Here is a 69,976-nt window from a genome sequence, read left to right as displayed (position 1 = left end):
AGATCTCATGATAGGAAAGCTGTTGTTCCAATAGATGAACTAATTAACAATGAAGCATCACATCTGGTTGAAAAATCTCTGCTGTAGTTTCTAAGGAGATTTCTGTAAATAAATAAAATCCTTTCCAAAGAGTGTTTTCACTAGCAGTTGGTTTCCAAACAATAGAACTCAAATCTGAGTCCCAAATCTGAAGTCTCCAGACCAGATCTAGTATGACTGGAATCTAGGACACCAGGGCTGGTAGATTTGCTGTGGATTTAACTCTTTAAGACAGTTGATGCCCAGAACTCCCCCTTCCAAAGGGAAACCTGATCTTAATTTTTTGGGTGCTTTGTGCATTACCTGCGACAAGCCATGGAGGAGCTCTGTCTGTTCTTAGAGCATGTGGTAAAACATCACATATTTATAATGTGCAAAATGTGATGTTTCAAAATTAAAGTGGAAACAGCTCCATGTTTTCTGTAAAATGAGTGCTTTTAAGAGATTGTAAGGTGTGGCTGCTGTTAGGGCCCTGAGTAAGGCAGAAGCTCCTCATGGGCATCCCTTTGCAGAGCCCAGAGCAGCTGGTACTGACAAATCCGTGACTCCAGCTCAGGATATTCCAGTGCTTGGAGTGGCTCTTCACAAGCAGTGAGAGTTGTTATTAACCTCCTTCTGCAGCCTGAGGCCCCTGCAGTGGCAATTATGCAAAGTGCAGCCTGGAGTCTGTTTGTCCGGCCGGGATGTGTAATTCATTCTTCCGAGTGCTGCTGTCCTGTTGTAGCATAAAACCCATTTGAGGAGCCCTGGGAAAGCACTTGGATAATGACAGAGCTCAGACGAAGGAGGAGGATGCTGGTGACACCAGCTGGTGATGTGGAATGAGGTGACGGAGAAATGTGTGTGTGATAAATATCTGTACCAGGTGTGAACGTGCCATGAGCTGTCCTTGGTCTGGACTGAGAAGATTATGTCCATTCAGACCACATATACAAAAAAATAAATTAAGAAGTATCTGTGTACACTTGAGAGTAAACATTGATATTTTTTTGGCTGGCTCCTGAGAGAGGAAGAATCCCATCTGGAAGGAAATGAGTCTCCCAGAGACCTTTGGGGTTAGCAGTACCTAATCCTAATTTCCAGGATTAGATATGGTCTGAGCATCTATGATAACTTGGTCAGGAAAAGAACTGCAGCTGGAAATATTGGCAGTACGTTTGCCTTTTTTCTGCTCATCTATGTGTACATATAGATGTACAGGTGTCCATATGTATATGCACATATCTGTAGGTTTCACTTCTTGCTGTTTTACCAAAGCTTCCTAGGACATCAGAAGCAGATGAAGTGTGCATCTGTCTGCTAGGAAGTTAAGCATACTTTTTAAATGCATTTATTCATTTTTATCCCAGAACTGGCTGGGCAAGATGCCACTCGTGGCAAGTGCAATCAGAGCTGGAGCTGCTGGTCTCTGGTGTTGTTTTTGGGGGATCTCTGAGCATGAGCCTGGCTGCAGAGAATTGACTATTCCCCTTTGCACAAGAAGAGAGTTTCAAAAAGCCCTCTGTGAAAAATAGGTGTGCAACTTCTAGTCAGGGTCCAACTGAGTCTCAGGGTCTCCTGAGTACAAGTAGCCAAGGTTCTTACAAGTGATATCCCAAAATCTTTGTGTGCTGTGGAGGAGACAGGTTCACAGGCAGGTGATGATAAGTTTATCTCGGAGGCAGCCTGCTCTCAGCCCCCCACGCCCTGCACTGCCAGGGATGTGAAGTGCCCTCACAGCCCCACTGGGGCTCACCAGCTCCCAGAAATCCTGCTGTGAAGAGTTTTATTAATAATTGGTTATCTGAGAAAGGTTATACTGACATAATGCCGCTGGTCAAGCTGAGAGAGGGAAGTCAGCAGTCAGTAAGCTGAAAGGAGAAGTCAGCAGTCGGTGACCAATGACAGGCAAGGACAGAATGCCCTTGCCGCAACATGAGGATAGGGAAGAGAGATTCTCCCTGAGAATATGTAGAAAGTATCAAAAGTATAACCATAAGAATGCAGAAGTAGGCGTAGTTGCTGATATGTAACTAACCAATCCTGAGCTCAACTTTTGCAATATGTATGAAGCTCATTATGAACTGTATTTAACCTGCTGTACTGATCAATAAAATTAAGCCTGTGATAATCTAATTGATGTCCTGGTCTCCTTCCGTCGACATCCTGCTGTGGTGTTCAACCCCAGCTGGCTACTCAGCCCTAGGCAGCTGCTCCCTCACCCCTCCAGCGGGTTTGGGAGAAGAATCAGAAGAGTGAAAGTGTAGGGGGATACAGTGTGGGTAAATAAAGGTGATATAGAAAGTAATCTTACCCCCTAAAGAGTTGCAGCTGAGCCAATTGTTAAGGATTAGGAGCAGACCTGACTTTAACAAGCCACACCTGTAGCCAATCAGAAGAGTGTTATAAAAGAGTGGATTGGTGGGAACTGGGGTCAGTTGGCTGCTGTGAGGACAAGGAAGAGTCAGTGGCTAGAGAAGCTGCCTACAAGAAACACCAAGGAGGTATGAAACTTTAGTAATGTGGAACCTTTGCAATGTAATGACAATTGAACACTTGCACTATGACGACAACAAAAGTGAGACAATTCATAGGCAGGGATACTGCAAGTGTAATGGGTAAAGCAAAAGCAGTGCATGCAACAAAGCAGAACAAGGAACAAACTCAGCACTTCCCCAGACAGGTGTTCAGCCATGCCCAGGGTAGCCGGGCTCCATCATGTGTAATGCTGACTTGTGAAGACAAATGCCACCACTCCAAACCCCCCATCCTCCTCCATATATCCTGAGCCTGATGCCATCTATGTGGTGGGGAATAGCCTTGGGCCAATTGGGGTCAAAATTTAATTTCCTTTCGGAAAAGGAAAAGGAATATTGCGATTTCAATGAGGACCAATAGAGGAATCTTTGGTGCATGTCCCTGCACTTGATGGCATGCCATGCCTTTTGATGACTTTGACTTAGGGAAATTTTTCTTTTTTTTTTTTTTATAATATCCATGCAATGTCCCTTATATCTTTCCCTTCAAGGTTTGTCTTCCTCCTTGACTTTTTCCCCTGCTTTTGCAACATCTCTGAGCTTATATCGAGCTTGTTTTGGTCCATTGCAATGCAGCCCATATTATCACAACCGATTTCTTTTGACTTTGTGAATTGTTTTTTTAGGTATCCAAGCCATGTCCCTCATATCTTCTCCTCCAGGTTTCATCTTCCTCATTGACTTTTTCCCCTGCTTTTGCAACATCTCTGAGCTTAGTTTTATCATGTTTTGGTCCTTTGCAATGCAGCTCATTTTAAAACAGCCAATAAATTGGGATTTTGTGAAAGATTTTATTTTTAGGTTTTTTTTAAGTATCCATGCCATGTCCCTTATGCCTTCGCCTCCAAGTTTTGTCTTCCTCTTTGACTTTTTCCCCTGCTTTTGCAACATCTGTGAGCTTAGTTTTATCATGTTTTGGTCCTTTGCAATGCACCTGATATAATCCCGGGCCATTTTCTTAGAGTCACTAAATATCCCAAATTTTCTTTTTTTCTCCTTCAATTGCAATTCCTTTAATGGTATTTCCATTCCAGCATGTTTGTAAGTCCTTCTTTTCTGTTTTGGCCTTCAGTGGGGAACAATTTTTGGCAAGCTTTGCTGCATGTGCCTGCAGTTGCTGGCGTATGGCCTGCCTGCATTTTGATGGCTTTGACTTTGCTAAAGATTTTTTTCTATTTGTTTTTTTGTTTTGTTTTAAGTATCTATTCCATTTCCCCCATATCTTCCCCTCCAAGTTTTCTCTTCCTCCTTGACTTTTTCCCCTGCTTTTGCAACATCTGAGAGCTTAGTTTTGGCATGTTTTGGTCTTTTGCGATGCATCTGATTTCCTCACAGCCTATTTTTTGAAGACACTAAAATTCCCAATTTTCTGCTTTTTTCAATTGCATTTCATTTGAACCTATCTCCTTTCCAGAGTCTTTGTAAGCCTTTCTTTTGGGATTCGAAAGATTCCTTTTCCCTTCCCGAAAGGAAATTCCATTTCCTTTTGGGAAGGGAAAAGGAATCTTGCGATTTCAATGGGGACCAATAGAGGAATCTTTGGTGCATGTTCCTGCCCTTGATGGCATGCCGTGCCTTTTGATGGCTTTGACTTTGGGAAAGATTTTTTTTCTTTTTTTGGTTGTTTTCTGAAGTGTCTATGCCAAGTCCCTCATATCTTGCCCCCTAAGTTGTGTCTTCCTCCTTGACTTTTTCCCCTGCTTTTGCCACATCTGTGAGCATAATTTTGGCATGTTTTGGTCCTTTGCAATGCGTCCCATTTTCTAGCAGCATGTTTTTTGAATACACTAAAACTGAAGATATGAGGGAAGATAGAATTTCAAATATTGTGTAAATTAACGGGTGTCTTTGGTTTTTATTTGGTTAGAGGCAGGGGTTTTTTTTAATATATTTTAAGTAATATAAAAATGTTAATGTTAATATAGAAATGTGTAATAGATATATAAAGACAATTTACTAAACTAAAAATATAAATTTAAATAGAAATATATGTGAGTAAAATTTAGAGTTGTAATATGGACTATAAAAGACATTGTATGGCAATATGAATTATAAATGGGAATATAAATATAAAAATATGTAAATATATTTTAAAGGAAAGGGAATTTTTTGGCTTTTATTTTAGTAGAGGCAGGGGTTTTATTTTAAATAATACAATTGTTACAGAAGTAAAAATCTTAACACAGAAATATATAATCAATATATATAAGTATGTATAAAAAGATATAAATAACTGCTTGGAGTAGATGTAATGTAGAATATAAATTTCTTTATAACTTGAAATTGATAAAGATAATTGTATAAGTAAGCAATATACATTAATATACATTTTAAATATAAATGTGAATATAAAAATGAAACCATAAGGATATATATTTAAATATTGTTTAAAAGAAAGAGTTGGTTCATATTGGGTTAGAGGCAGTTTTTTTTTTTTAATAATATGAATATGGATAATTTTGTTGTATATTTCTAAATAGTGAGATATATAATCAAGATATGAATATACAGGTAAATATAAAATATAACTAAATATAAATAGTAGGAAGAGATGTAATATGGAATACAAGTAACAGTATACATTAGTATACGTTTTAAATGTAAATGTGAATGTGAACTTGAAAAATACAATTAAAAAAAATTTTAAATACAGTTGAAAAAAAAGGGGTTCTTTTTGGCTTTAATTTGGGTGGAGGCAGGGTTTTTTTTTTTAATAATTGTTACAGAAGTAAAAATCCTAACACAGAAATAAATAATAAATATATAAAGATATTAATAAAAATATATAAATAAATATAAGGAATATGAACAGATGTAAAATAGAATATAAATTTATAAATTAATCGGACATTAAAAATGTAAAATTAAACATTATATACCAATATACATTTTAAATATAAATATGGATGTAAATATTGAAAATATAATTTTTTAAAAAATTTAAATACATGTAAATTAAAGAGGTTCTTTTTGGCTTTTTTACGTGTAGAGGCGGAGGAATTCTTTTAAATCTTGTAAGTTTTACAGAAGTAAAAATCCTAACAGAAATATATACTTACTGTGTAAAAATATGTATAAAATATACAAATAAATTTAAGTATTAAGGACAGATGTAATATAGAATATAAATTTGTTTATAAATAAAATTTATAAATAGACAGTATACATCAATATATATTATTTTAAAAAAGGTGAGTATTAATATGAAAAAATATTTTAAAAAATATTTAAACATTTTTTTAAAGAAATTACTTGGGTTTGGTTTTTTGTTTTTCTTTTTTATCCTATTAAGTTAGAGGCAGGAGGGGTTTTTTTCTTCTTCCCGGTTGTTTTGGGGCATTTATTTCAGAGCAGTTTTCGGCGGGGGTCGCCCCTGTTGTTTTTTGCCGCCTTCGCTGCCCGCAGCCCCGAGGCGCGCTGCGCCCCCGGCTGGGGCGGGCGGCAGTGCTGCCGCCTTGTGGGCAGAGCGCGGTACTGCAGCCCTGCCCCGACAGGCAGCCGAGAGGCCGCCATCTTGGGAATGGCTTTTTGTGGATGTCGCGGACTTTTCTTTGACCTTCTCAAAATGGCGGCGAAAAGGGCGGGGAAGTCGAGGACCTGGATCGAACTAATTGGCTGCCTGCATGGAATACCGACCCCGGCGCGGCCCCGATGGAATTTTCTGTGGCGTTTCAAGTGTATCCGACACATGCTGTGGTCTCAGCAGCGCCGCGGGCAGCCGTATTTTGGCGGGTTTATGACAGGCATTTGGGTAAACGCCTCTCTGTGCCGGGGTCCTCTCATGGCCCGCTTTCCCGCCCTCAGCGAGCCAAGCCGGGCCGAATTGTTCCTAAGAGCCGTAGAGCCGAGTGTGTCCGAAAATAGCCGAGTTTCAGCGAAGAGCCCCGTGGAGTCGAAAATAGCCGAGTTGAGCCGAGTGAAGCCAAAAATAGCCGAGTAGAGCCGAAGATACGAGTTTAGCCGAAAACAGCCGACTTAGGACGAAGAGCCGAGTGTAACCGAAACCGCCGATTTTGGACGAAGAACCGTTGATATCCGAGTGTAACCGATAGCCGAGTGTAGCTGACATTAGCCTCGTTTATACAAAGAGCCGAATATGACCGAGTTTAGCCCAACCGGGCCAAGTTCAGCCGAAGAGCCAGAAAAGCCGAATTTAGACGAAGAGCCGAAAAAACCGAATTTAGATGAAAAGCCGAACGGAAACGATTTTAGACCTAAGCCAAACCAAGCCGAATTTAGCCGAGTTTAATTAAACAGAACCGAACGACGCCGCAGGACTCTGCTTGCAGAGCGCCGGTGCAGACGGCAGGGAGCGCTCTGCCTGAAGTGCGCTGGTGCAGAGGGCAGGGGGTGGTGTATAAAGAAAATATAACAACTATATATACGAAGGAATAAAAGCTCTATGTCACGTGCCGCAGTAGAAAATTTCAGGCTCCCAGGGAATAAATAGTTTTCTTTCAATCATTATAGTTTTGGGGGTTTTTTTACTCCCAGGTAGCCTGAAAGCTACTACTGCTGCTTTTTTATTCTAAAGCAACAAAGGAAAACCAGGATTAGAAATAAAAGGGAAGGGAAAGGGAAAGAAAAGGAAAGGAAAGAAAGCAGGAGAGCAAGGGGGAAGGGAAAGGAAAAGAAGGGAAAGGGGTGAAAAACAGAGTGGGAAAAAAGAAAAGAGTTGGAGTGAAAAAGAGAGGGCATCCGGGAGGAGCGGTGCTGCTTCAGGTCCTTCCCCGCCCACGAGCGAAGGACCCGTTTGACGCCCGGGAGGGACTGCAGCTCCCGGTGGCGGGGGACGGAGCCGTGGCTGTCAGCCCGAGACTACAACTCCCGGCAGGCCGTGCTGCCGGCGCGGCGTGTGACGCAACGGCCGACGTGGCACATGAGTGGCTGGCGGGCCGAGGGGGCCGGGCGCCGGGGGAGCGGGCTGTGCGCGGGCAGATCCCAGCGCCTCTCCCGCGCGGGACGGAGCCGCGGCAGCGGCGCTGGAGGGGCGAAGCCTCCGTGTGGGCGCCCGCGTGGAGCTGAGGAGCGCGGAAGGAGCGTCCGCCCGGTTCGTCGGCCTCACTCAGCGGTGCCGGGGGCGGGGGCGCTGCCGCCCGCCGATGGCGGAGGGCGAGGCGGTGCTTTGCTGCCGCGGGCCGGGAGCTGCAGGAGCCGCCCCGGGTGAGCGGCGCCGGGCGCTCCCGCGGTCCCGGTGGGGCGGCCGCCCTCGGGCTGGCGGAGGCGCAGGAGGAGCCCCCGAGCCGCAGCCGTCTCCCTCGGGCTGCTGCCGGTGCTGCGGGCGGAGGCGGCTCCGCCGCGTGTCGGGCGTTGCGAGCAGGGAGCGCTGCGATACCGGCGGCGTGACGGGGCTGCTGCCCGCGTTAGTGCTCGTGGCTCTTTCCGCCGTGGAAACGGACGGAGCGGCGCTGAGCGGTAAAGCCCGAGATGGCCGGGAGAATGCCCAGCGCAGGGAGCCGGCGGGCTGTACCCTTCGGATGGCCCAGGTGCGAGCTGCAAACTCATCCCCGCTTCCGCCCCTGCCCTCCCGAGCCCCAGGGAAAATGCTTTCCAGCATTGTCGAGCTTCTGAAAGACAAAACTTGTGATTTGACACTAGCATCCAGAGAAGGTTTCTGTCTAGATTAGCAAATGCCTAAATTGTACTTGGTTACATCCCATGACCGGTTTTAGGCAGTGACTTTATACTGCTTTTAGGATGTTCTTGTACAATGGTGAGAAAATAGGCAGGTCTGATAGTGGTTTCACTTTTTTTCTACTTCACGTTCCATGAGATTCTTTTATCCAAGCACTTGTTTTAAAATTCTACTGTAGGCATTTATGGTTCACTGTTTTTTTCTTTGCAGCACCCATGACTTTTTTTTTTTCTCTAAATCGGCAGTAAATATAGCTGAGTAAAATTACCTCAGTCTTCTTCCTTCTTTTTAACTGAATTGTTTTTATTAAAAATCCTATTTGAATATGTAGAAAAAGTGGGGATGTCCTGTAATATATCATAGCTTTTCTTGTTTACAGGGTATTCAGAAAATGTGTCTCCCTTAGAGTCCCACAGAAACGTTCTCAGTGCGATCTCTATCAAGGTATGTATTTATAAATAAGTGATTCGTTTAGATATTTGCCTGTGTACCTTTTCCTGTAATTCAGAGCTTGCGTTCTGTGGGTTTTATGATAAACCTGTAAAACATGTAAGAATGGTTTTGCTAGTCTTAATCGTTGAAAGCAGCAATAAGTGGATTTAGAGCCTGTTCTTGACCAGACAAAGGGAAAAAGTGACTTTGATGCTGAACTTGTTTTTTTCATTTTTCATTTGACTTGTCTGGAATGATTTAGGAATAGAGAGAGCTAGAAAAAGAGAGAAATAGAATTGGTTATTGAGCACTCCTCAAATGCTCACCACGATTCAGTGTAGAGCCGAAGTGAAGGGTGATGGAACAGAGCTCTGTGCTTTAGAAGGAAATAAATTTAAACCTGACCTCCACACAGAGTCTCACTAACTACTGTTGTTTTAAAACACAAAATACGTTTAGGAAGTGTTGGAAGTTAGTATTTTGGGAAAGAAATGGCAGTTCCACAGAACATTCCATTGAACAGAGGCTCTGGGAACGATTCGTGTTGTAACTGCTGTCACTGCAATCAGTTGGTGGCTCAGCCTTGAAATGTGCACTTGCCCTTCTATAAAGCACTGTTTTGTTTGCCTTTCAGTGCTGTGAGTCTTGTTAAATTGGAGAAGAGCCCAAGAGAAATTTTTCATCCCTTGATATAAAAGGTAGGAAGTGACTTTTTTTGGTTTGGTTCTTTTTCTTTATTATTTTCTGGAAATAAAAGTAATTAAGTATAGGTACTACTGGTTTGTTTCTTCCAGTAGCAGGTGATAATAATAGTAGTAGTAATAGTAAAAATAATAATAGACATAATAATAATAGTAATGTAATACTACTTAAACTGTCTTTATCCATTGACCTGGCCATTTCAAATCAAAACTTCTAAACACAAATCAAACCATCATCCTTGTAGAATCTTTCACAGCAGTGGGCTAAAGATCCTGGTTTTGTTGACAGGATTTATTGGTTCTGGAAGAACAAGAGGGAAGTAGAAGCCTAACTACTTCTAGCTCACAGAGCCGCCCAGTGAACAGAGCTTTGTGTTTTGGTGGGCTTGTGATGACTTTGAAATCAATTGCTCATTACAGTAAAAAAAATTGATGTTTTTTTGAACGTGACAGCAGAAATAACTTTAGGCACCAACTTAATAATAATAGATCACCAGTTTAAGTTAAAAATTCATGCTATACTATCAAAATTTAAAGGTAAATTATTATGTATTAGGTGATGGTATAAAGTGTATGTTCTCATGTGTAATGCAAAGATACATACGTACCTGAAAGTCCTTAGAGGAAACAAATTTTTATGTCTGCTGTTTGACTGTTTATCATACGATATTTGGTTTTATTTCCCAGGGATCGGTGAATTTTAACTTTGGAGTCCTCTATGCTAAGGATGCTCAGCTTACAGGTGATGAAATGTTCAGTAATGGTGAGTTTTTCACCTTCTCTTTAATTGCTGTGCTGATCTGAATAAGAAAAAAACAAAAGCAAGAGAAAAAAGAAGGATGGTTTAATATTTTTTACGCTGTTATGTTTGTTTCCTCAGTATTTGCTGCAGCTCTGCTTACCCAAGCTTTGGGTTCCTTCTGTCCCACTGGGAGTTGCCCAATTTGGTTGCATCTGGTGAAATTCCCCCTGAGACCTTACAGAACTAGCTCAAACTGCGTGAGAGCCATTTGCAGTTCTCTCCAGACACCTGGAGAATGGGCGACGTTTCTGAGGATCCGGTGAGCGCGCTTCTGTCAAAACTCAGTCTGTGAAATTCCTGGGGAAAACCCTTCTGTGTCCTGAAGGGCTCAAACTCTGGTGAGGATCCAGTTATCAGGTGCTCACCTGGATGGTTCCAGCTCTTAAAGTGAATACTTGTACTCTTACCCTGTAGTTTACATCTATTGTATTTTTGTTATTTTGCAAGATTTTTTGTCTTTGCAAAATATTGTGCATTTCACTCTTTGGAACCTCTCAGATCGTTCTTTGGTGCAGCACCACCTCATGGGACACTTGGCTGCCGTCCTGAAGGGGTTGGTCGCTGGAATTGTAAATCCTGGAGAGTTCATAAGTCTTCTGTCCCCAGGGAGGTACCATGCTTTGTTTACTTTTGTTCTGTTGGTTAGGCGCTGCTTCTCGTTGCAAGTATGAATTTCAAACTGCCCTGTTCTTATTTTAACTGTTTTCCTGGTTCTCTCCGCACGGCAGGGAAAGACTCTCGTCTCCTTGTCGTCGGGCTCGGTGCTGTCCAAGAAGATCCAGAGAATACAAAAATCATAAGAAGCAAAATATGACTGCAGGGAAAAGAAGCTGGAGAGAACAGAAGGTGATATTGTTATCCTTACCCTGTATTAGAAACATCCGCTGTGCTTTGATGCTGGCAGCTGCCAGGGGCTTGTTAGCTCTTTGTAGGCAGGTGTAGGTGTTCACTTGTAGGTTTTTTCTCTGGACAAGGCAATTCAAACTTTGCTAAGCTTGTATTTGCAGATTACTCTGTAGCACAGTCCAGCATGACATTTTTGAATGTTGTAAAAATACCATGTTACTTGGAAATTGCTAATGAAGAGAAGCTTTAGGGGAAAATAAGATTTCAGGGTTGGAAGATGTGAGAAGAATTTTGAGGGGATGTTAGACTGAAGTAAAGCACACTTGAAGCTGGACTGGCACGCTGGCAGGTCCCCTATTAAACAGTAGTGCTGAGGTTAGCCTGGGGGTTGCCCACTGTTTCTGTAGAAATCAATGTTTCCTGGTCTTCAGAGGTAAGCTGCTTTGAAAAGCTGGAAGGTGCAGCATGCTGACAAGCCCCGTGCTTTGGATTAAAAGTAGATTTCAGAAGGGTCCTAAGCTTTTGTCTTTTCCTAGAAGTCGATGTAATCCTATCGAGGGGTTTTTAATTCTGTGTTGCCACGTCATCCATCAGGGCCCTGTTGTAGTAATCATCATACAAGTACAGAACAGAAAATCAGACCCTGTCCCAACCACTTAGAGCCCAGAAGACGATTTCCTCGGGCTGCCATTTGCGTGCCATCGGTACTCACCACGAATTGACCCCTGTGGCTGTGACACAGCACCTGGATGCTGACGGAAGGAGGCTGGTCGCAGAGCCTGGAGGTCCCTGTCCCACGGGGAGGGAGAGGACGAGGCAGCATCGCCTGCAGGGAGGGTCTCGTCCCCAGAGAGCAGCCGGCGACTCCATCCCTGCCCGGGGCTCCGGGTGCACCCTCGGGGAGGACGCCTGCCCTCAGGTTTCCCCCTGGGCACCCGGGGAGGGAACCAGGTCCATCCGTGTGGCAGCTGCAGGGCCTGCGGGCTCTGGGGCTCTGCAGCCGTGTGCCTCGTCACAGGGTGGCAGGGACGTGGCACTGCCCGGCCGCGCCGCTGGCCTCGGATCCTTGCTGCTTTCCTCCTGATCCCACGTGGATGTACCAGCAGTCTTCTGTCTTTTCTTTAAAAGTGTCCTTGGGAGACTTCAAAGAGAGGGTAATCAGTGATGTCAAAGCCGACATATTTGACCCGTTGGCACTCAAGAGAAAAGACAAAAAGCTGCTTTGCATCCTTGTGCCTGCAAGTCATGAAGGGGCTGGGCGAGGTCACTGAGGCTCTGAGATGGAGGTGAGTTTGCATTCCAGTTTATTGGAGCGGAGGCTCATCAGAAGTTTCCTCGGGTATCCAAGGCACAGAGCCCCGGAGCCGAGAGAGCCTGAGCTGCTGCGTGCTTGCTGTGAGCTTTGGGGTGAGCGTGCATCGTTGCAGGCCTGGGATGGATTGAAATGCGCTGAGGAAAGCAGAGGCAGGGAGGGAGGGAGGGAAATGCTCTGTTAACTTGTGCCAATTCTTCTGTCAGACTCATCACGGCGGGACAGCGTGAGGACTGAAAGTGTAAGAAGATGTGGAGGGAAAGAGAGAATCTGACAGGAGCAGCGAACGCACGAGTGCACGAATTTTGCTTTTTGCTTGGATGTAAACTCAGGAGTTGAAAGGAATTTGGGAGTGAGAAGGGACATTTCAGAAGGAGAAGAAGAAAAAGAAGTTGTTGTTGTTGCAGTCCTGGCAAAATCTTTTCTTCTAGCTAATAAAAGAAGTTAGCTTAAAAAACAAAAAGAAAAAAATGTAGCGGTTTTTTTTTTTCCTTCACTATTATATTCATTGGTGGTATATGGTGTGTTGTTTTATTTCTTGGTATTATTAACTCTGTGTAAATTGTTTTTTGAGTGAAGCTGACTTTCTGGATGGGTTGGTTTGTATTTGAGGCAGGATTAATTTCAATAGGATTCTTTCATAGATTTCTGATGGGTATTACCGGGATTTTGGTTTTGTTTACTGTATGTATAAACATAGAGCTTTGGTAGGGCCAGCTGGGCTGCTGGAGTTTTGGGTGTGAATTTATTAGATGGCTTTTGTTAGATGCAGTTTTTAATTTTTGAAATGTTTTTCAATGTAGTGGTCTTAAGGTGGTTTTTAAGAATTCATTGTATTGTTTTCTGTTGTTTGTAGTTGGTGTATGATAAGGGATGTGGTGTGACTTCTTGAACGCTCTGGTTTTGGTGTTCCCAAGTTCTGATTTCTTTCTGGTTCGATAGTTTTTTTTTATTTTTTGGGACGGGGCATTTATATGGTGGATTTTTATAGGCAATACGTTTTTTAATTTAGGCAGTGATATTTTTTAGTATTTTAATAGTTTAGATTTTTTATTTTCATGGTTTTAATTATTTTTTTTAATTTTTTCAAATAACTTGTATAGATGATAGGTTGTTATTTGTGCATTAGCATAAAGGTAGAGCTTTGGGGACTTTTTTTAGTAATGTTCAGGGTCAGTTGTACAGTTTTGAGTCTAGTGAGTTGGTTTGATTTAATTTTTAATGGGTGTTTGTTGTTATTAGCAGTTGTGTCATTTTCAAGGTGTATTTGAGTTTTTTTGGGGTTTTTGAGATACTGGTTTAGGAGGAAGTTTATGATGAGCATGTGCAGAGGTTTTGGGCTACTTTATAGTGGGATTTAAAATTGATTTACAGTTAGGTTTATTTGAGTTTTTATTGGGGTTCAGTGACGTTGTGGGATGTTTGTTCCGTTAGTGATAGAAATAGGTTTTGTTTTGATGTGCTGCGACGGGACGGGCGTGTGCTGCGTGCCGGCGCTGACAAAGGTACGGTATCGTTGTGGCTCCGGTGTGTCGGGTTAGTGAACTTGTATGGTTTAATATAGAGATGAAAATAGCAATAAATATGAATTTAAAAATAAATCTAAAATTAGAGTGGTAAACATAAATATAGATAACAGATACATACATAAAACTATAATACATGGTATATAATTGGAACATATCATATCGGTAAATGATAGTCTATTTTATATATATATATATATATATATATATATATATATATATATATATATACACAAAGATATATAAATATAGATTGTAAATATAAAAATATTTAAATAGAGTAAAAGTAAATTGGGGGGTTTTATTAGGTTATAGGCTGGGGTTTTTAAATAAATGATAGAAATGAAATATAAATTCAGATATGCAAATATATATAGAAATACAAATATCAATACATATTTAATTTAAATATAAGTAAAAATATATACAATACAGAAACTTTATATCTATGATTCTATTAGAAGGTATTCTCTCTAATATATATAATATCTATGAATAAAATAAATAAAAATATCTATATAAATATCATTATAATTTTGAAAAATAAATTTACTTCCTGCATTTTAAATCTGGTTCAAATAAAGGGCTGTCCTTGGTTTTTATTTGGTTAGAGGCAGGAGTTTTATTTTAAATAATATAAGTAATATAGAAATGTGGATCTTAAGATAGAAATATATAATAAATATATAAAGAGAAATTGCTAAACTATGACTATAAATTTAAATATAAATATATGTAAGTAATATGAGGAGGTGTAGTATAGAATATAAATAACATTATGTGGCAATATAAATTATAAATGGGAATATAAATATGAAAATATGTAAATATAGTTTAAGAGAAAGGGAATGTTTTGGCTTTCATTTAAGTAGAGGCAGGGTTTTTAGTTTGAATATTATAAGTGTTCCAGAAGTAAAAATGTTGACGCAGAAATATTTAATCAATATAAAAAATATGAATAAAAATATATAAAAAATATAAATACCTACTCGCATCGGATGTAATATAGAATATAAACTTACTTATAGATTGACATTGGTAAAGATAAATGTATAAGTAAGCAATATACATTAATATACATTATAAATGCAAATATGAATATAAAAATTGAACATGAGGATAAAATCTATTTAAATATTGTTTAAAACAAAGGGTGGGGGTTTTTTTATTCTTATTGTGTTAGAGGCAGGGTTTTTTTTAAATAATATGAATGTAGATATTATTGTTATATATTTCTAAATATTGAGATATACAATCAAGATATAAATATATATATAAACACAAAATATAAATAAATACAAATAATAGGAAGAGATGTAATGAAGAATTCAAATAACAGTATACATAAGTATACATTTTAAATGTAAATGTGAATATGAACCTGAAAAATAGAATTTTAAAAAATATTTAAGTACAGTTTTGAAGAAAGGGGTTCTTTTTGGCTTTAATGTGGATGGAGGCAAAGGTTTGATTTTAAATAATCCAAGTGTTACAGAAGTAAAAATTGTAACAGAAATATATACTTACTATGTAAAAATATTTATAAAAATATACAAATAAATTTAAGTTGTAGGGATATATGCAATATGGAATAGAAATGTATTTATAAAAAGAAATGTATAAATGGACAGTGTATATCAATATACATTGTAAATAGAAATGTGACTATTAATATGAAAAAATATTTAAAAAAATGTTTAAATATTTCTTAAAAGAAATTGGTTTGGTTTTGTTTTTTGTTTTCTGTTTTTTCTTTTTGTGTTTTGTTTTGTTTTGTTTTGTCTTTTATCCTATTAGATTAGAGGCAGACGGGTTTTTTTCCCTCTTCCCGGTTGTTTTGGGGCATTTATTTCCGAGCAGTGTTTGTCGGGGGTCGCCCCTGTTGTTTTTTGCCGCCTTCGCTGCCCGCAGCCCCGAGGCGCGCTGCGCCCCCGGCTGGGGCGGGCGGCAGTGCTGCCGCCTTGTGGGCAGAGCGCGGTACTGCAGCCCTGCGCCGAGAGGCCGCCACCTTGGGAGTGGCGCGTCGCGGGTGTCGCGGACTTTTAATTGACCTTCTCAACAGGGCGGCGAAAAGGGCGGGGAAGTGGAGGACCGGGGTGGGTGTCACTGGACTGCCTGCATGGAATACCGACCCCGGCGCGGCCCCGGTGGTATTTTCTGTGGCGTTTCATGTGTACCCGACACATGCTGTGGTCTCAGCGGCGCCGCGGGCGGGCGTATTTCGGCGGGTTTGTGACAGGCATGTGGGTAAACGCCTCGCTGTGCCGGGGTCCTCTGACAGCCGCTTTCCCGCCCTGAGGGAGCCGAGCCGGGCCGAATTGTTCCGAAGAGCCGAGTGTGGGCGAAAACAGCCGAGTTTCACCGAAGAGTCGAGTGTGGGCGAAAACAGCCGACTTGAGCCGAAGAGCCGAGCCGGGCCGACAACAGCCGAGTTTAACCGAAGAGCCGAGTGTAGCCGACAACAGCCGAGTTTCACCGAAGAGCCGAGTGTGGCCGACAACAGCCGAGTTTAACCGAAGAGCCCAGTGCGGCCGAAAACAGCCGAGTTGAGACGAAGAGACGAGTGTGGCCGAGTGAAACCGATAGCCGAGTGTAGCCGAGTGTAACCGATAGCCGAGTGTAGCCGGCATTGGCCGCATTTAGACAAAGAGCCGAATATGACCGACTTTAGCCCAACCGGGCCGAGTTCAGCCGAAGAGCCGGAAAAGCCGAATTTAGACGAAAAGCCGAACCGAAACGATTTTAGACCTAAGCCGAACCAAGCCTAATTTAGCCGAGTTTAATTAAACAGAACCGAACGACGCCGCAGCGCTCTGCCTGCAGAGCAACGGTGCAGACGGCAGGGGGCGGTGTATAAAGTGAGTATCAAATATCAACTATATATGCGAAGGAATAAAAAGCTCTGTGTCATGTGCAGCAGTAGAAAATTTCAGGCTCCCAGGGAATAAATAGTTTTCTTTAAATCTTTTTAGTTTTGGGGTTTTTTTACTCCCAGGTAGCCTGAAAGTTATTACTGCTGCTTTTTTATTCTAGAGCTAGAAAGGCAAACCAAGATTAGAAATACAAGAAAAGGAAAGGGAAAGAAAAAAAAGGAAAAAAATGGAAAAAAGGAGAGGAGAGGAGAGGAAAGGAAAGGGAAAAGGAAAAGAGTGAAAAACAGAGTTAAAAAAAGAAAAAGAGTTGGAGGGACAAAAGAGAGGGCATCCGGGAGGAGCGGTGCTGCCTCGGGTCCTTCCCCGCCCTGGGGCGAAGGAGCCGTTTGATGCCCGGGAGGGACTGCAGCTCCCAGTGGCGGGGCACGGAGCCGTGGCTGTCAGCCCGAGACTACAACTCCCGGCAGGCCCTGCTGCCGGCGCGGCGTGTGACGCAACGGCTATCGCGGCACATGAGTGGCTACCAGCCCGAGACTCCAACTCCCGGCAGGCCCTGCTGCCGGCGCGACGTGTGCCGCAACGGCCGACGCTGCCCGGCATTTTTCTCTAAATCGGCAGTAAATACAGCTGAGTAAAATTAGCTTGGTTTTCTTCCTTCTTTTTTAACTGAATTGTTTTTATTAAAAATCCTATTTGAATATGTAGAAAAAGTGGGGATGTCCTGTAATATATCCTAGCTTTTCTTGTTTATAGGGTGCTCAGAAAACATGCGTCCCTTAGAGTCCCACAGAAACGTTCTCAGTGCGATCTCTATCAAGGTATGTATTTACTAATAAGTGATCCCTTTAGATATTTGCCTGTGTACCTTTTCCTGTAATTGAGAGCTTGCGTTCTGTGGGTTTTATGATAAAGCTGTAAAACATGTAAAAATGGTTTTGCAAGTCCTAATCGTTGAAGGCAGCAATAAGTGGATTTAGAGCCTGTTCTTGACCAGACAAAGGGAAAAAGTGTGACTTTGATGCTGAACTTGTCGTTTTTCATTGGACTTGTCTGGAATGATTTAGGAATAGAGAGAAGTAGAAAAAGAGAGAAATAGAATTGGTTATTGAGCCCTTCTCAAATGCTCACCACGATTCAGTGTAGAGCCGAAGTGAAGGGTGATGGAACAGAGCTCTGTGCTTTAGAAGGAAATAAATTTAAACCTGACCTCCACACAGAGTCTCACTAACTTCTGTTGTTGTAAAATACCAAATACGTTTAGGAAGTGTTGGAAGTTGGTGTTTTGGGAAAGAAATGGCAGTTCCACTGAACGTTCCATTGAACAGAGGCTCTGGGAACGATTCATGTTGTAACTGCTGTCACTGCAATCAGTTGGTGGCTCAGCCTTGAAACGTGCACTTGCCCTTCTATAAAGCACTGTTTTGTTTGCCTTTCAGTGCTGTGAGTCTTGATAAATTGGAGAAGAGCCCAAGAGAAATTTTTCATCCCTTGATATAAAAGGTAGGAAGTGACTTTTTTTGGTTTGGTTCTTTTTCTTTATTATTTTCTGGAGGTAAAAGTAATTAAGTATAGGTACTACTGGTTTGTTTCTTCCAGTAGCAGGTGATAATAATAGTAGTAGTAATAGTAAAAATAATAATAGAAATAATAATAATAGTAATGTAATACTACTTGAACTGTCTTTATCCATTGGACTGGCCATTTCAAATGAAAACTTCTAAACACAAATCCAATCATCATCCTTGTAGAATCTTTCACAGCAGTGGGCTAAAGATCCTGGTTTTGTTGACAGGATTTATTGGTTCTGGAAGAACAAGAGGGAAGTAGAAGCCTAACTACTTCTAGCTCACAGACCCATCCAGTGAATACTGCTTTGTGTTTTGGTGGGCTTGTGATGACTTTGAAATCAATTGCTCATTACAGTTAAAAAAAATTGATGTTTTTTTGAACGTGACAGCAGAAATAACTTTAGGCACCAACTTAATAATAATAGATCACCAGTTTAAGTTAAAAATTCATGCTATACTATCAAAATTTAAAGGTAAATTATTATGTATTAGGTGATGGTATAAAGTGTATGTTCTCATGTGTAATGCAAAGATACATACGTACCTGAAAGTCCTTAGAGGAAACAAATTTTTATGTCTGCTGTTTGACTGTTTATCATACGATATTTGGTTTTATTTCCCAGGGATCGGTGAATTTTAACTTTGGAGTCCTCTATGCTAAGGATGCTCAGCTTACAGGTGATGAAATGTTCAGTAATGGTGAGTTTTTCGCCTTCTCTTTAATTGCTGTGCTGATATGAATAAGAAAAAAACAAAAGCAAGAGAAAAAAGAAGGATGGTTTATTATTTTTGATGCTGTTTTGTTTGTTTCCTCAGTATTTGCTGCGGCTCTGCTCACCCAAGCTTTGGGTTCCTTCTGTCCCACTGGGAGTTGCCCAATTTGGTTGCATCTGGTGAAATTCCCCCGAGACCTTACAGAACTAGCTCAAACTACGTGAGAGCCATTTGCAGTTCTCTCCAGACACCTGGAGAATGGGCGACGTTTCTGAGGATCCGGCGAGCGCGCTTCTATCCAAACTCAGTCTGTGAAATTCCTGGGGAAAACCCTTCTGTGTCCTGAAGGGTTCAAACTCTGGTGAGGATCCAGTTATCAGGTGCTCACCTGGACGGTTCCAGCTCCCAAAAGTAACACTTGTACTCTTGCCCTGTAGTTTACATCTATTGCATTTTTGTTATTTTGCAAGATTTTTTGTCTTTGCAAAATATTGTGCATTTCACTCTTTGGAACCTCTCAGATGGTTCTTTGGTGCAGCACCACCCCATGGGACACTTGGCTGCTGTCCTGAAGGGGTTGGTCGCTGGAATTGTAAATCCTGGAGAGTTCATAAGTCTTCTGTCCCCAGGGAGGTATCATGCTTTGTTTACCTTTGTTCTGTTGGTTAGGCGCTGCTTCTCGTTGCAAGTATGAATTTCAAACTGCCCTGTTCTTATTTTAACTGTTTTCCTGGTTCTCTCCCTACGGCAGGGAAAGACTCTCGTATCCTTGTCGTCGGGCTCGGTGCTGTCCAAGAAGATGCAGAGACTAAAAACATCATAAGAAGCAAAATACGACTGCAGGGAAAAGAAGCTGGAGAGAACAGAAGGTGATATTGTTATCCTTACCCTGTATTAGAAACATCCGCTGTGCTTTGATGCTGGCAGCTGCCAGGGGCTTGTTAGCTCTTTGTAGGCAGGTGTAGGTGTTCACTTGTAGGTTTTTTCTCTGGACAAGGCAATTCAAACTTTGCTAAGCTTGTATTTGCAGATTACTCTGTAGCACAGTCCAGCATGACATTTTTGAATGTTGTAAAAATACCATGTTACTTGGAAATTGCTAATGGAGAGAAGCTTTAGGGGAAAATAAGATTTCAGGGTTGGAAGATGTGAGAAGAATTTTGAGGGGATGTTAGACTGAAGTAAAGCACACTTGAAGCTGGACTGGCACGCTGGCAGGTCCCCTATTAAACAGTGGTGCTGAGGTTAGCCTGGGGGTTGCCCACTCTTTCTGTAGAAATCAATGTTTCCTGGTCTTCAGAGGTAAGCTGCTTTGAAAAGCTGGAAGGTGCAGCATGCTGACAAGCCCCGTGCTTTGGATTAAAAGTAGATTTCAGAAGGGTCCTAAGCTTTTGTCTTTTCCTAGAAGTCGATGTAATCCTATCGAGGGGTTTTTAATTCTGTGTTGCCATGTCATCCATCAGAGCCCTGTTGTACTGATCATCATACAATTACAAAACAAAACATCAGACCCTGTCCCGACCACTTAGAGCCCAGAACACGATTTCCTCGGGCTGCCATTTGCGTGCCATCGGTACTCACCACAGATGGGAGCTGGGGATTGTTGCACCCATTGGGAACAAACCGCTTCTCGTCACACAGAAATGGAATTGGGACAACGCCTCGGCCAGCCCCTCTCTGCCATCAGCTCCTGAATCTGCAGCAGAGCAGTTCCAGTCCATGCAGGCACGTGTAATCCAGCTCCTGATGATCTGAGCACACGTAGCAGCGCTCAGCTGCTGTGGGGGGCTCAGGGAGGGCAGAGTGTGCATTGTCATCTTCCTGAACCTACAGATGAATCCAAGTCAGAATCCACAGCGTGGAAATCAGTCGCATATATGCTAAATAAAACTTGCAGATTTATTTAAGAATTGTTTCTGCTTGTTCTTTGTTGTGCTTCTGTGCTTAGAAAACCTCCCTTTAAAATCAGTTCAGTCCATTAGTTGAACCTTTGTTTGCAGACCCTCAGTGAGCAGAATTTGTTGCAGACTCAGTGCACGCTGTGCAGGCCTCCTGGGAGTGTGAGGAGCTCATGTGTGCTACTTTTTGCTTTAGGACGCTCTAAGGTATTTATTCCTTTTGGGATACATGATGAGAATTCCCAAGAGAGGTAGTTATAAGGTATGACATCGGGAAAAAGCCTGTGTGGTTGGAATGTTGTTGCTGTCAAAAGTTAATTTTTCCTTCTTTCTTAGCCAGTAGTTAGCTTTTTGCTTAATTTTTGTGGTATCAGTATTTTATTGTCTAAAAAATTGCTTCAAAATAACTTCGGTGGTTGGTGTTGGCCACCAGTACCTTGTTCAGATTTGCCTATTTGCTTGTAGCTGAAATGTTCACATCTTGTTTATCATTCTATTTAAGAAACTGCTGCCCAGCCAACTAATAACTGAATATCCATCTGTCTAGGACATGGGGAGAGGATTTAGGTAATGTCTTTATTTCCAGAAAAAAGTTCCAGTGTAGTTTCTAAATAGAGGAGAAGGGGGTGAAGACTCGGGGCTCTGATGCCGTTGGGGCACCCCAAGGTCCCCAGGAGAAGGAGCCCCACTGCGGTGCAGGAGCAGGTGTGTTCTCATGTAATATTGAACAAATTATAAATATAAATATGAAAATTATAAACATGAAAATATTTTTAAAATACTTAAATAAAGTGGGTTTTCTTTATTGGTCAATATGAAGGGTTTTGATTGTAAAAATTATAAATACAAATAATATAAAGGTAGAAATCTAAGTTTAGAAATATATAATAAATACATACAGATAAATATAAAAATTAAAAATATAAGAAAAAATTAGTTGTAGCAGTAGATATTATACATAATTTAAATAATAATTTAAATATATTTTAAAATTTTATATATATAATATATCATTACTAATGTAATACATCCAAAGAAACGATAAATTAAAATATGAATGTATAATTATACAAAGTATAAATAAAAACATTTCAATATCCTTTAAAAGAAGGGGTTTTTTATTTATTTGGTTAGAGATGGGGTTTTTATTTGGAATAATGAAAGTATTATAGAAGTATAAAACTAAATATAGAAATATACAGTCAATATAGAAAGATATTTGTAAAAACACGAACGACGCCTCCTTCGGCCGAATGGAACGAGCTCAGCCGAACCAAGGCGAGACCGGCGGAACCTGACGGCCTCGAGCGAACCGAGGCCAGGCTTGCGAGGCTGCCTGAACGGAGCCGAGCTCAGCCGAACCGAGCCCGCTGCTCTCGTGCGCGCTAATTAGCGCGAGTGCGGTCACAGCCCAATGAGCTCCTGTGCCACCCCGCGCTCCCGGTCGTGTCCGTGCGATGGCCGGGCCGCCCGCGGGACGCGGCAGCAGGAGAGCCCCGAGCCGGGCGAGTTTAACGTGAGGCGGCGCCGCTTGCCCGCCGTCAGGGAGCCGAGCCGCGCCGAGCGCAGAGAGCGGCTCCGAGTTCGGCCGAAGCGAGCCGAGCCGCGCCGAGCGCAGAGACCGGCTCCGAGTTGGGCCGAAGCGAGCCGAGCCGCGCCGAGCGCACAGAGCGGCTCCGAGTTGGGCCGAAGCGAGCCGAGCCGCGCCGAGCGCACAGAGCGGCTCCGAGTTGGGCCGAAGCGAGCCGAGGCGCGCCGAGCGCACAGAGCGGCTCCGAGTTGGGCCGAAGCGAGCCGAACCGCGCCGAGCGCAGAGAGCGGCTCCGAGTTCGGCCGAAGCGAGGCGATCCGTGCCGAAGGGTCGAGTCCAGCCGAATGCAGATGACAATGGCCGAGTTTAGCCGATTACAGCCGCATTTAGCCGAGCAGCTGTGAGCCTTGCACGCTTGAGGTGAGCGTGCATCATTGCCGGCCTGGGATTGAGTGAAATGCACTAAGGAAACCAGCTCTGGGGAGGGAGGCAGGGAAATCCTCTCTTAACGTTAGCAATTCGTCCGTCAAACTCGTCACGGCAGGACAGAGTGAAGACTGAAAGTGTAAGAAGATGTGGAGGGAAACAGAGAATCTGGCAGGAGCATCGAACGCACAAGTGCACAAATTTTGCTTTTTGCTTGGATGTAAACTCAGAAGTTGTAAGGAATTTGGGAAGGAGAAGGGACATTTCAGGAGGAGAAGAAGTTGTTGCAGTCCTGGCAAAAGCTTTTGTTCTAGCTAATAAAAGAAGTTAGTTTAAATTAAAAAAAAAAAAAAAAAAAGTGGTTTCTTTTTTCTTCACTATTATATTCTTTGGTGGTATATGGTGTGTTGTTTTATTTCTTGGTGTTATTAGCTCTGTGTAAATTGTTTTTTGAGTCAAGCTAACTTTGCATGGGTTGTTTTGTATTTGAGGTAGGATCAATTTCAAGAGGTTTCTTTCACAGACTTCTGATAGGTATTACTGGGATTTTGGTTTTGTTTACTGTATGCATAAACATAGAGATTTGGTAGGGCCAGCTGGGCTGCTGGAGTTTTGGGTGTGAATTTATTAGATGGCTTTTATTAAACACAGAATAATTATGTAAGGTAACAGCAAATTACCCAATTACCCAATTGATCTAGCTATGTAACCTTACCACAAAGTTTTATATCTTGCCAGTTTTCTGTTCTTCTGCTCCAAGTAGTTGTTGCAAAAAAGAAAGCACTGTTACTTTTCTGAAGAGTTTTCTTCTACAACAAGCCCTTTACTGCCCTTGAATGTGAGTCAGAGGAGCCAAACAGCGGCAGCTGCTCTGAGGGCTTGGTGGGATTCGCCCCCTCCCTTTTCCTGGGTGCCATGGGAACGAGAGGCGGGCACAATCAGGGGTATATTAACCCCAGCCGTGGCTGAGGGGCTTCATTCCCTCTCTGGGATGTGCTGGGTTAAGAGCTCTCCTCATTTCAGTGAAGAGGCTTTTTCAGCCCGTCTCAGCATCTTTTCAGCAGGTGTTTCTGGGCATCTAAAGCACAGAGGCTCGGAAGATTCTGTGAAGAAAACAGCATGGAATACAGAGAGTATTTAGGTTTGTGATTTTGGGTTTTGTGTTTAGGAGTGGTAAGGTGCTTTTGTAATTTTTAGTTTTGCTCTGGTTGTTTTTTTGGTTGGATTTCTTTTGGTAGAATTTTTGGTTTTTTTGGGGGGGTTTTTTGGTTGGTTTTCGTGGGTTTTTTGGATTTTTTGATGTTTTCTGTGGGTTTTTTTTGTTTCTGTGGGGAGTTAGGTGTTTAGGGTTTTATTGTTTTTGTGGGGTTTTGTTTGTTTATTTTTTTTTCATTGTTTGTTTTTGGGATTTTTTTTTTTTAATTGAGGAGTACAACTCCCTGAAATTCCAAGCTGTGTCAAGCACAATATTTCCCTCAGCAGATTTATCATATCAAAAGAGGGATCTGCCCAGTGTCCAAGATGATGTTTGAGATTGAGGCTTCAGGTGAGTTGAGGATGGTGACTGGGAGAGGGAGGGTGATCAGGTATCCAGTTAGGAGTTCTTGGGAGGGGGTTTGCAGGCAGCAGGGTGAGAAAGGGTGTTTATTTGTTTATTTGAGGGCCCCCCCCCAAGGCCGTTCAGAAGCCTAGCAGAGGCATTGCCATGTCTGACAGCACACAAGGTCATCCACTGCACTCACAGGAATGCCATTTAACTTTGCCTTTCTGTAACCCAGGTGCCACTCCTAATGAAGGCCACCGCCTTGGAATCAGGATGAAGGTGGAGCCTGAAGGAGCCAGGCACACTCAGGAGAGGGCAAGTAGCTGCCTTGCAGGGATTTGGCCCACATAACTCTGGACTCACACTTTGGTTTTCGTTTTCTTTATTGCAGCTGACCGAGAGGCTCACAGGCCATCACGAGGCCCTCCAAGGCAGACTCATTTCAGGTGCAGCGTGGATTCTCCTCACTGATCATCCAAAAGATAAGTCAGGGGCCTTGGCCTGGAGATGAGAGAATAGTGGGTTGGGAGTTCTTGGGACAGATTTGAAAATTAGCAGCAGGAAAAGCAATCTTCTCCAAGGGCCTCTTAGGACAGCTAAAGGGAGAGGCTCTACTTTTGATGGCAGCTTTGAGGCGGGCAGTGCAGAACAGCTCCGGTCTGTGTCCTGTTGTCCAGTGTTCTGTGTTCCCTAGTGTGTCTTTGGGGTCCCTTTTGCCTTCTCCCCTCGAGACCCTCACCACAAGCATGATGTGTCGTGTTTCATGTCCCCCTGTTTGTCACGTTCTGTGTCACGGGTGTGTGCACACGTTTGTGCTGGAGCTATTCTGCCCTGCTGCATGGCCTGCTGCAATAGGACAAGCCTTGGGGAGGGGAAATTTGTAATGTGGGCTGTACTTGGGCTCTAGATGCTGTTCCTAGATTGACATATGGTGTTTGCAGCTTGTGAGTTACCCTGGTGGTGTTTGACATATGTTCTAACTTTCTTTCAGGTGCAGATGCATTCCACGTGTGGCAGAGGGTCGGGGTTAGGAGGTGCCGGGCCTTCTTAGGAGCGCGGTGAGTAGCAGAGTGGTGGGGTTTTGGCCGATGCGGTGCCAAGATCAGGCACTGATGTTTGGTTCTCTTTACTCTAGCTGTCTGAGAGACACCAGCCCGGTGCCAGCAGGACCTTCCCAGCTGACGAGGGGCCTTTCTCTGCACCTGACACAGACTGGCATCCCCAGATGTCTGAGAGATAAGTAGAGGGCTGTGACCCACAGTGGGAATGAAGGCATGGTGCTGGTTTGGGAATTACTGGGAGGGGGTTTTGAGTCCAGTTTGGAGGGGGGGGTGTTCATTAAATGGCTCATTAGGCCCCATGAAAGCCAAGTCTCACATTTGATCACAGTGCTGAGATGTGCAGCAGGGCAGAGCAGTCCCGGTGTGTCTCGTGTCACTTGTCTGTTGTGCATTGTGTGTTGTTTGTGTATCTCCTGTCTTTTACCTTAGGACTTTGAGGGCCCTGTCAGTACCCCTGGCATCATTGTTAGCATCTGTAATCTCTGCATTCCTTGGCCTGGCACCCGGGCCACAGAACTTTAGACTGGGGAGCTCAGACAGGCATCAGACTCTCTTCTCTCTTTGGAAGCATCCAGTCAGGTGTCTTGTCAGGTCTTGTTCTGAGCTGTATGGACAGCTGTGCCCCACCTGGATCCATTATGGTGGATTAGGACTTGCAATAATATGAGGTTAGGTGCAGCATTCTGACCGTAGGATTCCTAGGCATCCATCTTTGCTGTCCTTGGAATTAATCATTCAGTTATCATCTTCTTCCTCCAGGGTTCTCTGAGCCTCATCAGCTCACCATCGGTCTCAGCTCGGTCATCTCCTTTTGCATTCTCTCAGTCCTTGCAGCCATTTTCCTTGCCAAGAGATTTGTGTCTGTGTCTTGTCCCCATTGTTTGTCACGTCCTGTCCTGTGTCACGGGTGTCAGCACACATTTGGGACGGGGCTGCTCTGCCCTGCCGCATAGCCTGGTGCGATAGGAGAAGTCTTGGAGCCTTGGAATTTGTAATGTGGGGTGTAGATGGACTCTAGATGGGATTTGTAGATGGACACAGGATATCTGGAGCTCTTCAGTTATCCTGCAACAGTGTGACTCTTGTCCTAACTTTTTTTTCAGATTGAGATGGATTAAATCTGTGCCAGAGGGCCCCATCCCGGGTGAGGGGATTCCCCCGAGCAGGTGAGGCCCCAATTGTCTCTGCAGCAGAAGTGTGTATGGTGACTGTGTTACAGCTCTGTTCTTTGTCTTTCTTTTAGGAAGTCAATCTGGATACCAGCAGCCAAGGTGAGCAGTGGAGAGAAGTGGTTGTTATTGCTCGGCTCTCAAGCACAACAATTTTTCAGCAGATTCATCATGTCGCAAGAGAGATCTGCCCAGTGTCAAGGATGATGTTTGAGATTGAGGCTTCAGGTGAGTTGAGGATGGTGACTGGGAGAGGGAGGGTGATCAGGTATCCAGTTAGGAGTTCTTGGGAGGGGGGGTTTGCAGGCAGCAGGGTGAGAAAGGGTCTTTATTTGTTTATTTGAGGGCCCCCCCCCCCCAAGGCTCTTCAGAAGCCTAGCAGAGGCATTGCCATGTCTTAGAGCACACAAGGTCATCCACTGCACTCTCAGGAATGCCATTTAACTTTTCCTTTCTCTAATCCAGGTGCCACTCCTAATGAAGGCCACAGCCTTGGAATCAGGATGAAGGTGGAGCCTGAAGGAGCCAGGCACACTCAGGAGAGGGCAAGTAGCTGACTTGCAGGGGTTTGGCCCACATAACTCTGGACTCACACTTTGGTTTTGGTTTTCTTTATTGCAGCTGACCGAGAGGCTCCCAGGCCATCACGGAGCCCTCCGAGGCAGACTCATTTCAGGTGCAACGTGGATTCCCCTCACCGATCATCTAAAAGATAAGTCGGGTGCCACAGCCTGGAGATGGGGGAGTATCAGGTTGGGAGTTCTTGGGACAGATTAAAAAATGAGCAGTGGGAAAAGCCATCTTCTGCAAGGGCCTCTTAGGACAGCTAAAGGGAGAGGCTCTACTTTTGATGGCAGCTTTCAGGCGGGCAGTGCAGAACGGCTCTGGTCTGTGTCCTGTTGTCCAGTGTGCCGTGCTCCCTGGTGTGTCTTTGGGGTCCCTTTTGCCTTCTCCCCTCGAGGCCCTCACCACAAGCATGCTGTGTCGTGTTTCATGTCCCCCCTGTTTGTCACGTTCTGTGTCACGGGTGTGTGCACACATTTTTTGCCGGAGCTGTTCTGCCCTGCCGCATGGCCTGCTGCAGTAGGACAAACCATGGGGAGTTGGAATTTGTAATGTGGGCTGTACTTGGGCTCTAGATGCTATTCCTAGATTGACATAAGGTGTTTGCAGCTTGTGAGTTACCCTGGTGGTGTTTGACATATGTTCTAACTTTCTTTCAGGTGCAGATGCATTCCCTGTGTGGCAGAGGGTCAAGGTTAGGAGGTGCCGGGCCTTCTTAGGAGCGTGGTGAGTAGCAGAGTGGTGGGGTTTTGGCCGATGCGGTGCCAAGGTCAGGCACTGATGTTTGGTTCTCTTTACTCTAGCTGTCTGAGAGACACCAGCCTGGTGCCAGCAGGACCTTCCCAGCTGACGAGGTGGCCTTTCTTTGCACCTGACAGGGACCAGCATCGCCAGATGTATGAGAGATAAGTAGAGGGCTGTGACCAACAGTGGGGATGAAGGCATGGTGCTGGTTTGGGAATTACTGGGAGGGGTTTTTTAGTCCAATTTGGAGGTGGGATGTGTTCATGAAGTGGCCCCTTAGGCCCCATAAAAGTCAAGTCTCACTTTTGATCACAGTGCTGAGGTGTGCAGCAGGGCAGAGCAGTCCCGGTGTGTCTGGTGTCACTTGTCTGTTGTGCATTATGTGTTGTTTGTGTATCCCATGTCTTTTACCTTAGGGGGGGCCTGTCAGAAACCTTGGCATCATTGGTAGCATCTGTGATCTCTGCATTCTCTGGCCTGGCACCCAGGCCATAGATGCAATTCTGATACTTGTCTGAGCTCCCCAGTCAAAAGTTCTCTCTTTGGAAGCATCCAGTCAGATTTCTTGTCAGGTCTTCTTCCTAGCTGTACCGACAGCTATGCCCCACCTGGATCCATTATGGTGGATTAGGACTTGTATTAATATAAGGTTAGGTGCAGCATTCTGACAGTAGGATTCCTAGGCATCCATCTTTGCTGTCCTTGGAATTAATCCTTCAGTTATCATCTTCTTCCTCCAGGGTTCTCTGAGCCTCATCAGCTCACCATCGGTCTCAGCTCGGTCATCTCCTTTTGCATTCTCTCAGTCCTTGCAGCCATTTTCCTTGCCAAGAGATTTCTGTCTGTGTCTTGTGCCCATTGTTTGTCACGTCCTGTCCTGTGTCACGGGTGTCAGCACACATTTGGGACGGGGCTGCTCTGCCCTGCCGCACAGCCTGGTGCGATAGGAGAAGTCTTGGAGCCTTGGAATTTGTAATGTGGGGTGTAGTTGGACTCTAGATGGGATTTGTAGATGGACACAGGATATCTGGAGCTCTTCAGTTATCCTGCAACAGTGTGACTGTTGTCCGAACTTTTTTTTTCAGATTGAGATGGATTAAATCTGTGCCAGAGGGCTCCATCCTGGGTGAGGGTATTCCCCCGAGCAGGTGAGGCCCCATTTGTCTCTGCAGCAGAAGTGTGTATGGTGACTGTGTTACAGCTCTGTTCTTTGTCTTTCTTTTAGAAAGTAAATCTGGATGCCAGCAGTCAAGGTGAGCAGCGGGGAGAAGTGGTTGTTATTGCTCAGCTCTCAAGCACAACAATTTTTCAGCAGATTTATCGTGTCACAAGAGGGATCTGCCCAGTGTCAAGGATGATGTTTGAGATTGAGGCTTCAGGTGAGTTGAGGATTGTGACTGGGAGAGGGAGGGTGAGCAGGTATCCAGTTAGGAGTTCTTAGGAGGGGGTTTGCAGGCAGCAGGGTGAGTAAGGGTGTTTATTTGTTTATTTGAGGGCCCCCCCCCCAAGGCTGTTCAGAAGCCTAGCAGAGGCATTGCCATGTCTTAGAGCACACAAGGTGATCCACTGCACTCACAGGAATGCCATTTAACTTTGCCTTTCTCTAAGCCAGGTGCCACTCCTAATGAAGGCCACCGCCTTGGAATCAGGATGAAGGTGGAGCCTGAAGGAGCCAGGCACACTCAGGAGAGGGCAAGTAGCTGCCTTGCAGGGATTTGGCCCACATAACTCTGGACTCACACTTTGGTTTTGGTTTTCTTTATTGCAGCTGACCGAGAGGCTCCCAGGCCATCACGAGGCCCTCTGAGGCAGACTCATTTCAGGTGCAATGTGGATTCCTCTCACCGATCATCCAAAAGATAAGTCGGGGGCCCTTGGCCTGGAGATGGTGGAGTATCAGGTTGGGCGTTCTTGCGCCAGGTGTAAAAATTGGCAGTGGGAAAAGCAATCTTCTGCAAGGGCCTCTTAGGACAGCTAAAGGGAGAGGCTCTACTTTTGATGGCAGCTTTGAGGCGGGCAGTGCAGAACAGCTCCGGTCTGTCTGGTGTTGTCTCGTGTGCCATGTTACCTGGTGTGTCTTTGGGGTCCCTTTTCCCTTCTCCCCTCGAGACCCTCACCACAAGCATGCTGTGTCGTGTTTCATGTCCCCCTGTTTGCCACGTTCTGTGTCACGGGTGTGTGCACACATTTTTTGCCGCAGCTGTTCTGCCCTGCTGCATGGCCTGCTGCAATAGGACAAGCCTTGGGGAGTTGAAATTTGTAATGTGGGCTGTACTTGGGCTCTAGATGCTGTTCCTAGATTGACATAAGGTGTTTGCAGCTTGTGAGTTACCCTGGTGGTGTTTGGCATATGTTCTAACTTTCTTTCAGGTGCAGATGCATTCCATTTGTGGCAGAGGGTCAGGGTTAGGAGGTGCCGGGCCTTCTTAGGAGCGCGGTGAGTAGCAGAGTGGTGGGGTTTTGGCCGATGCGGTGCCAAGATCAGGCACTGATGTTTGGTTCTCTTTACTCTAGCTGTCTGAGAGACACCAGCCCGGTGCCAGCAGGACCTTCCCAGCTGACGAGGGGCCTTTCTTTGCACCTGACAGGGACCAGCATCCCCAGATGTCTGCGAGATAAGTAGACGGCTGTGACCCACAGTGGGGATGAAGGCATGGTGCTGGTTTGGGAATTACTGGGAAGGGTTTTTGAGTCCAGTTTGGAGGGGGGGGTGTGTTCATGAAGTGGCCCCTTAGGCCCCACAAAAGCCAAGTCTCACTTTTCCTCACAGTGCTGAGGTGTGCAGCAGGGCAGAGCAGTCCCGGTGTGTCTCGTGTCACTTGTCTGTTGTGCATTATGTGTTGTTTGTGTTTCTCCTGTCTTTTACCTTAGGACTTTGAGGGCCCTGTCAGTACCCCTGGCATCATCGTTAGCATCAGTGATCTCTGCATTCCCTGGTCTGGCACACGGGCCACAGAATTTTTGACTCGGGAGCTCAGACAGGCATCAGACTCTCTTCTCTCTTTGGAAGCATCCAGTCAGGTGTCTTGTCAGGTCTTCTTGTGAGCTGTATGGACAGCTGTGCCCCACCTGGATCCATTATGGTGGATTAGGACTTGCAATAATATGAGGTTAGGTGCAGCATTCTGACCGTAGGATTCCTAGGCATCCATCTTTGCTGTCCTTGGAATTAATCATTCAGTTATCATCTTCTTCCTCCAGGGTTCTCTGAGCCTCATCAGCTCACCATCGGTCTCAGCTCGGTCATCTCCTTTTGCATTCTCTCAGTCCTTGCAGCCATTTTCCTTGCCAAGAGATTTCTGTCTGTGTCTTGTGCCCATTGTTTGTCACGTCCTGTCCTGTGTCACGGGTGTCAGCACACATTTGGGACGGGGCTGCTCTGCCCTGCCGCACAGCCTGGTGCGATAGGAGAAGTCGTGGAGACTTGGAATGTGTAATGTGGGGTGTAGTTGGACTCTAGATGGGATTTGTAGATGGACACGAGATATCTGGAGCTCTTCAGTTATCCTGCAACAGTGTGACTCTTGTCCTCACTTTTTTTTCAGATTGAGATGGATTAAATCTGTGCCAGAGGGCCCCATCCTGGGTGAGGGTATTCCCCCGAGCAGGTGAGGCCCCATTTGTCTCTGCAGCAGAAGTGTGTATGGTGACTGTGTTACAGCTCTGTTCTTTGTCTTTCTTTTAGAAAGTCAATCTGGATGCCAGCAGTCAAGGTGAGCAGCGGGGAGAAGTGGTTGTTATTGCTCAGCCCTCAAGCACAACAATTTTTCAGCAGATTCATCATGTCACAAGAGGGATCTGCCCATTGTCCAAGATGATGTTTGAGATTGAGGCTTCAGGTGAGTTGAGGGTTGTGACTGGGAGAGGGAGGGTATCAGGTATCCAGTTAGGAGTTCTTGGGAGGGGGTTTGCAGGCAGCAGGGTGAGTAAGGGTGTTTATTTGAGGGCTCCCCCCCAAGGCTGTTCAGAAGCCTAGCAGAGGCATTGCCATGTCTTAGAGCACACAAGGTCATCCACTGCACTCAGAGGAGTGCCATTTAACTTTGCCTTTCTCTAACCCAGGTGCCACCCCTAATGTAGGCCACAGCCTTGGAATCAGGATGAAGGTGGAGCCTGAAGGGGCCAGGCACACTCAGGAGAGGGCAAGTAGCCGCCTTGGTGGGATTTGGCCCACATAACTCTGGACTCACACTTTGGTTTTCGTTTTCTTTATTGTAGCTGACCGAGAGGCTCACAGGCCATCACGGGGCTAACTGAGGCAGACTCATTTCAGGTGCAATATGGATTCCCCTCACCGATCATCTAAAAGATAAGTCGGGGGCCGCAGCCTGGAGATGGGGTGATGGGAGAGATGTGGGTTGGGAGTTCTTGGGGCAGATTTAAAAATGAGCAGAGGGAAAAGCATTCTTCTGCAAGGGCCTCTTAGGACAGCTAAAGGGAGAGGCTCTACTTTTGATGGCAGCTTTCAGGCGGGCAGTGCAGAACAGCTCCGGTCTGTCTGGTGTTGTCTCGTGTGCCGTGTTCCCTGGTGTGTCTTTGGGGTCCCTTTTGCCTTCTCCCCTCGAGGCCCTCACCACAAGCATGCTGTGTCGTGTTTCATGTCCCCCCTGTTTGTCACGTTCTGTGTCACGGGTGTGTGCACACGTTTGTGCTGGAGCTGTTCTGCCCTGCCCATGGCCTGCTGCAGTAGGACAAACCATGGGGAGTTGGAATTTGTAATCAGGGCTGTACTTGGGCTCTAGATGCTATTCCTAGATTGACATAAGGTGTTTGCAGCTTGTGAGTTACCCTGGTGGTGTTTGACATATGTTCTAACTTTCTTTCAGGTGCAGATGCATTCCACGTGTGGCAGAGGGTCGGGGTTAGGAGGTGCCGGGCCTTCTTAGGAGCGCGGTGAGTAGCAGAGTGGTGGGGTTTTGGCCGATGCGGTGCCAAGATCAGGCACTGATGTTTGGTTCTCTTTACTCTAGCTGTCTGAGAGACACCAGCGCGGTGACAGGAGGACCTTCCCAGCTGACGAGGTGGCCTTTCTTTGCACCTGAGACCAGCATCCCCTGATGTCTGAGAGATAAGTAGAGGGCCATGACCCACAGAGGGGATGAAAGCAGTGTGCTGGTTTGGGAATTACTGGGAGGGGTTTTGGAGTCCCCTTGGAGCTGGGGGTGTCCATGAAGTGGCCCCTTAGGCCCCATGAAAGCCAAGTGTCACTTTTGATCACAGTGCTGATGTATGCAGCAGGGCAGAGCAGTCCGGTGTGTCTCGTGTCACTTGTCTATTGTGCCTTATGTGTTGCTTGTGTATCTCATGTCTTTTTCCTTAGCCCTTTGAGGGTCCTGTCAGAAACCCTGGCATCATTGGTAGCATCTGTCATCTCTGCATTCCTTGGCCTGGCACCCAGGCCATAGATGCAATTCTGATACCTGTCTGAGCTCCCCAGTCAAAAGTTCTCTGTTTAGAGGCATCCAGTCAGTTGTCTTTTCAGGTCTTGTTCTCAGTTGTATGGACAGCTATGCCCCACCAGGATCCATTATGGTGGATTAGGACTTTGTAATAATACGAAGTTAGGTAGAGGCTTCTGATTGTAGGATTCCTAGGCATCCATCTTTGCAGTTCTTGGAAGAAAGAATTCAGTTTAGCATCCTCTTCCTCCAGGGTTCTCTGAGCCTCATCAGCTCACCATCGGTTTCAGCTCCGTCATCTTGTTTTGCATTCTCTCAGTCCTTGCAGCTGTTTTCCTTGCCAAGAGATTTCTGTCTGTGTCTTGTGTCCTTTGTTTGTCACGTCTGGTCTGTCCTGTGTCACGGGTGTCTGCACATATTTGGGATGGGGCTGCTCTGCCCTGCTACATAGCCAGCTGCAATAGGAGAATCCCAGGGACTTGAAGTTTGTAATGTGGGGTGTACCTGGACTCTAGATGGGATTTGTAGATGGACATAGGATGTCTGGAGCTCATCAGTTATCATGCAACTTTTTGACTCTTGTCCTAATTTTTTTTTTCAGGTTCAGATGGCTTAAATCTGTGCCAGAGGGCCCCATCCCAGGTGAGGGGATTCCCCCAAGGAGGTAAGGCCCCATTTGTCTCTGCAGCAGAAGTGTGTATGGTGACTCTGTTACAGCTCTGTTCTTTGTCTTTCTTTTTAGGAAGTCAATCCAGATACTAGCAGCCAAGGTGAGCAGCGGAGAGAAGTAGTTGTTATTGCTCAGCTCTTAGGCATAACGATTTTTCAGCAGATTCATGGTGTCACAAGAGGGATCTGCCCAGTGTCAAGGATGACGTTTGCGACTGAGGCTTCAGGTGAGTTGAGGATTGTGACTGGGAGAGGGAGGGTGAGCAGGTATCCAGTTTAGGAGTTCTTGGGAGGGGGTTTGCAGGCAGCAGAGTGAGAAAGGGTGTTTATTGGAGGGCCCCCCCACACAAGGCTTCTCAGAAGCCAAATAGAGGCGTTCCCATGTCTTACAGCATACAAGGTCCTCCACTGCACTCACAGGAATGCCATTTAACTTTGCCTTTCTCTAACCCAGGTGCCACCACTAATGAAGGCCACCGCCTGGGAATCGGGATGTAGCTGGAGCCTGAGGGAGCCAGGCACACTCAGGAGAGGGCAAGTAGCTGCCTTGGTGGGATTTGGCCCACATAACTCTGAACTCACACTTTGGTTTTGGTTTTCTTTATTGTAGCTGACCAGAGGCTAACAGGTGATCATGGGGCCCTCCGAGGCAGACTCATTGCAGGTGCAACATGGATTCCCATCACCTATCATCCAAAAGATAAGTCGGGGGCCACGGCCTGGAGATGGGAGAGTAGCAGGTTGGGAATCCCTGGGACAGATTTAAAAATTGGCATGTATGTAAGCATGTCGCCTTATATTGTGTGTACTTACACTCTATGTGGACTTGCACTGTATGCATCAGCTTATATTGTGTGTACTTACACTGTACCACTTATGATCGCAGCTGCCCTGCCCTGGCACGTAGTCACAGTTAGGTAGAACAGTTATAACAACTTTACTGTTCATCTGTCTTTCGTGGGATTTTGGGTAGAAAATTTATCAGTCCAGAGTGGGGACAAGTCCTAGCTGTCAGCCACCTGTTGACCCTTCCTGTTGTCTCACAGGTCCTCATGGCTGCTGTTTTCCCCAGGATCTGCCATTTTCCTCAAGGAGCGGCAGCCAGAAGATGTGTCAAAGCACCTTCTTCAGCATCTCAGGTAAGGGCCACAGTGAGCATGTAAGTGGAAGGAGTATGTGTGAGAGCACGTGGCTGTGTCTGTCTGCTCGTCTCTGTGTGTGTGAGCACATGCTGACTGGATTTAACCTTGTGTGTGTGACTTTTGCTTTCCAGGTTTTGCAACTCCTTGTTAAATTTAGAATAAAAAATCCCCAGCTGCCTTCCACCCTGGCTGATTTTTTTTTTTGGTCCTGGCCAAGTAAAAACCCAGAAAAATACCACAAGATAGGCTAGAAAAGAACCAAAAAACCAAGAAAAAAAACCCAATATGGGTGAGAATACCGAGAAAAAAACCCCCAAGATGGGCAAGAAAAAAATGCAGAAAACACCCACAGAAAACCAAGAAAAAAACCCCAGGATGGGCAAGAAGAATCCCAGAAAAACAATGCTACATGGACCAGAAAAAACCCAGGAAAAACCAGAAAAAAATCGGGAAAAAAAAGGGAAAAAAATCCCAAGATGGGCAAGGAAAAAAAACCCCCCAAAAAAAACCACAAGATGGGCAAGGAGAAGATCCACAAAAAACCCAGAAAAATCACAGAAAAACCCCCAAGAAGGGCAAGAAAAAACCCAGAAAACACCCACAGAAAACCAATGAAAAAACCCCAAGATGGGTGAGAAAACTCCCAGGAAAAAAAACCAAGATGGACCAGAAAAAACCCTTAAAAAACCAAGGAAAAAAAAAAAAAAAAAAAAAACGGAAAAAAACCCAAGGATAGGCAAGAATACTCCAGAAAAACCTCAGAAAAAATCCGCAAGCTGGGCAAGAAAAAACCCAGAAAAAAACAGAAAAAAAAACCCCAAGATGGGCAAGAAGAAATCTGGAACAAACACCCCAAGACTGGCAAGAAAAAACGCTAAGATGGGCAAGAAAAAACTGACGTAAAACCGGCCGCAAAGCGCGACTGTCGTAAAACCGGCCGTAAAGCGCGACTGTCGTAAAACCGGCCGTAAAGCGCGACTGTCGTAAAAGGTGCCGTAAAGCGCGACTGTCGTAAAAGGTGCCGTAAACCGCGACTGTCGTAAAACCGGCCGTAAAGCGCGACTGTCGTAAAGTCGGCCGTAAAGCGCGACTGTCGTAAAAGGTGCCGTAAAGCGCGACTGTCGTAAAACCGGCCGTAAAGCGCGACTGTCGTAAAATCGGCCGTAAAGCGCGACTGTCGTAAAAGGTGCCGTAAAGCGCGACTGTCGTAAAATCGGCCGTAAAGCGCGACTGTCGTAAAGTCGGCCGTAAAGCGCGACTGTCGTAAAAGGTGCCGTTAAGCGCGACTGTCGTAAAAGGTGCCGTAAAGCGCGACTGTCGTAAAACCGGCCGTAAATCGCGACTGTCGTAAAATCGGCCGTAAAGCGCGACTGTCGTAAAAGGTGCCGTAAAGCGCGACTGTCGTAAAGCCGGCCGTAAAGCGCGACTGTCGTAAAATCGGCCGTAAAGCGCGACTGTCGTAAAAGGTGCCGTAAAGCGCGACTGTCGTAAAGCCGGCCGTAAAGCGCGACTGTCGTAAAATCGGCCGTAAAGCGCGACTGTCGTAAAGTCGACCGTAAAGCGCGACTGTCGTAAAAGGTGCCGTAAAGCGCGACTGTCGTAAAAGGTGCCGTAAAGCGCGACTGTCGTAAAACCGGCCGTAAAGCGCGACTGTCGTAAAAGGTGCCGTAAAGCGCGACTGTCGTAAAATCGGCCGTAAAGCGCGACTGTCGTAAAAGGTGCCGTAAAGCGCGACTGTCGTAAAATCGGCCGTAAAGCGCGACTGTCGTAAAGTCGGCCGTAAAGCGCGACTGTCGTAAAAGGTGCCGTAAAGCGCGACTGTCGTAAAGCCGGCCGTAAAGCGCGACTGTCGTAAAATCGGCCGTAAAGCGCGACTGTCGTAAAAGGTGCCGTAAAGCGCGACTGTCGTAAAGGTGCCGTAAACCGCGACTGTCGTAAAACCGGCCGTAAAGCGCGACTGTCGTAAAAGGTGCCGTAAAGCGCGACTGTCGTAAAATCGGCCGTAAAGCGCGACTGTCGTAAAATCGGCCGTAAAGCGCGACTGTCGTAAAACCGGCCGTAAAGCGCGACTGTCGTAAAATCGGCCGTAAAGCGCGACTGTCGTAAAATCGGCCGTAAAGCGCGACTGTCGTAAAGCCGGCGGTAAAGCGCGACTGTCGTAAAGCCGGCCGTAAAGCGCGACTGTCGTAAAATCGGCCGTAAAGCGCGACTGTCGTAAAGTCGACCGTAAAGCGCGACTGTCGTAAAAGGTGCCGTAAAGCGCGACTGTCGTAAAAGGTGCCGTAAAGCGCGACTGTCGTAAAAGGTGCCGTAAAGCGCGACTGTCGTAAAACCGGCCGTAAAGCGCGACTGTCGTAAAAGGTGCCGTAAAGCGCGACTGTCGTAAAGTCGGCCGTAAAGCGCGACTGTCGTAAAAGGTGCCATAAAGCGCGACTGTCGTAAAAGGTGCCGTAAAGCGCGACTGTCGTAAAATCGGCCGTAAAGCGCGACTGTCGTAAAAGGTGCCGTAAAGCGCGACTGTCGTAAAATCGGCCGTAAAGCGCGACTGTCGTAAAAGGTGCCGTAAAGCGCGACTGTCGTAAAACCGGCCGTAAAGCGCGACTGTCGTAAAAGGTGCCGTAAAGCGCGACTGTCGTAAAATCGGCCGTAAAGCGCGACTGTCGTAAAACCGGCCGTAAAGCGCGACTGTCGTAAAAGGTGCCGTAAAGCGCGACTGTCGTAAAGTCGGCCGTAAAGCGCGACTGTCGTAAAACCGGCCGTAAAGCGCGACTGTCGTAAAAGGTGCCGTAAAGCGCGACTGTCGTAAAAGGTGCCGTAAAGCGCGACTGTCGTAAAATCGGCCGTAAAGCGCGACTGTCGTAAAATCGGCCGTAAAGCGCGACTGTCGTAAAATCGGCCGTAAAGCGCGACTGTCGTAAAATCGGCCGTAAAGCGCGACTGTCGTAAAACCGGCCGTAAAGCGCGACTGTCGTAAAACCGGCCGTAAAGCGCGACTGTCGTAAAATCGGCCGTAAAGCGCGACTGTCGTAAAACCGGCCGTAAAGCGCGACTGTCGTAAAAGGTGCCGTAAAGCGCGACTGTCGTAAAAGGTGCCGTAAAGCGCGACTGTCGTAAAACCGGCCGTAAAGCGCGACTGTCGTAAAAGGTGCCGTAAAGCGCGACTGTCGTAAAAGGTGCCGTAAAGCGCGACTGTCGTAAAATCGGCCGTAAAGCGCGACTGTCGTAAAATCGGCCGTAAAGCGCGACTGTCGTAAAATCGGCCGTAAAGCGCGACTGTCGTAAAAGGTGCCGTAAAGCGCGACTGTCGTAAAACCGGCCGTAAAGCGCGACTGTCGTAAAATCGGCCGTAAAGCGCGACTGTCGTAAAACCGGCCGTAAAGCGCGACTGTCGTAAAATCGGCCGTAAAGCGTGACTGTCGTAAAAGGTGCCGTAAAGCGCGACTGTCGTAAAATCGGCCGTAAAGCGCGACTGTCGTAAAATCGGCCGTAAAGCGCGACTGTCGTAAAAGGTGCCGTAAAGCGCGACTGTCGTAAAATCGGCCGTAAAGCGCGACTGTCGTAAAAGGTGCCGTAAAGCGCGACTGTCGTAAAACCGGCCGTAAAGCGCGACTGTCGTAAAAGGTGCCGTAAAGCGCGACTGTCGTAAAATCGGCCGTAAAGCGCGACTGTCGTAAAACCGGCCGTAAAGCGCGACTGTCGTAAAAGGTGCCGTAAAGCGCGACTGTCGTAAAATCGGCCGTAAAGCGCGACTGTCGTAAAACCGGCCGTAAAGCGCGACTGTCGTAAAAGGTGCCGTAAAGCGCGACTGTCGTAAAACCGACCGTAAAGCGCGACTGTCGTAAAACCGGCCGTAAAGCGCGACTGTCGTAAAACCGGCCGTAAAGCGCGACTGTCGTAAAACCGGCCGTAAAGCGCGACTGTCGTAAAAGGTGCCGTAAAGCGCGACTGTCGTAAAACCGGCCGTAAAGCGCGACTGTCGTAAAAGGTGCCGTAAAGCGCGACTGTCGTAAAAGGTGCCGTAAAGCGCGACTGTCGTAAAAGGTGCCGTAAAGCGCGACTGTCGTAAAACCGGCCGTAAAGCGCGACTGTCGTAAAAGGTGCCGTAAAGCGCGACTGTCGTAAAATCGGCCGTAAAGCGTGACTGTCGTAAAAGGTGCCGTAAAGCGCGACTGTCGTAAAATCGGCCGTAAAGCGCGACTGTCGTAAAATCGGCCGTAAAGCGCGACTGTCGTAAAAGGTGCCGTAAAGCGCGACTGTCGTAAAATCGGCCGTAAAGCGCGACTGTCGTAAAAGGTGCCGTAAAGCGCGACTGTCGTAAAACCGGCCGTAAAGCGCGACTGTCGTAAAAGGTGCCGTAAAGCGCGACTGTCGTAAAATCGGCCGTAAAGCGCGACTGTCGTAAAACCGGCCGTAAAGCGCGACTGTCGTAAAAGGTGCCGTAAAGCGCGACTGTCGTAAAATCGGCCGTAAAGCGCGACTGTCGTAAAACCGGCCGTAAAGCGCGACTGTCGTAAAAGGTGCCGTAAAGCGCGACTGTCGTAAAAGGTGCCGTAAAGCGCGACTGTCGTAAAGTCGGCCGTAAAGCGCGACTGTCGTAAAAGGTGCCGTAAAGCGCGACTGTCGTAAAAGATGCCGTAAAGCGTGACTGTCGTAAAAGGTGCCGTAAAGCGCGACTGTCGTAAAATCGGCCGTAAACCGCGACTGTTGTAAAAGGTGCCGTAAAGCGCGACTGTCGTAAAAGGTGCCGTAAAGCGCGACTGTCGTAAAATCGGCCGTAAAGCGCAACTGTCGTAAAAGGTGCCGTAAAGCGCGACTGTCGTAAAAGGTGCCGTAAAGCGCGACTGTCGTAAAATCGGCCGTAAAGCGCGACTGTCGTAAAACCGGCCGTAAAGCGCGACTGTCGTAAAGACAGTCGTAAAGCGCGGCTGTCGTAAAAGGTGCCGTAAAGCGCGACTGTCGTAAAACCGGCCGTAAAGCGCGACTGTCGTAAAAGGCCCTAGGTAGGTTCTAGATACAGTTCTAGGTCTAGTTCTAGATTGCGTTCTAGGTATGTTCTAGAGCGCGTTATGGGGCGCGTTATAGCTATGTTCTAGATTCCATTCTAGGTGGGCGCTAGATTGTGTTCTAGGCACGTTCTAGACTCTAAATTGCGTTCTAGATTGCTTTGTATTGTGCTCTAGATTTGCGTTCCAGGTGCGTTCTAGACATGTTCTAGACTCTACGAATCGTTGTAGATTGTGTTCTAGGTATGTTCTGGATTCCATTCTAGATACAGTTCTAGGTACGTTCCAGAATGTTATGTTCTGTTTATGTACTAGATATGTATTAAGTATGCTTCCGGATACGGTTCTAGGTATGGCTCTATGTTATATAGAATTATGTATAATATATATTCATAATATATAATACATACAATATATAATTCTATATAATCTATATAATACTATATATAAAGTATATATTCTATTTACAAATATTAATTAGTTTCACTCCAAGTATGAATTGAATTTGGCTGCTCAGTCATGCAACAAGCCGGTCCTTCATCTGAATGGATGTGCTTGCTTGAATGCTTGCCAGTGCCTGATGGCTGGAAGGCAAATGAAACTTTCCCTCACAAAACTGTGCAGTGGTATCATGGGTTGACTGGCAAAAAATAATGTATTTTCCTATGCCCGTTTGAGTTACTGATGATTATTTTCAGATTCAGAATAGAAGCATAAATTGTCAAAGCAAAATACCAGGTGAGAATTCTCTGAGGAAGAAGGAAAAGCCAGGCGTTTTTATAATCCCTAAAAGTTTGTGTTTTGAAGAATCCAAACATAAACTTAACTTTTGAGCATTTATGTTTATACAATTCATTGTACTCACAGGAAATAACATTAGGAATTGATTACTGCTGGTATCACCCCCTTCATAGCTGTGTGGACTAAGTTGATTCCAGTCATGTACAGAACTTGTGGCATTTTACTTCTTCAATTGTAATTGTTGTCCCAACCTCAATTTGAACCTGAAATGTCACCAGACTATCCTTTTTAGGTTAAAATAGAAAATAAAATATTGGAGCCTTTTGACTTCAGTAGTCTAACTCTGCTGAGTTTTCAGGATCCATCTGTAAATTAGTTTGGCTTTCAGCTTCCACTGTCCATAACATGTTCACTGTTCATAATTTTAACTTCAGACAGGGAACTGATGTTCAGGCAAAAATGGATGGTTTAACACATAGCTCTAGATATAGCTCTAGATATAGCTCTAGATATAGCTCTAGATATATAGAATTAGATATAATATATATTAATAATATATAATATATAAAATATATAATTATATATAACAATAGATATAATATTATCTATAAAGTATATATTCTATATAAGATATATTTCTATGAATACTATATATTTATATACATATTTTCAACTGCTTCTCAGATGAAAATGATTCAAGAACACTCCTCTTTCCAGACCAGTGACAAAATTGGATTTTCAGCAGAACAAAACACATGTGAGCTCTCAGGTGGGGAGCTCCTGAGTCCTGAGCCCCCAGCTGATTCCAGTGCTGCCTTCTGTCTAATCCCAGCCTGTGTTGGCAACCTGCCCTCCCATTTCAGCAGAAATTCAGAGAGGTGAGCTGGAATCACTGGGCACAGCACAGTGGCTGGAGCTCATCAGCCTGTTCCATACAGAAACCAGCTCTAGCAGAGTTATTCTGCTCCTGTGGTGTGCTCAGCTGGGCTGAGGTGAATCAGTCTGTTTGAATGGATTGCCTGGGAGCATCATGCAGTAATAGTCTCAAAGTGCATTGTCACCATATCCTTACCTGCTCAAGGAAAATTCCCTGGAGCTTTGAGTGCTAAGAACATGGAGTGCATGGAGGAATGGTTTCCTTCAGGCTCTCTGGTTTCCCAATATGTTTTTGGTGGCGACTGGTTCATGGAGAGGATGAGAAACAAGTATGATGTTCTATAGAAGAAGGTTTATTAGTTCTGTTGGTCTCTGACTATATTTCTGTTATTAATCTGTTTTAGTTAGTAATTGGACAGGTCACCTGTGCATAGGACTGGGAGTTGTTATAACTCCTCTAGGTGAGGCTGTAGCATGTTTCTTCAATCCTTGGCATAGAGAGGAGTCAATACCATGTTATTTAATGGAGGCTGAAGAGTGTTTGTGCTCCTAAAGTATTTGAGACAAGGAAGATCCTGTCCATAGTGATTTGATAAAGGACAGGGATCCTACCCTTTCTGTCTGTCAGTGCTGACTCACATGTGTTTGTTATTTGCACCATACCACTGCCTGTGTAGCTCTTAAGACCCCCTTAGGCATCCAGACACAGTCTGTATCTCAAACAGCCTAAAAATTCAATGATGGGATGAATTCTTTTGGAGACTATTTTTCTCTTATTAGGTTCCTATCTCAAGTGAACAAACTGCTTGATTTACAGCACTGTTGTTTGAGAGGTTCCCTTGTGTAGCTGAAGATTCGTGTAATTGCTACTTTGCAGCAAATAAAAAACATTTCTCTGGTTCAAACTGCAATTTGACTATTTCTGCTGTGTAGAGCCCATTATCAGAGCCTTGATGAGGCGCAGAACAGATTTGGATGAAAATGATGAGATTTGGATGAAATGGCCCTCCATCAGGGCAGGCTACAAAGATCCTCCTCTTTGAGGTATTGGCCCTTTTGATGCATAAAATGCATGAAAATTTGCTTGAAAAGTGCAAGTTGATGAGTAAAAGAGAATTCACAGTAATTGTAGTGAAATGAAAAAAGAAAACAAGGCAAAAGCATTGGAAAGAATATGTTTAATTGCATGTAATTACTTGATGTGGGTTTCAGTCAGGGAAAAAAGGAGAAAGGAACATGCTAAATAGCGCTGGTGTGGCAATTACTCTTTGATGATTTTCTCAAATGACTGAACTTTGTGTATTATTAAAAAAAATAAAGATACAGCAACAACAAAAACAAAACAAAAAAAAAACCCAACCAGGAAAACCGCACACACTACTTTATGTTGTAAGAACTTTGCTGTATCAGTCAATATGCTCTGCCACGTCTTTCACCTCATGATTTTTGCACGTATAGACAAAATGAACTTTGTTTCCTGGTAATGCTGTGTCAACATGCTAGGTGGGATGCAAGTTTAATAGTTTTAACTATCAGGGTGTGAGTAAAACATTGCCTGGGTTATCTGATAGCCTAAGCACTTTGAGATGGAGCTTCTCAGTTGAACAATTTTTTGACATGCCAGGTTTGCTGACAAACAAATCTGAACAAGTTGCAGTCTGGTGAAATAAAAATACAAGAGAAGCAGAAATAGAGGTCCAATAGAGGTGGGACAAGGTTCCTAGCACTAATTCAAATGGTTTTGTCTCTAAACAAGTAATCAGACTGTGGTGGTGTTTGAGGGTCCCCAGGACAAGGGAAGAAATGACATCTGATAATACCTCATCTTCCCTGAGGAGGCTTCCAGTAAGGAAAGGACAAATGCGGGAGTCTGGGGCTTCCCTTCTGGGAAATTGAAAATCGAGGAAGAAAACTAGATAGGGACAAAGAAAACTGATGCTATCCTTCTGATAACAGAACTGAAGTCATAAATGAATTTAGGACTGGTTCTCAGCATCTTTTAGGATTCTGTCAATGCACCTGTGACTGAGACTGGCAGTGATTTTCCCAGGTACAAAAGTACAACTTCATTTCAATGTGAAGGATCAGTCAAGGTCCAGCTGTATTTTGCTTGGGAAAAAATTCTGCCTGCTATATCTGCACCAGAACAGGCTTATTGGTGGAATTCTTTTCTGCAGATGTGGCAATTTTTGGGGGGGCTGTTTTTGGTCCTAATCTGGATTATTTCTTCTGGTTTTTGTGATAACTTTCACAGATAGGCAGGTAACTGGTAGTATTCTCCCAGTCTAAGTAGGTTTCTAGGAAAATGGAGTAGTAATAAAAAAGTAGGCATAGCAAGCTAAGGAAAGAAAAGACCTGTAGCCTTTTTTTTTATTTCACTGTGATGGAACATCACTCAGCTGAGTAGGGAAATATTGTCCAGTTCAGACTGTAATTGAGTAGAATCTGGCTTATTTGGGGCTGAACACAAAAGTGAGGATAAATCAAGGAATTAACAAGACCAAGAGAACAGACTCTACTTTCCAAATCCCAGAGTGCCAGTGCTGGAAAGTTTATTGTAATGGAATTTCAAGCCAGGATTTCCAGGCTCAGGAGGTTTGGTTATTTTGGATGCATTTCAGATCAGCAGTGCCTGCTTGGCATGCTGTCTGCTCCTGTTGCAGCATTTAGTTTTGTGACAGGTTCTGTGTGAGAAACAAGAATGGCCCATATCAGCACACCTTGGCAGCTTTATTTCAGCTGTAGCATTTTCAAGGAGAAGTTCCACAGCTGTTATTCCTTGTAACCCTGGGCCGGTGTCTTTGCTTGAAATGGTTGAAAAGGACGTGCAAACTGAAGGCTCTTCCCCATAGAAAGGTGTCAGCTCAGCTGCTGTCGCTCCCAACGTGTGCAGAGTTACAAACACAGAGCCCTGGGGCAGCAATGCCATCAGCTGGCAGTTCAGCAGTTATAATTTACCACAGGGGATGGAATGGTTTTTTTGTGAGGGTTATCTTAGCAAGGCGCTCACTGGGGGACCCATCTGTTTCTGCTCATGTGCTTCCAAGGGTGACGTTTGCTAGCAGGGCCAAAAACCCCCCGGGAAACTGCATGTGAGCACAGTTCTCAGGCGTAACCCATTGTAACTACATTTCCTCCTGTCTGTGATCTGCAGAACTCATCTGATAGGGAGTTTCTTTCCCAGTACTTTGGGTGAGTAGACTCACTAAATCCTGCTTCCTCTGTTTCTGCACTAGGGTTCATCCAGCACTGAGTACTGTGGGAATGTGTAAAATCAGAGGGGTTTGGGAAAGCTGCAAAAGGCAGGCCTCAGAGACAGCAGAACTGTGATCAGAGCTGAGCAGCAGCCATGAGATTGGTCAGCAGAAAAACTATTTAAACTGTGGAAAAGCAAGGACAAATAGAACAATGGTCTGTGTATTAACACTTGCCTAGAATAACTCCCTAAGCTACAGAAAGTTTATCTAGCAAGATATTAGGAAGTTCTAGGCTTAATACTGGAGCTCTGTGCATTGTGTTTAAGGCTCACAAGCAGGTATTGTATTTGAAATAAGCAAGCATTGTTTAACCAAAGGTACCTGTGCTTACAGTGGTTGGATAGAGCTACTGTCAATGTGCTTTTGCTTTGTGTGATTGGGCAAAAAACTGATAAAGTGAGTTGTGACATTGAGTTCTCGGTCTGCTGCCTGGGATGTGAGCTGGTGGCATCTTCCCATTGCCGTAACCATGGAATGAGGCTGATGCTGGAAAATCAAACGGCTCAAGGCAGTTCCCAGCAGCCCTGCCCTGTTTGTGATTTGTGCACAGACCCCTGCCAGTGTCAAGTACTTGGCACAGAGCTATGGTGAGAGGCACTGTGAAACTCCTGATCTCCTGCCTTCCTGCTTCCTCCCCATTTCCCTGATCCCTGAAAGCGTTTAGCCATGACAGCACTTCTCTTCACTTTAGCCATGACAGCACTGCACTTCATGTCCTAACAAGTGTTGGTTGCACAGAGGTAGTGCTGAAACTGTTGATGGTGCTGTTATTAGATGACCCCTGACACCAACTAACTGAGAAACTGGACACCATGAATTTCCCATTTCTCCTGAAATCACTTTCTTTCAGAAACCGCTGCACAGTCTTCCACACAACGCATTACTTAAAGGCAGAGATGAGAATTCAGGGAGTGGGGTCTGACTTCCAGCTGAGGTAATTGTGCAAGGCTACTGCCAGGGAAGAAGCGAGGCAATCCTCACTGGATTGAAAGCTGCCTCACAGTGAGCAACCCCTGAACCTGGAGAGAACATCTGAGTGCTTGTTAGGCTGCTGAGAGTTGGGTCTGACAGCTGCTCCTTGTGTGCATAAAGACACAGAAAGCACACAGTCCTGAGGAAGGGAAAGTTGGATGTTAATTGGCTCCAAGTGACTTCTGGTGCCAGGAATGCTCAGTATGGGATGATGCTGGGGATGTAAATGGCAGGAGAGAATTAATTGCATATTGTGAGTGAGGAAGGACTATGGTGCTCAGAAATGAGTTTAGCTTGTTTTGTTGGTTTTCTGGTAATTTTTCTACTTTGGGTTAATTTTGTGGTAGTGATTACGCCTAAATATTTTTCTAAGTCTGAAATTAGTACTGTGGTTATCTGTTGAAAAAGTTCTTAGTCTCTTATCAGGTTGTTTTTGTATATATATATTTGTATATATTTATTTAAATTAAATAAATATAAGTAAAAAAATATGATACAGAAAATATATATCTATTATTATATTAGAAGGTATTCTCTCTAATATATATAATATCTATGAATAAAATAAATAAAAATATCCATATAAATATCATTAAATTTTGAAAAATAAATTTACTTCCTAAATTTTAAATCTGGTTCAAATAAAGGGGTGTCCTTGGTTTTTATTTGGTTAGAGGCAGGAGTTTTATTTTAAATAATATAAGTAATATAGAAATGTGGATCTTAAGATAGAAATATATAATAAATATATAAAGAGAAATTGCTAAAGTATGAATATAAATTTATATATAAATATATGTAAGTAATATGAAGAGTTGTAGTATAGAATATAAATAACATTATATGGGAATATAAATATAAAAATATGTAAATATAGTTTAAAAGAAAGGGAATGTTTTGGCTTTTATTTAAGTAGAGGCAGGGGTTTTATTTTGAATATTATAAGTGTTAGAGAAGTAAAAATCTTGACGCAGAAATATTTAATCAGTGCATAAAAATATGTATAAAAATATATAAGTAACTACTAGCATCAGATGTAATATAGAATATAAATTTATTTATAACTTGACATTGGTAAAGATAAATGTATAAGTAAGCAATAGACATTAATATACATTATAAATACAAATATGAATATAAAAATCAGACATAAGGATAAAACCTATTTAAATATTTTTTAAAAGAAAGGGTTGGGGTCTTTTTTATTATTTGTTTAGAGGCAGGGTTTTTATTTTAAATAATATTAATGTAGATATTATTGTTATATATTTCTAAATATTGAGATATAAAATCAAGATATAAATATATATATAAACACAAAATTTAAGTAAATATAAATAATAGGAAGAGATGTAATGGAGAATACAAATAAGAGTATACATTAGTATACATTTTAAATGTAAAAGTGAATATGAACCTGAAAAACAGAATTTTAAAAAATATTTAAATACAGTTGAGAAGACTGAGGTTCTTTTTGGCTTTAATGTGGGTAGAGGCAGGGGTTTTATTTTAAATAATGTAAGTGTTACAGATGTAAAAATCCTAACACAGAAAGATACAATAAATATATAAAGATATGAATAAAAGTATATAAAAATATAAGTAATAGGAACACATGTAACATAGAATATAAATTTATAAATAAATTGCTAAATATAAATACAAAATCGATCATACATCAGTAAACATTTTAAATATAAATTTGAAAAATGTTTTTTTAAAAAATTTAAATACAGTTGAGATGAAAGGGGGTTTTATTTGCCATGTATGGGGTAGAGGCAGGGGTTTTATTTTGAGTACTGTGAGTGTTACAGAAGTAAAAATCCTAACAGAAATATATACTTACTATGTAAAAATATGTATAAACATATAAAAATAAATTGAAGTTTTAGGGATATATGCAATATGGAATAGAAATGTATTCATAAAAACAAATGTATAAATGGACAGTGTACATCAATATACATTGTAAATAGAAATGTGAATATTAATATGAAAAAAATATTTTTTTAAATATTTAATTTTTTTTTTTAAGAAATTGTTGAGGTTTTGTTTTGTTTTGTTCTATTAGATTAGAGGCAGAAGTTTTTTTTTCCCTCTTCCCGGTTGTTTTGGGGCATTTATTTCAGAGCAGTTTTCGGCGGGGGTCGCCCCTGTTGTTTTTTGCCGCCTTCGCTGCCCGCAGCCCCGAGGCGCCCTGCGCCCCCGGCTGGGGCGGGCGGCAGTGCTGCCGCCTTGTGGGCAGAGCGCGGTACTGCAGCCCTGCACCGAGAGGCCGCCACCTTGGGAGTGGCGCGTCGCGGGTGTCGCGGACTTTTAATTGACCTTCTCAACAGGGCGGCGAAAAGGGCGGGGAAGTGGAGGACCGGGGTGGGTGTCACTGGACTGCCTGCATGGAATACCGACCCCGGCGCGGCCCCGGTGGTATTTTCTGTGACGTTTCAAGTGTACCCGACACATGCTGTGGTCTCAGCGGCGCCGCGGGCGGGCGTATTTCGGCGGGTTTGTGACAGGCATGTGGGTAAACGCCTCGCTGTGCCGGGGTCCTCTGACAGCCGCTTTCCCGCCCTGAGGGAGCCGAGCCGGGCCGAATAGTTCCGAAGAGCCGAGTGTGGGCGAAAACAGCCGAGTTTCCCCGAAGAGCCGAGTGTAGCCGACAACAGCCGAGTTTCACCGAAGAGCCGAGTGTGGCCGAAAATAGCCGAGTTTCACCGAAGAGCCGAGTGTGGCCGAACACAGCCGACTTGAGACGAAGAGCCGAGTGTAGCCGAACACAGCCGACTTGAGACGAAGAGCCGATGATAGCCGAGTGTAACCGATAGCCGACTGTAGCCGACATTGGCCGCATTTAGACAAAGAGCCGAATATGACCGACTTTAGCCCAGCCGGGCCGAGTTCAGCCGAAGAGCCGGAAAAGCCGAATTTAGACGAAAAGCCGAACCGAAACGATTTTAGACCTAAGCCGAACCAAGCCTAATTTAGCCGAGTTTATTTAAACAGAACCGAACGATGCCGCATCGCTCTGCGCGCAGAGCGCCGGTGCAGACGGCAGGGGGCGGTGTATAAAGCGAGTATAAAATATCAACTGTATATAAGAAGGAATAAAAAGCTCTGTGTCATGTGCAGCAGTAGAAAATTTCAGGCTCCCAGGGAATAAATAGTTTTCTTTCAATCATTATAGTTTTGGGGTTTTTTTTACTCCCAGGTAGCCTGAAAGTTACTACTGCTGCTTTTTGATTCTAAAGCTAGGAAGGAAAACCAAGATTACAAATACAAGAAAAAGAAAGGGAAAGGGAAAGGGAAGGGGAAAAAAAGGAAAGGAAAGGAAAGAAAGCAGGAGAGCAGAAGGGAAGGGAAGGGAAAGGGGTGAAAAACAGCGTTAAAAAAAGAAAAAGATTTGGAGGGGAAAAGAGAGGGCATTCGGGAGGAGCGGTCCTGCCTCAGGTCCTTCCCCGCCCTGGGGCGAAGGAGCCGTTTGATGCCCGGGAGGGACTGCAGCTCCCGGTGGCGGGGGACGGAGCCGTGGCTGTCAGCCCGAGACTACAACTCCCGGCAGGCCCTGCTGCCGGCGCGGCGTGTGACGCAGCGGCTATCGCGGCACATGAGTGGCTACCAGCCCGAGACTCCAACTCCCGGCAGGCCCTGCTGCCGGCGCGACGTGTGCCGCAACGGCCGACGCTGCCCGGCATTTTTCTCTAAATCGGCAGTAAATACAGCTGAGTAAAATTAGCTTGGTTTTCTTCCTTCTTTTTTAACTGAATTGTTTTTATTAAAAATCCTATTTGAATATGTAGAAAAAGTGGGGATGTCCTGTAATATATCCTAGCTTTTCTTGTTTATAGGGTGCTCAGAAAACATGCGTCCCTTAGATTCCCCCGAAAGGTTCTCAGTGCGATCTGTACCAAGGTATGTATTTACTAATAAGTGATCCCTTTAGATATTTGCCTGTGTACCTTTTCCTGTAATTCAGAGCTTGCGTTCTGTGGGTTTTATGATAAACCTGTAAAATATGTAAGAATGCTTTTGCAAGTCTGAATCGTTGAAGGCAGCAGTAAGTGGATTTAGAGCCTGTTCTTGACCAGACAACGGGAAAAAGTGTGACTTTGATGCTGAACTTGTTTTTTTCATTTTTCATTTGACTTGTCTGGAATGATTTAGGAATAGAGAGAGCTAGAAAAAGAGAGAAATAGAATTGGTTATTGAGCACTCCTCAAATGCTCACCACGATTCAGTGTAGAGCCGAAGTGAAGGGTGATGGAACAGAGCTCTGTGCTTTAGAAGGAAATAAATTTAAACCTGACCTCCGCACAGAGTCTCACTAACTTCTTTTGTTTTAAAATACAAAATATGATTAGGAAGTGTTGGAAGTTAGTGTTTTGGGAAAGAAACGGCAGTTCCACAGAACATTCCATTTAACAGAGGCTCTAGGAAGGATTCATGTTTTAACTGCTGTCACTGCAATCAGTTGGTGGTTCAGCCTTGAAATGTGCACTTGCCCTTCTATAAAGCACTGTTTTGTTTGCCTTTCAGTGCTATGAGTCTTGATAAATTGGAGAAGAGCCCAAGAGAAATTTTTCATCCCTTGATATAAAAGGTAGGAAGTGACTTTTTTTGGTTTGGTTCTTTTTCTTTATTATTTCCTGGAAATAAAAGTAATTAAGTATAGGTACTACTGGTTTGTTTCTTCCAGTAGCAGATGATAACAATAGCAGTAGTAATAGTAAAAATAATAATAGAAATAATAATAATAGCAATGTAATACTACCTAAACTGTCTTTATCCATTGAACTGGCCATTTCAAATCAAAACTTCTAAACACAAATCAAACCATCATCCTTGTAGAATCTTTCACAGCAGTGGGCTATAGATCCTGGTTTTGTTGACAGGATTTATTGGTTCTGGAAGAGCAAGAGGGAAGTACAAGCCTAACTACTTCTAGCTCACAGACCCATCCAGTGAATACTGCTTTGTGTTTTGGTGGGCTTGTGATGACTTTGAAATCAATTGCTCATTCCAGTAAAAAAAATTAATGTTTTTTTGAACCTGACAGCAGAAATAACTTTAGGCACCAACTTAATAATAACAGATCACCAATTTAAGTTCATAATTTTATGCTGTACTATCAAAGTTTAAAGGTAAATTTTTACTTATTAGGAGATGGTATAAAGTGTATGTTCCAATGTGTTGGATGTATGCAAAGGTACATACGTACCCGAAAGTCCTTAGAGGAAACAAATTTTTACGTCTGCTGTTTGATTGTTTATCATACAATATTTGGTTTTATTTCCCAGGGATCGGTGAATTTTAACTTTGGAGTCCTCTGTGCTAAGGATGCTCAGCCTACAGATGATGAAATGTTCAGTAAGGGTGAGTTTTTCACCTTCTCTTTAATTGCTATGCTGATCTGAATAAGAAAAAAACAAAAGCAAGAGAAAAAAAAAGGATGGTTTATTATTTTTTACGCTGTTATGTTTGTTTCCTCAGTATTTGCTGCAGCTCTGCGAACCCAAGCTTTGGGTTCCTTCTGTCCCACTGGGAGTTGCCCAGTTTGGTTGCATCTGGTGAAATTCACCCTGAGACCCTTACAGAACTAGCTCAAACTACGTGAGAGCCATTTGCAGTTCTCTCCAGACACCTGGAGAATGGGTGATGTTTCTGAGGGTCTGGCAAGTATACTTCTATCAAAACTCAGTCTGTGAAATTTCTGGGGAAAACCCTTCTGTGTCCTGAAGGGTTCAAACTCTGGTGAGGATCCAGTTATCAGGTGCTCACCTGGATGGTTCCAGCTCTTAAAGTGAACACTTGTACTCTTACCCTGTAGTTTACATCTATTGTATTTTTGTTATTTTGCAAGATTTTACGGCTTTGCAAAATATTGTGCATTTCACTCTTTGGAACCTCTCAGATCGTTCTTTGGTGCAGCACCGCCTCATGGGACACTTGGCTGCCGTCCTGAAGGGGTTGGTCGCTAGAATTGTAAATCCTGGAGAGTTTGTAAGTCTTCTGTCCCCAGGGAGGTACCATGCTTTGTTTACTTTTGTTCTGTTTGTTAGGCGCTGCTTCTCATTGGAAGTATGAATTTCAAACTACCCTGTTCTTATTTTAACTGTTTTCCTGGTTCTCTCCCTATGGCAGGGAAAGACTCTCGTATCCTTGTCGTCGGGCTCGGTGCTGTCCAAGAAGATGCAGAGACTAAAAAAATCATAAGAAGCAAAATATGACTGCAGGGAAAACAAGCTGGAGAGAACAAAAGGTGATATTGTTATCCTTACCTTGTATTAGAAACATCCGCTGTGCTTTGATGCTGGCAGCTGCCAGGGGCTTGTTAGCTCTTTGTAGGCAGGTGTAGGTGTTCACTTGTAGGTTTTTTCTCTGGACAAGTCAATTCAAACTTTGCTAAGCTTATATTTGCAAATTACTCTCTAGCACAGTCCAGCATGACATTTTTGAATGTTGTAAAAATACCATGTTACTTGGAAATTGCTAATGATGAGAAGCTTTAGGGAAAAATAAGATGTCAGGGTTGGGAGATGTGAGAAGAATTTTGAGGGGATGTTAGACTGAAATAAAGCACACTTGAAGCTGGACTGGCACGCTGGCAGATCCCCTATTAAACAGTAGTGCTGAGATTAGCCTGGGGGTTGCCCATTGTTTCTGTAGAAATAAATGTTTTCTGGTCTTCAGAGGTAAGCTGCTTTGAAAAGCTGGAAGGCACAGCATAGTGACAATCCGTGTGCTTCGCATTAAAAATAGATTTCAGAAGGGTCCTAGGCTTTTGTCTTTTCCTAGAAGTCGATGTAATCCTATTGAGGAGTTTTTAATTCTGTGCTGCCATGTCATCGATCAGGGCCCTGTCGTACTAATCATCATACAGATGCAAAACAAAAAATCAGACCCTGTCCCGACCACTTAGAGCCCAGAACACGATTTCCTCAGGCTGCCATTTGTGTGCCATCGGTACTCACCATGGAAGCGAGCTGGGGATTGTTGCACCCGTTGGGAACAAACCGCTTCTCGTCACACAGAAATGGAATTGGGACGACGCCTCAGCCAGCCTCTCTCTCCTGAATCTGCAGCAGAGCAGTTCCAGTCCATGCGGGCAATCCAGTTCCTGATGATCTGAGCGCACGGAGCAGCGCTCAGCTGCTGTGGGGGGCTCAGGGAGGGCAGAGTGTGCATTGTCATCTTCCTGAACCTACAGACGCGAATCAAAGTGAGAAGCCACAGGGTGGAAATCAGTCGCATATATGCTAAATAAAACTTGCAGGTTTTTTTTAAGAATTGTTTTTGCTTGTTCTTTGTTGTGCTTCTGTGCTTAGAAAACCTCCCTTTACAATCAGTTCAATTCATCAATTGAACCTTTGTTTGCAGACTCTCACTGAGCAGAATTTGTTGCAGACTCAGTGCACGCTGTGCAGGCCTCCCGGGAGTGTGAGGAGCTCATGTGTGCTACTTTTTGCTTTAGGACGCTCTGAGGTATTTATTCCTTTTGGGATACATGATGAGAATTCCCAAGAGAGGTAGTTATAAGGTATGACATCGGGAAAAAGCCTGTGTGGTTGGAATGTTGTTGCTGTCAAAAGTTAATTTTTTCTTAGCCAGTAGTTAGCTTTTTGCTTTATTTTTGTGGTATCAATATTTTATTGTTTAAAAAATTCCTTCAAAATAACTTCAGTGGTCGCCCACCAGTACCTTGTTCAGATTTGCCTATTTGCTTGTAGCTGAAATGTTCACATCTTGTTTATCATTCTATTTAAGAAACTGCTGCCCAGCCAACTAATAACTGAATATCCATCTGTCTAGGACATGGGGAGAGGATTTAGGTAATGTCTTTATTTCCAGAAAAAAGTTCCAGTGTAGTTTCTAAATAGAGGAGAAGGGGGTGAAGACTCGGGGCTCTGATGCCGTTGGGGCACCCCAAGGTCCCCAGGAGAGGGGGCCCCACTGCGGTGCAGGAGCAGGTGTGTTCTCATGTAATATTGAACAAATTATAAATATAAATATGAAAATTATAAACATGAAAATATTTTTAAAATACTTAAATAAAGCGGGTTTTCTTTATTGGTCAATAGGCAGTGTTTTGATTGTAAAAATTATAAATGCAAATAATATAAAGGTAGAAATCTAAGTTTAGAAATATATAATAAATACATACAGATAAATATAAAAATTTAAAATATCAGAAAAAATTAGTTGTAGCAGTAGATATTATACATAATTTAAATAATAATTTAAATCTATTTTAAAATTATATATATATAATATATCATTATTAATGTAATACATCCAAAGAAACGATAAATTAAAATATGAATGTATAATTATACAAAGTATAAATAAAAAATATTTCAGTATCCTTTAAAAGAAGGGGTTTTTTATTTATTTGGTTAGAGACGGGGTTTTTATTTGGAATAATGGAAGTATTATAGAAGTATAAAATTAAATATAGAAATATACAGTCAATATAGAAAGATATTTGTAAAAACACGAGCGAACGACGCCTCCTTCGGCCGAACCAAGGCGAGACCGGCGGAACCTGACGGCCTCGAGCGAACCGAGGCCAGGCTTGCGAGGCTGCCTGAACGGAGCCGAGCTCAGCCGAACCGAGCCCGCTGCTCTCGTGCGCGCTACTTAGCGCGAGTGCGGTCACAGCCCAATGAGCTCCTGTGCCACCCCGCGCTCCCGGTCGTGTCCGTGCGATGGCCGGGCCGCCCGCGGGACGCGGCAGGAGGAGAGCCCCGAGCCGGGCGAGTTTAACGTGAGGCGGCGCCGCTTGCCCGCCCTCAGGGAGCCGAGCCGAGGCGAGCTCAGTCGAACGCGGAGAGAGCGGCTCCGAGTTGGGCCGAAGCGAGCCGAGCCGCGCCGAGCGCACAGAGCGGCTCCGAGTTCGGCCGAAGCGAGCCGAGCCGCGCCGAGCGCAGAGAGCGGCTCCGAGTTCGGCCGAAGAGAGCCGGGCCGAGCGCAGAGAGCGGCTCCGAGTTCGGCCGAAGCGAGCCGAGCCGCGCCGAGCGCAGAGACCGGCTCCGAGTTCGGCCGAAGCGAGCCGAGCCGCGCCGGGCGCACTGATCGGCTCCGAGTTGGGCCGAAGCGAGCCGAGCCGCGCCGAGCGCACAGAGCGGCTCCGAGTTCGGCCGAAGCGAGCCGAGGCGCGCCGAGCGCAGAGAGCGGCTCCGAGTTCGGCCGAAGCGAGCCGGGCCGAGCGCAGTGAGCGGCTCCGAGTTCGGCCGAAGCGAGCCGAGCCGCGCCGGGCGCAGTGAGCGGCTCCGAGTTCGGCCGAAGCGAGCCGCGCCGAGGCGCGCCGAGCGCACTGATCGGCTCCGAGTTCGGCCGAAGCGAGCCGAGCCGCGCCGGGCGCAGTGAGCGGCTCCGAGTTCGGCCGAAGCGAGCCGAGCCGCGCCGAGCGCACAGAGCGGCTCCGAGTTCGGCCGAAGCGAGCCGGGCCGCGCCGGGCGCAGTGAGCGGCTCCGAGTTCGGCCGAAGCGAGCCGAGGCGCGCCGGGCGCACTGATCGGCTCCGAGTTCGGCCGAAGCGAGCCGAACCGCGCCGGGCGCAGAGAGCGGCTCCGAGTTCGGCCGAAGCGAGCCGAGCCGCGCCGAGCGCAGAGAGCGGCTCCGAGTTCGGCCGAAGCGAGCCGCGCCGAGGCGCGCCGAGCGCACTGATCGGCTCCGAGTTCGGCCGAAGCGAGCCGAGCCGCGCCGGGCGCAGTGAGCGGCTCCGAGTTCGGCCGAAGCGAGCCGAGCCGCGCCGAGCGCACAGAGCGGCTCCGAGTTCGGCCGAAGCGAGCCGAGCCGCGCCGGGCGCAGTGAGCGGCTCCGAGTTGGGCCGAAGCGAGCCGAGGCGCGCCGGGCGCACTGATCGGCTCCGAGTTCGGCCGAAGCGAGCCGAACCGCGCCGAGCGCAGAGAGCGGCTCCGAGTTCGGCCGAAGCGAGCCGGGCCGTGCCGAAGGGTCGAGTCCAGCCGAATGCAGATGACAATGGCCGAGTTTAGCCGATTACAGCCGCATTTAACCGAGCAGCTGTGAGCCTTGCACGCTTGAGGTGAGCGTGCATCGTTGCCGGCCTGGGATTGAGTGAAATGCACTAAGGAAACCAGCTCTGGGGAGGGAGGCAGGGAAATCCTCTCTTAACGTTTACCAATTCGTCCGTCAAACTCATCACGGCAGGACAGAGTGAAGACTGAAAGTGTAAGAAGATGTGGAGGGAAACAGAGAATCTGGCAGGAGCATCGAACGCACAAGTGCACGAATTTTGCTTTTTGCTTGGATGTAAACTCAGAAGTTGTAAGGAATTTGGGAAGGAGAAGGGACGTTTCAGAAGGAGAAGAAGTTGTTGTTGGAGTCCTGGCAAAAGCTTTAAAAAAAAAAAAAAAGTGGTTTCTTTTTTCTTCACTATTATATTCTTTGGTGGTATATGGTGTGCTGTTTTATTTCTTGGTGTTATTAGCTCTGTGTAAATTGTTTTTTGAGTCAAGCTAACTTTGCATGGGTTGTTTTGTATTTGAAGTAGGATCAATTTCAAGAGGTTTCTTTCACAGACTTCTGATAGGTATTACTGGGATTTTGGTTTTGTTTACTGTATGCATAAACATAGAGATTTGGTAGGGCCAGCTGGGCTGCTGGAGTTTTGGGTGTGAATTTATTAGATGGCTTTTGTTAAACACAGAATAATTATGTAAGGTAACAGCAAATTACCCAATTACCCAATTGATCTAGCTATGTAACCTTACCACAAAGTTTTATATCTTGCCAGTTTTCTGTTCTTCTGCTCCAAGTAGTTGTTGCAAAAAAAGAAAGCACTGTTACTTTTCTGAAAAGTTTTCTTCTATAACAAGCCCTTTACTGCCCTTGAATGTGAGTCAGAGGAGCCAAACAGCTGCAGCTGCTCTGAGGGGTTGGTGGGATTTGCCCCCTCCCTTTTCCTGGGTGCCATGGGAACGAGAGGCGGGCACAATCAGGGGTATATTAACCCCAGCCGTGGCTGAGGGGCTTCATTCCCTCTCTGGGATGTGCTGGGTTAAGAGCTCTCCTCATTTCAGTGAAGAGGCTTTTTCAGCCCGTCTCAGCATCTTTTCAGCAGGTGTTTCTGGGCATCTAAAGCACAGAGGCTTGGAAGATTCTGTGAAGAAAACAGCATGGAATACAGGGAGTACTTAGGTTTGTGATTTTGGGTTTTGTGTTTAGGAGTGGTAAGGTGCTTTTGTAATTTTTAGTTTTGCTCTGGTTGTTTTTTTGGTTGGATTTCTTTTGGTGGAATTTTTGGTTTTTTTTGGTTTTCATTTTGGGGTTTTTAGTTGGTTTTTGTGGGGGTTTTGGATTTTTTGATGTTTTCTGTGTTTTTTTTGTTTCTGTGGGGAGTTAGGTGTTTTGGGATTTATTGTTTGTGTGGGTTTTGTTTGTTTGGTTTTTTTTCTTTGTTTGTTTTTGGGATTGGTTTTGTTGGGTTTTTTTTTGTTTTGTTTTGTTTTTTTTTAATTGAGGAGTGCAACTCCCTGAAATTCCAAGCTGTGTCAAGCACAACATTTTATTCAGCAGATTGATCATGTCACAAGAGGGATCGGCCCAAGGTCCAAGATGATGTTTGAGATTGAGGCTTCAGGTGAGTTGAGGATTGTGATTGGGAGAGGGAGGGTGAGCAGTTAGGAGTTCTTGGGAGGGGGTTTGCAGGCAGCAGGGTGAGAAAGGGTCTTTATTTGTTTATTTGAGGCCTCCCCCACACAAGGCTTCTCAGAAGCCTAGCAGAGGCATTGCCATGTCTTAGAGCACACAAGGTGATCCACTGCACTCAGGGGAATGCCATTTAACTTTGCCTTTCTCTAAGCCAGGTGCCACTCCTAATGAAGGCCTTGGAATCATGATGAAGCTGGAGCCTGAAGGAGCCAGGCACACTCAGGAGAGGGCAAGTAGCTGCCTTGGTGGGATTTGGCCCACATAACTCTGGACTCATACTTTGGTTTTGGTTTTCTTTATTGCAGCTCACCGAGAGGCTCACAGGCCATCACGAGGCCCTCCAAGGCAGACTCATTTCAGGTGCAACGTGGATTCCCCTCACCGATCATCCAAAAGATAAGTCGAGGGCCTTGGCCTGGAGATGACAGAATAGCGGGTTGGGAGTTCTTGGGGCAGATTTAAAAATTGGCAGCTGGAAAAGCAATCTTCTCCAAGGGCCTCTTAGGACAGCTAAAGGGAGAGGCTCTACTTTTGATGGCAGCTTTCAGGCGGGCAGTGCAGAACAGCTCCGGTCTGTGTTGTGTTGTCCAGTGTTCTGTGTTCCCTAGTGTGTCTTTGGGGTCCCTTTTGCCTTCTCCCCTCGAGACCCTCACCACAAGCATGATGTGTCGTGTTTCATGTCCCCCCTGTTTGCCACGTTCTGTGTCACGGGTGTGTGCACACATTTGTGCCGGAGCTGTTCTGCCCTGCCGCATGGCCTGCTGCAGTAGGAGAAACCGTGGGGCGTTGGAATTTGTAATGCTGGCTGTACTCGGGCTCTAGATGCTATTCCTAGATTGACATAAGATGTTTGCACCTTTTGAGTTATCCTGGTGGTGTTTGGCATATGTTGTAACTTTCTTTCAGGTGCAGACGCATTCCATGTGTGGCAGGGGGTCAGAGTTAGGAGGTGTCGGGCCTTCTTAGGAGTGCGGTGAGTAGCTGAGTGGTGGGGTTTTGGCCGATGCGGTGCCAAGATCAGGGACTGATGTTTGGTTCTCTTTAATACAGCTGTCTGAGAGACACCAGCCTGGTGCCAGCAGGACCTTCCCAGCTGACGAGGTGGCCTTTCTTTGCACCTGACAGGGACCAGCATTCCCAGATGTCTGAGAGATAAGTAGAGGGCTGTGACCCACAGAGGGGATGAAAGCAGGGTGCTGGTTTGGGAATTCCTGGGAGGGGGTTTTGAGTCCAATTTTGGGGGGGGGTGTGGTGTGTTCATGAAGTGGCCCCTTAGGCCCCGTAAAAGCCAAGTCTCACTTTTGATTGCAGTGCTGAGGTGTGCAGCAGGGCAGAGCAGTCCCGGTGTGTCTCGTGTCACTTCTCTATTGTGCATTATCTGTTGTTTGTGTATGCCATATCTTTCACTTAGGGGGGCCTGTGAGAAACCCTGGCATCATTGTTAGCCTCTGTGATCTCTGCACTCCTTGGCCTGGCGCCCAGGCCACAGAACTTTTGACTAGGGAGCTCAGACAAGCATCAGACTCTCTTCTCTCTTTGGAAGCATCCAGTCAGACGTCTTTTCAGGTCTTGTTCTGAGCTGTATGGACAGCTGTGCCCCACCTGGATCCATTATGGTGGATTAGGACTTGTAATATTACGAGGTTAGGTAGAGGATTTTGACTGTAGGATTCCTAGGCATCCGTCTTTGCTGTTCTTGGAATAAATCATTCAGTAATCATCTTCTTCCTCCAGGGTTCTCTGAGCCTCATCAGCTCACCATCGGTCTCAGCTGTAGTGGACAGGGCCGGGCGTTCGGAAGGTCTCGCGATGTTACGGAAAGCAGCACAGCTCCTCTCCCCCTAATGCCTAGTGATAAGGGATCACCCAAGAATGTAGTCCCCCCTAACATTAGTAACTTTCTACTCCTTACTAACCAATTACAGTAAAGTAAGACCCCCTGACGTAGGGAAAAAACTTTCCCTGTATAAAACCCGATGAGGCGGGACAATAAAGGTCTTGAACCGTCCACCATACTGGTGTCTGCGTGTGTTCTTGGCCCGAGTGACCCTGGAGAGTTTGGGTCGCCGTGCCGTTTCCTCAGAACCAGGTCACCTCGCCTTGCATCAGAAGGCGACACTCAGCTCACTCATCTCCTTTTGCATTCTCTCAGTCCTTGCAGCCGTTTCCCTTGCCAAGAGATTTCTGTTCCTGTTGTGTCCCCGTTGTCTGTCCTGTCTGTCCTGTGTCACAGGTGTCTGCACACATTTGGGATGGGGCTGCTCTGCCGTGCTGCACAGCCTGGTGTGATAGGCGAAGTCCCAGGGACTTGGAGTTTGTAATGTGGGATGTAGTTGGACTCTAGATGGGATTTGTAGATGGGCACATCATATCTGGAGCTCATCAGTTATCCTGCCACAGTGTGACTCTTGTCCTAACTTTTTTTTCAAATTCAGATGGATTAAATGTGTGCCAGAGGGCCCCATGCCAGGTGTGGGGATTCTCCTGAGTAGGTGAGGCCCCATTTGCCTCTGCAGCAGACTCTGTTACACCTCTCAACTGACTCTGTTACACTGCTGTTCTTTGTCTTTCTTTTAGGAAGTAAATCTGGATGCCAGCAGTCAACGTGAGCAGCGGAGAGAAGTGGTTGTTATTGCTCAGCTCTCAAGCACAACAATTTCGCAGCAGATTCATCGTGTCACAAGAGGGATCTGCCCAGTGTCAAGGATGATGTTTGAGATTGAGGCTTCAGGTGAGTTGAGGATGGTTACTGGGAGAGGGAGGGTGAGCAGGCATCCAGTTAGGAGTTCTTGAGAGGGGGTTTGCAGGCAGCAGGGTGAGAAAGGGTCTTTATTTGTTTATTTGAGAGCCCCTCCCAAGGTGTCTCAGAAGCCTAGCAGAGGCATTCCCATGGCTTACAGCATACAAGGTGATCCACTGCACTCAGAGGAATGCCATTTAACTTTGTCTTTCTGTAACCCAGGTGCCACTCCTAATAAAGGCCACAGCCTTGGAATCAGGATGAAGCTGGAGCCTGAAGGAGCCAGGCACACTCAGGAGAGGGCAAGTAGCTGCCTTGGTGGGATCTGGCCCACATAACTCTGGACTCACTCTTTGATTTTGGTTTTCTTTATTGCAGCTGACCGAGAGGCTCACAGGCCATCACAGAGCCCTCCAAGGCAGACTCATTTCAGGTGCAATGTGGATTCCATTCACCGATCATCCAAAAGATAAGTCGGGGGCCACGGCCTGGAGAAGGTGGAGTAGCAGGTTGGGAGTTCTTGGGACAGATTCAAAAATGAGCAGAGGGGAAAGCAATCTTCTCCAAAGGCCTTTTAGGACAGCTAAAGGGAGAGGCTCTACTTTTGATGGCAGCTTTCAGGCGGGCAGTGCAGAACAGCTCCGGTCTGTCGTGTTGTCCGGTTTGCCGTGCTCCCTGGTGTGTCTTTGGGGTCCCTTTTGCCTTTTCCCCTCGAGACCCTCACCACAAGCATGATGTGTCGTGTTTCATGTCCCCCCTGTTTGTCACTTTCTGTGTCACGGGTGTGTGCACACATTTTTTGCCGGAGCTGTTCTGCCCTGCCGCATGGCCTCCTGCAGTAGGACGAACCATAGGGAGGGGGAATTTGTAATGTGGGCTGTACTTGGGCTCTAGATGTTGTTCCTAGATTGACATAAGATGTTTGCAGCTTGTGAGTAACCCTGGTGGTGTTTGACATATGTTCTAACTTTCTTTCAGGTGCAGATGCATTCCACGTGTGGCAGAGGGTCAGGGTTAGGAGGTGCCGGGCCTTCTTAGGAGCGCAGTGAGTAGCAGAGCGGTGGGGTTTTGGCCAATGCGGTGCCAAGATCAGGCCCTGATGTTTGGTTCTCTTTAATCTAGCTGTCTGAGAGACACCGGCCCGGTGCCAGCAGGACCTTCCCAGCTGATGAGGTGGCCTTTCTTTGCACCTGACAGGGACCAGCATCCCCAGATGTCTGAGAGATAAGTAGAGGGCTGTGACCCACAGTGGGGATGAAAGCATGGTGCTGGTTTGGGAATTACTGGGAGGGGTTTTTGAGTCCAGTTTGGAGCAGGGGGTGTTGATTAAACAGCTCGTTAGGCCCCATGAAAGCCAAGTCTCACTTTTGATCACAGTGCTGAGGTGTGCAGGGCAGAGCAGTCCCCGTGTGCATCGTGTCACTTGTCTGTTGTGCCTTGTGTGTTGTTTGTGTATCTCCTGTCTTCTACCTTAGGCCTTTGAGGGCCCTGTCAGTACCCCTGGCATCATTGTTAGCATCTGTGATCTCTGCATTCCCTGGTCTGGCACCCGGGCCACAGAGCTTTTGACTCGCGAGCTCAGACAGGCATCAGACTGTCTTCTCTCTTTGGAAGCATCCAGTCAGACGTCTTTTCAGGTCTTGTTCTGAGCTGTAGGGACAGCTATGCCCCACCTGGATCCATTATGGTGGATTAGGACTTGTAATATTACGAGGTTAGGTAGAGGATTTTGACTGTAGGATTCCTAGGCATCCGTCTTTGCTGTTCTTGGAATTAATCATTCAGTTATCATCTTCTTCCTTCAGAGCTCTCTGAGCCTCATCAGCTCACCGTCGGTCTCAGCTCGGTCATCTCCTTTTGCATTCTCTCAGTCCTTGCAGCCATTTTCCTTGCCAAGAGATTTCTGTCTGTGTCCTGTGCCCATTGTTTGTCACGTCCTGTCCTGTGTCACAGGTGTCTGCACACATTTGGGATGGGGCTGCTCTGCCCTGCTGCACAGCCTGGTGCGATAGGAGAAGTCTTGGAGACTTGGTGTTTGTAATGTGGGGTGTAGTTGGACACTAGATGGGATTTGTAGATGGACACAGGACATCTGGAGCTCATCAGTTATCCTGCCACAGTGTGACTCTTGTCCTAACTTTTTTTTCAGATTCAGATGGATTAAATGTGTGCCAGAGGGCCCCATCCCGGGTGAGGGGATTGCCCCAAGCAGGTGAGGCCCCATTTGTCTCTGCAGCAGAAGTGTGTATGGTGACTGTGTTACAGCTCTGTTCTTTGTCTTTCTTTTCAGGATGTCAATCTGGATGCCAGCAGTCAAGGTGAGCAGTGGACAGAACTGGCTGTTATTGCTCAGCTCTCAAGCACAACAATTTTTCAGCAGATTCATCATGTCACAAGAGGGATCTGCCCAGTGTCAAGGATGATGTTTGAGATTGAGGCTTCAGGTGAGTTGAGGATGGTGACTGGGAGAGGGAAGGTGATCAGGTATCCAGTCTAGGAGTTCTTAGGAGGGGGTTTGCAAGCAGCAGGGTGAGAAAGGGTGTTTATTTGAGGGCACCCCACACAAGGCTGAGAAGCCTAGCAGAGGCATTGCCATGTCTTAGAGCACACAAGGTGATCCACTGCACTCAGAGGAATGCCATTTAACTTTGTCTTTCTCTAACCCAGGTGCCACTCCTAATGAAGTCCACAGCCTTGGAATCAGGATGAAGCTGGAGCCTGAAGGAGCCAGGCACACTCAGGAGAGGGCAAGTAGCTGCCTTGGTGGGATTTGGCCCACATAACTCTGGACTCATACTTTGGTTTTGGTTTTCTTTATTGCAGCTGACCGAGAGGCTCACAGGCCATCACAGAGCCCTCCAAGGCAGACTCATTTCAGGTGCAGCGTGGATTCCCCTCACCGATCATCTAAAAGATAAGTCGGGGGACGCGGTCTGGGGATGGGACGATGGGAGAGTATCAGGTTGGCAGTTCTTTGGCCAGATTTAAAAATTGGCAGAGGGGAAAGCAATCTACTCCAAAGGCCTCTTAGGACAGCTAAAGGGAGAGGCTCTACTTTTGATGGCAGCTTTCAGGCGGGCAGTGCAGAACAGCTCCGGTCTGTATCCTGTTGTCCAGTGTGCTGTGTTCCCTAGTGTGTCTTTGGGGTCCCTTTTGCCTTCTCCCCTCGAGACCCTCACCACAAGCATGATGTGTCGTGTTTCATGTCCCCCTGTTTGTCACTTTCTGTGTCACGGGTGTGTGCACAGATTTGTGCCAGAGCTGTTCTTCCCTGCCGCATGGCCTGCTGCAATAAGAGGAACCATAGGGAGAGGGGGAATTTGTAATGTTGGCTGTACTCGGGCTCTAGATGCTATTCCTAGATTGACATAAGGTGTTTGCAGCTTATGAGTAACCCTGGTGGTGTTTGACATATGTTCTAACTTTCTTTCAGGTGCAGATGCATTCCGCGTGTGGCAGAGGGTCAGGGTTAGGAGGTGCCGGGCCTTCTTAGGAGCGCAGTGAGTAGCAGAGTGGTGGGGTTTTGGCCAATGCGGTGCCAAGATCAGGCACTGATGTTTGGTTCTCTTTACTCTAGCTGTCTGAGAGACACCAGCCCGGTGCCAGCAGGACCTTCCCGTTTGACAAGGTGGCCTTTCTTTGCACCCGAGACCTGCATCCCCAGCTGTATGAGAGATAAGTAGAGGGCTAGGACCCACAGTGGGGATGAAGTCATGGTGCTGTTTCGGGAAATACTGGGTGGAGTTTTTGATTCAGCTTTGGAGGTGGGGGATGTTCATGAGGTGGCCCCTTAGGCCTCATAAAAGCAAAGTCTCACTTTTGATCACAGTGTTGAGGTGTGCAGGGCAGAGCAGTCCCGGTGTGTCTCGTGTCACTTGTCTGTTGTGCATTATGTGTTGTTTGTGTATCCCATGTCTTTTACCTTTGGAGGGCCCTGTCAGTACCCCGGCATCATTGTTAGCATCTCTGATCTCTGCATTCCCTGGCCTGGCACCCAGGCCATATATGAGTTTCTGATACCTGTCTGAGCTCCCCAGTCAAAAGTTACCTCTTTGGAAGCATCCAGTCAGGTGCCTTGTCAGGTCTTGTTCTGAGCTGTAGGGACAGCTATGCCCCACCTGGATCCATTGTGGTGGATTAGGACTTGTAATAATATGAGGTTAGGTACAGCATTCTGACAGTAGGATTCCTAGGCATCCATCTTTGCTGTTCTTGGAATTAATCATTCAGTTATCATCTTCGTCCCCCAGGGTTTTCTGAGCCTCATCAGCTCACCATCGGTCTCAGCTCACTCATCTCCTTTTGCATTCTCTCAGTCCTTGCAGCCATTTTCCTTGCCAAGAGATTTCTTTTCCTGTTGTGTCCCCGTTGTCTGTCCTGTCTGTCCTGTGTCACGGGTGTCTGCACACATTTGGGATGGGGCTGCTCTGCCCTGCTGCACAGCCTGGTGCGATAGGAGAAGTCTTGGAGACTTGGAATGTGTAATGTGGGGTGTAGTTGGACACTAGATGGGATCTGTGGATGGGCACAGGACATCTGGAGCTCATCAGTTATCCTACAAGAGTGTGACTCTTGTCCTAACTTTTTTTTCAGATTCAGATGGATTAAATGTGTGCCAGAGGGCCCCATCCCGGGTGAGGGGATTGCCCCGAGCAGGTGAGGCCCCATTTGTCTCTGCAGCAGAAGTGTGTATGGTGAGTGTGTTACAGCTCTGTTCTTTGTCTTTCTTTTCAGGATGTCAATCTGGATGCCAGCAGTCAAGGTGAGCAGTGGACAGAACTGGCTGTTATTGCTCAGCTCTCAAGCACAACAATTTTTCAGCAGATTCGTCGTGTCACAAGAGGGATCTGCCCAGTGTCAAGGATGATGTTTGAGATTGAGGCTTCAGGTGAGTTGAGGATGGTGCCTGGGAGAGGGAGGGTGATCAGGTATCCAGTTTAGGATTTCTTGGGAGCGGGTTTGCAAGCAGCAGGGTGAGAAAGGGTGTTTATTTGAGGGCCCCCCCACACAAGGCTGTTCAGAAGCCTAGCAGAGGCATTGCCATGTCTTAGAGCATACAAGGTGATCCACTGCACTCAGAGGAATGCCATTTAACTTTGTCTTTCTGTAACCCAGGTGCCACTCCTAATAAAGGCCACAGCCTTGGAATCAGGATGAAGCTGGAGCCTGAAGGAGCCAGGCACACTCAGGAGAGGGCAAGTAGCTGCCTTGGTGGGATTTGGCCCACATAACTCTGGACTCATACTTTGGTTTTGGTTTTCTTTATTGCAGCTGACCGAGAGGCTCACAGGCCGTCACAGAGCCCTCCAAGGCAGACTCATTTCAGGTGCAGCGTGGATTCCCCTCACCGATCATCCAAAAGATAAGTCGGGGGCCACGGCCTGGAGATGGTGGAGTAGCAGATTGGGAGTTCTTGGGACAGATTCAAAAATGAGCAGAGGGGAAAGCAATCTTCTCCAAAGGCCTTTTAGGACAGCTAAAGGGAGAGGCTCTACTTTTGATGGCAGCTTTCAGGCGGGCAGTGCAGAACAGCTCTGGTCTGTGTCGTGTTGTCCGGTTTGCCGTGCTCCCTGGTGTGTCTTTGGGGTCCCTTTTGCCTTTTCCCCTCGAGGCCCTCCCCACAAGCATGATGTGTCGTGTTTCATGTCCCCCCTGTTTGTCACTTTCTGTGTCACGGGTGTGTGCACACATTTTTTGCCGGAGCTGTTCTGCCCTGCTGCATGGCCTGCTGCAATAGGACAAGCCTTGGGGAGTTGAAATTTGTAATGTGGGCTGTACTTGGGCTCTAGATGCTGTTCCTAGATTGACATATGGTGTTTGCAGCTTGTGAGTTATCCTGGTGATGTTTGACATGTGTTCTAACTTTCTTTCAGGTGCAGATGCATTCCACGTGTGGCAGAGGGTCAGGGTTAGGAGGTGCCGGGCCTTCTTAGGAGCGCAGTGAGTAGCAGAGTGATGGGGTTTTGGCCGATGCAGTGCCAAGATCAGGCACTGATGTTTGGTTCTCTTTAATCTAGCTGTCTGAGAGACACCGGCCCGGTGCCAGCAGGACCTTCCCAGCTGATGAGGTGGCCTTTCTTTGCACCTGACAGGGACCAGCATCCCCAGATGTATGAGAGATAAGTAGAGGGCTGTGACCCACAGAGGGGCTGAAAGCATGGTGCTGGTTTGGGGATTACAGGGAGGGGGTTTTGAGTCCAGTTTGGAGGTGGGGGGGTGTTAATGAAGTGGCCCCTTAGGCCCCATAGAAGCCAAGTCTCACTTTTGATCACAGTGCTGAGGTGTGCAGCAGGGCAGAGCAGTCCCGGTGTGTCTGGTGTCACTTGTCTGTTGTGAATTGTGTGTTGTTGGTGTATCCCATGTCTTTTACCTTAGGGGTGCCTGTCATTAATCTTGGCATCATTGTTAGCATCTGTGATCTCTGCATTCCCTGGCCTGGCACCCAGGCCACAGAACTTTTGACTGGGGAGCTCAGACAGGCGTCAGACTCTCTTCTCTCTTTGGAAGCATCGCATCTGATGTCTTGTCAGGTCTTGGTCTGGGCTGTATGGACAGCTATGCCCCCACCTGGATCCATTTTGGTGGATTAGGACTTGGCGTAATATGAGGTTAGGTAGAGGATTCTGACCGTAGGATTCCTAGGCATCCATCTTTGCAGTTCTTAGAAGAAATCATTCAGTTATCATCTTCTTCCTTCGGGGTTCTCTGAGCCTCATCAGCTCACCATCAGTTTGAACTCGGTCATCTCCTTTTGCATTCTCTCAGTCCTTGCAGCCATTTTCTTTGCCTAGAATTTTCTGTCTGTGTTGTGTCCCCGTTGTCTGTCCTGTCCTGTCCATCCTGTGTCACGGCTGTCAGCACACATTTGTGCCCGAGCTGCTCTGCCCTGCCGCATAGCCTGGTGCAATAGGAGAGGGCCCGGGGATTTGTAATGTGCAGTGTGGGGTGTAGTTGGACTCTAGATGGGATTTGTAGATGGACACAGGATATCTGGAGCTCTTCAGTTATCATTGAACCGTCTGACTGTTGTCCTAACTTTTTTTTCAGATGCACCTCCTCAGATGACTGCAGTAGTTGTGTAGGTTCCTTCTTCTGAAAGGGAATAGGGCGCAAGAATTCATCTTCCAGAGAATTTTTGCAAGTCCTGGCTTGTATTGTATCTGCCTATGGTGGCTTATGTTCTATGTACCTATACATCTGTCTTCTATTGGATTTTGGGTAGAAAATTTATCAGTCCAGAGAGGAGACAAGTCCTAGCTGTCAGATAACCACTCGTTGACCCTTCCTGTCGTCTCACAGGTCCCCGAGGCTGCTGATTTCCCCAGGATCTGCCATTTTACCTCAGGGAGCGGCAGCCAGAAGATGTGTCACAGCACGTTCTTCAGCATCTCGAGTAAGGGCCGCAGTGAGCATTTAAGTGGAAAGATTGTGTGAGCGTGTGTGAGAGCACGTGGCTGTGTCTGTCTGTGTCTGCTCGTCTCTGCGTGTGTGAGTGCATGCTGACTGGATTTAACCTTGTGTGTGTGACTTTTGCTTTCCAGGTTTTGCGACTCCTTGTTAAATTTAGAATAAAAAATCCCCAGCCGGGTTGTATTGCATGAACTGACATGATATGTACCGATTTTGGCTTAAAACCCAGAAAACCAGACGAAGATGAGCAGGAAAAAACCAGAAAAAAACCACATGATGGACAAGAAAAAAACCCAGAAAAAGCCCAGGATGTGCAAGAAAGCAACGAGAAAAAAACCCCAGAAAATAATCCCAGATGGGCAAGAAAAAAACGTAGAAAAACCCCAGAAAATCACCCAAGATGGGCAAGAAAAAAACCCAGAAAAAACCCCAAAAAAAACCCTCTGAGATGGGCAAGAAAAAAACCAGAAAAAAGTCTGAAGATGGGCAAGAAAAAACCCCCCAAGATGGACAAGAAATAACCCAGAAAAAAATTCGAAGAAGGGCAAGAAAAGACCCAGAAAACACCCAGAAAAAAATCGCAACCCAAGTATAAATATAGAAATGTTTGTCAAGTATATGCAAATATATAAAGAAATGTTAAATTATTTGAAATATAAAATAACATAAATATAACATTTATACAGTATTACTTGTGTTATGGATTGTATTGATTTTTATTTATTTCCTATAATACGCTACAATATTTATATCAATTTTACATCTATCATATCTATCATTTGTTATATGTTATACCAGATTGATATACTCTAGGTTTTTTTAAGTAGTTTAAAATAAAGGGGATTTTTTTTTTTTATTTGGCAAAAGCAGGTGTTTTAGTATAAACATTATAAATACAAATAATATAAAGGTAGAAATCTAAGAATAGAAATAGATCATAAATAGCTGAAGGTTAATATAAAAATTAAAAATGTAAGGAAAAATAAGTTGTAGCAGTAGATATGGTACATAATTAGGAAAATAATTTATCTCTTATTTGAATAGGATACATGTTATACATAATGATTAATATAATACTTAAGTATAAACTACAAATATAAATGTGAATATAGTCATGAGCGCTATAAATATAAAAATATTTCAATGTAGTTTAAAAGAATAGAGCTTTTTTGTATTTATTTAGTTAGGATGGGATTTGTATTTTAAATAGTGAAAGCATGATAGAAATGTAATTTTAGACATAGAAATATACAATCAATGTGGAAAGATATTTATGAAAGCACAAAATATAAGTAAATATAAATAATAGAAATAGAATAATGTTATATAAATTACATGCTACATCAATGTCCACTATAGCTATGCATGTGAATATAAATACGAAAAATGGAAATAAAAAATTTATTTAAACATGGCTTTAAAGCAAGGGGCCTTGTTTGTTTCTGGTGGGGTAAGAGGCAGGTTTTTGGCATTTATTTCAGAGCAGTTTTTGGCGGGGGTCGCCCCTGTTCTTTTTTGCCACCTTCCCTGCCCGCAGCCCCGAGGCGCGCTGCGCCCCCGGCTGGGGCGGGCGGCAGTGCTGCCGCCTTGTGGGCAGAGCGCGGTACTGCAGCTCTGTCGCTACCGGCAGCCGCGAGGTCGCCATCTTGGGAGTGGCGAGTCGCGGGTGTCACGGACTTTTCTTTGACCTTCTTAACATGGCAGCGAGAAGGGCGGGGAAGTCGAGGGCCCGCGTCGGTCGAATCGGCTGCCTGCATGAAACACCGACGCCATGGCGGCCCCGATGGATTTTTATGTGGCATTTTAAGTGTATAAGACACGGCCTATGTGGTCAGCGGCGCCGTGGGCGAGCATATTTAGGCGGGTTGCTGAGAGGCATCTGGGTAAAACCCTATTTCTTCCGAGGGTCCTCCTCGGCCGCCATTTTGGGAGGGGCGCGTCGCAAATGTCGCGGGCGTTCTTTGACCTTCTCAAGATGGCGGCGAAATGGGCGGGGAAATCGCACGCCCCCATAAATCTCCTCCCCCTGTGGCCACAGAGCGGGATCGCACCCCCCCGAGCCAGCGCCCTGCCCCTCGCCGCTGAGTGCCGGGGGCGGGGCAAGGACGCGGCTGCCGAGCGAGGGAAGGGCGCTGGAGCCAGCGGCGGTCGGGCCAGGGTCTGTAAATGGCGGGGGCGGGTGAAGGACATTCGGTCATGCA

The 69,976-nt window shown here is 45.6% G+C and overlaps 3 long non-coding RNA genes across 4 annotated transcripts; all 3 read left to right on the top strand.

Moving 5' to 3' along the window:
• Positions 1-9,266: 9,266 nt before the first annotated feature.
• On the top strand, positions 9,267-12,754 carry LOC132072754 (uncharacterized). The gene is made up of 5 exons (XR_009418380.1): positions 9,267-9,320; positions 10,011-10,086; positions 10,204-10,463; positions 10,854-10,971; positions 12,490-12,754. It is a non-coding gene; the product is annotated as an uncharacterized LOC132072754 (long non-coding RNA).
• A 3,388-nt stretch (positions 12,755-16,142) lies between these two features.
• Positions 16,143-20,541, top strand: LOC132072752 (uncharacterized). The gene is made up of 7 exons (XR_009418377.1): positions 16,143-16,667; positions 17,436-17,500; positions 18,119-18,182; positions 18,874-18,949; positions 19,067-19,375; positions 19,716-19,833; positions 20,428-20,541. It is a non-coding gene; the product is annotated as an uncharacterized LOC132072752 (long non-coding RNA).
• Positions 20,542-49,621: 29,080 nt separating this feature from the next.
• On the top strand, positions 49,622-54,028 carry LOC132072753 (uncharacterized). Of its 2 annotated transcripts, XR_009418379.1 has the most exons (5): positions 49,622-49,865; positions 50,490-50,553; positions 51,251-51,326; positions 52,095-52,212; positions 52,807-54,028. It is a non-coding gene; the product is annotated as an uncharacterized LOC132072753 (long non-coding RNA). The 2 variants fall into 2 exon arrangements; XR_009418378.1 differs by lacking the exons at positions 49,622-49,865; positions 50,490-50,553; positions 51,251-51,326 and having other exon boundaries at positions 51,378-52,212.
• The last annotated feature ends 15,948 nt before the right edge of the window (positions 54,029-69,976 follow it).

The sequence above is a fragment of the Ammospiza nelsoni genome, chromosome 4 (genome assembly GCF_027579445.1).
Source record: "Ammospiza nelsoni isolate bAmmNel1 chromosome 4, bAmmNel1.pri, whole genome shotgun sequence".
In the NCBI taxonomy this organism is placed as follows: domain Eukaryota; kingdom Metazoa; phylum Chordata; class Aves; order Passeriformes; family Passerellidae; genus Ammospiza; species Ammospiza nelsoni.
This window is presented reverse-complemented; position numbering and strand designations above follow the sequence as displayed.